The sequence below is a fragment of the Juglans microcarpa x Juglans regia genome, chromosome 7S, assembly GCF_004785595.1.
Source record: "Juglans microcarpa x Juglans regia isolate MS1-56 chromosome 7S, Jm3101_v1.0, whole genome shotgun sequence".
NCBI lineage: Eukaryota > Viridiplantae > Streptophyta > Magnoliopsida > Fagales > Juglandaceae > Juglans > Juglans microcarpa x Juglans regia.
In genome coordinates this window covers 2,548,080-2,620,168 of record NC_054607.1, presented here as the reverse complement: position 1 = coordinate 2,620,168, position 72,089 = coordinate 2,548,080, and the positions used below count along the sequence as shown (strand labels likewise).

The 72,089-nt window shown below is 33.0% G+C and overlaps 6 protein-coding genes and 1 pseudogene across 7 annotated transcripts in view; 4 read left to right on the top strand and 3 right to left on the bottom strand.

Annotated features, from left to right (window-relative positions):
* Window positions 1-548, bottom strand: part of LOC121241333 (auxin-responsive protein SAUR36-like) — a 1,150-nt gene extending 602 nt beyond the window's left edge. The window contains exon 1 of the mRNA XM_041139060.1: window positions 1-548. This exon is cut by the window's left edge and continues 602 nt beyond it. Within this exon, the coding sequence (XP_040994994.1) occupies window positions 1-28 (28 nt within the window). The 5' untranslated portion in view covers window positions 29-548.
* Window positions 549-28,389: 27,841 nt separating this feature from the next.
* On the top strand, window positions 28,390-31,253 carry LOC121241575 (annotated as a pseudogene).
* Window positions 31,254-39,094: 7,841 nt separating this feature from the next.
* LOC121241535 (protein GRAVITROPIC IN THE LIGHT 1-like) lies at window positions 39,095-41,247 on the bottom strand. The gene has a single exon (XM_041139333.1). The coding sequence runs from the start codon at window positions 41,080-41,082 to the stop codon at window positions 39,622-39,624; it is 1,461 nt and encodes a 486-aa protein (XP_040995267.1). The 5' UTR covers window positions 41,083-41,247; the 3' UTR covers window positions 39,095-39,621.
* A 13,529-nt stretch (window positions 41,248-54,776) lies between these two features.
* On the top strand, window positions 54,777-57,088 carry LOC121241246 (protein RGF1 INDUCIBLE TRANSCRIPTION FACTOR 1-like). 2 transcript variants are annotated; one of them, XM_041138933.1, is made up of 5 exons: window positions 54,777-54,998; window positions 55,084-55,263; window positions 55,402-55,515; window positions 55,928-56,068; window positions 56,444-57,088. In XM_041138933.1, exons 1-5 carry the CDS (start codon window positions 54,993-54,995, stop codon window positions 56,783-56,785), a joined length of 783 nt encoding a protein of 260 aa, XP_040994867.1. In that variant the 5' UTR covers window positions 54,777-54,992; the 3' UTR covers window positions 56,786-57,088. The 2 variants fall into 2 exon arrangements, with proteins under 2 accessions (XP_040994867.1, XP_040994868.1); XM_041138934.1 differs by having other exon boundaries at window positions 54,780-54,998; window positions 55,402-55,476.
* Window positions 57,089-60,110: 3,022 nt separating this feature from the next.
* Window positions 60,111-64,113, top strand: LOC121241247 (vesicle-associated protein 1-3-like). Its single transcript, XM_041138935.1, has 8 exons — window positions 60,111-60,349; window positions 60,965-61,035; window positions 61,185-61,266; window positions 61,417-61,532; window positions 61,633-61,794; window positions 61,946-61,987; window positions 62,999-63,076; window positions 63,816-64,113. Exons 1-8 carry the CDS (start codon window positions 60,298-60,300, stop codon window positions 63,921-63,923), a joined length of 711 nt encoding a protein of 236 aa, XP_040994869.1. The 5' UTR covers window positions 60,111-60,297; the 3' UTR covers window positions 63,924-64,113.
* Window positions 64,114-65,533: 1,420 nt separating this feature from the next.
* On the top strand, window positions 65,534-67,835 carry LOC121241249. Its single transcript, XM_041138936.1, has 2 exons — window positions 65,534-65,683; window positions 67,162-67,835. The coding sequence occupies exon 2, from the start codon at window positions 67,174-67,176 to the stop codon at window positions 67,492-67,494; it is 321 nt and encodes a 106-aa protein (XP_040994870.1). The 5' UTR covers window positions 65,534-65,683; window positions 67,162-67,173; the 3' UTR covers window positions 67,495-67,835.
* A 3,113-nt stretch (window positions 67,836-70,948) lies between these two features.
* On the bottom strand, window positions 70,949-71,850 carry LOC121240345. Its single transcript, XM_041137766.1, has 2 exons — window positions 71,473-71,850; window positions 70,949-71,385 (listed from the first exon to the last, which is right to left on the bottom strand). Exons 1-2 carry the CDS (start codon window positions 71,599-71,601, stop codon window positions 71,074-71,076), a joined length of 441 nt encoding a protein of 146 aa, XP_040993700.1. The 5' UTR covers window positions 71,602-71,850; the 3' UTR covers window positions 70,949-71,073.
* Between the last annotated feature and the right edge of the window lie 239 nt (window positions 71,851-72,089).

Here is a 72,089-nt window from a genome sequence, read left to right as displayed (position 1 = left end):
CAAGCTTGAAGCCTCTGATCTTTCTCATCGTAAGTTTCGGGACGAGAGTGAATAAAACGAAATGGGGATGAAAATCACCAAAAGGAGAGCGATTTTCTTTTTTGGGTTCTCTTTAGCGTGAAATGGTGGTGTTCAGGAAAAGGGCCATGGATCGGCGACGGACATGGTGAGGCGGAAGAGAGTGAGGCAGACCTCAGACAGCGAGGTTGGTATGTTTGACATCCTGGATATCTCTACTCTGTGGAGAGTCTTTCATTCGAAACTAAACAAAAAACAAGATTCTGGGTTCAGTTCGGCGGTTGTCTTGATTCCCAGGGGTGGAAGAAACAGTACTCCTTTTATGCTTGGTGGGATTCGAGGAAGAAAGCTTTCAAAATCAGGCACTATAAAAGGAACAAAAATATCAGAAAGGACTCAGGACTCAGGAGAGGAGAATTTGGGAAGCAAGTGGTCGGAACGTACTTAACTTGTAAGGAGAGCTAAATAGGGAGCCGCACAGAAAGAAAGAGGAAGTCAAGGGTCAGATGATAGCATATGTGGCTGCGGCGAGATTTACACGGTGCGTGCGATTGATACTATTACATGACACGTAAAATCATTTATAATGTATTATACTAATTTCAAGGATGAGAATATTAAAATTAAAAATAATATTAACAAATAATAAATTTGTAAGGAGATACTATTACAGGTCATCGTTCGAATCTCTCAAATCTCAAGAAAGGCATTAGCTCTTCGTAAGGGTCTTGGTTAGGGGTGTAAATTTAAACCGAAAAATCGGTCCGGACCAGACCGGTTCAATGTGGGTCTTGGTCGTCGTTCGAATCTCTCAAATCTCAAGAAAGGCATTAGCTCTTCATATGGGTCTTGGATAGGGATGTAAATTTAAACCGAAAAATCGGTTTGGACTAGACCGGTTTTGAACCGGTCCAGTCCGAAACTGGTTCTTGAATTATGCAAATCTGTCGGAACTGGTCTGGTTCCGATTCTACGATTTCCAAGACCGGACCGGTTTAGGGGAAAAAAATATAAAAATTAATATTTTATATATAAGTTTTATATATAATATATAATTATATGTAAAAATTTATATATAATATATATAATTATATATCATATATGAAATAATTTCATATTATAATTTATAAATTATAACATAAAATATTAATCTTAAATACGAACATTTGTAATTTGTTTGATTATATCATATGTTATTAATACAATTATATATAAGATAATGTTATTATAATTTATAAAATAAAAGTTTAATCTTGAAGATTAAAATTTAATTGATCATAAACTTTAAACATAAAATATATATATATTAAATTATATTATATACAGTCTAATATATTATATAGCTATTCTAATATATAAATTTATGACTAATACTAATATATAATTATACTAATAGAATAATATTAATACTATTATATAGTTTAATATATTATATAGCTATACTAATATATAAGTTTATAACTAATACTAATTTTTTTACTAAAACAGATTTTTTTAGTAGTGCAAATTTTGTAAGAGGAACAAATTTTTAGAACAGATTTTTTGAAGTAGTTTTTTTTTTTTTATTAACAAATTTTTATTTTTTAATGACAAACTTACATTTTAAAAAATTGAAAAACCGGACCGGATCTAAAATCAGTAAAATTGGAGGTACCGGTTTAGGAGGGTTACCAGTGTGTAATCGGTTTTAGAAAATACAAAACTAATACATACCTGTTCGGTTCTAAATTTTGTCTAAAATCAGACCGGACCACACCAGTTACACCCCTAATGTTGGTCGTAGTTCGAATCTCTCACATCTCTAAGAGTTTGTCTCATCTGAGTCTTCTTTTAGATGAAAAAGGTAGCTCGTATGGGTCTTCTTCGTGCCTCTGCATTATGGAAATTAGAACCCAACCCATACGGGTCTTCTTCATGCTTGTGCATAATGAAAAAAACAATTCATCTCATCTAGATATGGTAAAATTGTTTGATTGATTAAGGGAAGATAGAAATTAGAATCCAACCCATAAGAGAGAGAGAGAGAGATTAAAGAGATGGAGTTCTCTGTTTCTCATGCACACTTCTTATTTGTCTTTAATCTTTATCATGCTTTATTTTCTTGTTTTCAATGATAAGATAGTATGAAGTTACAGAGTATGATGCTAAAAGAACTGATTGTGAAATGGAGAGGAAGGTCTTAGGTTACAAAATAGAGAGGACCTTAGGGTTATAAAAATGAAATGGAGAGAAATTTTATGAAACACGCCGTTTTATTTCTTAAAAAAATAAATAAAGCACAATCGTTTTATTAGATGGCATGGTCGCCGGTCAGCTTTTGCACGCCGATTGTGCTTTGGCCTTGCATCCAGCGTTTTTCATTATATTTACCAACAAAACGACTGATTTAGCACTACTGAATTTGAAATCAAGGGAGAGCAGCAAAGTAAATTGGGGGGACAAAAGCAAGAATCTCACCTCATCCACGTTGTTTCGTAGAAATGGGTGAATTGGACACGTACGCATCTCTAGAATGAAAGGGTAAAGACAAAAAGACCCAGTCAGAGGTTGATACGGTATAGTACGGCCTCGTTTACGTTTAAAATTTATTTCAATTTATTTTATCTGATTATTATAATTTTTTTAAATTTTTATATAAAATATAATAAATAATTTAATATTTTTAAATTTTAAAATAATTTTATCAAATTCTCACATAAAATAAAATTTAACTTTTATTCTATTATTTACAAACCATCTCAATCCATCTCAACTCATTTCTGAATCTAAACTCTAGAGAAGGGATAAAATGCTTTCAGACTAAAATCAAAAGTTATAAAATATTTTTAAAATATTATTTTTTTAATATTATTCTTATTTTAAAATTTAAAAAAATTAAATTAAAATTTAAAAAAATTGAATTATTTATAAAGATCTCCAAAGATTCCTTCAAAACAAATATATCTTCTGTGTTTTTGAAGAATTAATAAATATAATTATTTCAAATAAATCATATCAACAAATATAATTACAGACAATAACATCTAAAATGAAAAAATAAATATTAGATATATACATGGATCTTATAATTTGACGTATTATATTAAGAGATATTAATTTATAAATATGATTTTGTAAACTAAGCATTGTTTAAAATAAATTACATGACATTTATGGTAGTTTAATTAAATTCTTTAAAAAATATTGAATAAAAATGTTAATTATATTTAAGAAAAATTTATAAAAAAATTATTTATCTACGTCATATATAAAAAATTATAAAATTTTAAGTTAAAAAATTTGATAAAAAAATCTTTATAAATTTTTTATAAATAAAATTATAAATACAAGACTATTCGAAATAAATTTTAAAGAAAGTCGACAAGATAAGACTGGGTGGATAAAGTATTTCAAGTCCAACACGTCTTTGGTTAACCCACCTGTCACCAGCTCTCACTCTTGCCCAAAAGACCGTCCACCATTGACCATTACGCCCCGACGGAAGAACGGTCCAAGACTCCAAAACTCTTCAGTAATATTTTATTATTTTTTTAATTCAATCTCATCTCATCTTCGCAAAGGACGAGATCCGAACTTTTTCTCCGTTCCGTACAGTGCGTACTAAATAAACGATTTGTGGGGCCCACTTAGAGTTAATCAGGTCTGAGAGACTTTTCAAAACATGCTGAGACCTGGTGAGCCACGTGGACTAATAAGTCAGCGTAACGCGTGATTTATTCTAATGTGGTGGGCCGGGCCGTAGAAGTAACCGGCCCAAAGGTTCTGCTTTTTTGTCAGTGGAGCGTGGAGGCATCCCTTTCGGCTTTCAGACATCTTTTTCTCTAGACTCTACCCCTAGCTTTGAGTTTGTGCTCTCGATTCAATGAACTCCATATATAACATGAAAAATTATACTCGTCAATTATCATTTTCACACCATTTATTATATATAATTTTTTATTTTTTTTCTCAGCGTATGAATAATAAATAGAATAATTTAATTAGTTTAAAAAAAATAAAATAAAAATAAGTGTGATATATAGTATGTTGAGATAATGAACAATAACAAAGCTCATGTAATATAAGAAAAATTATATTTTTAAGTTAGTATATAGAGTACATCTAATAAAATGTTAATATGTTATAATTTCGTAAATCAAATCTTATTATTTAAGTAATATAGATGGTGTGCTCTACATATGAACTTAATAATAGAATAACTCATAATATATTAACCAATAATATATATATGAAAATTCTATTCATAAGCCTCACACATCACACACCACTATTTTTGTTATTTTTTTAATTTTTTTTTTCTTACCAAATGTGTGGTATATGAATGATGGGTAGAAAAATTTAATTATTTTAAGAAAATAAAACCAAAAAAATTTTAAAACTTGACAAAAAAAAAAAGAAATTATGATGTGTAGTATATGAGGCTTATTAATAGCAAAGCTATATATATATATATATATATATATATATATATATATATATATATACACACTCCTAATATATTGTCTAGGAAAACGAATATTCGTTTTTGTATGCTTAAAAAAAAAAGAGGTGAAAAAATAAGCTTATATAACTCGATTCATTATTGCTTGTTTAGGTAGAACACATGAAAAGGATGTCTTTGGCTGTTTAATTTCCGTCAAACAGAAAGAAAACTTGATATCTATAGCTATATATGTCGATGTCAACACTACAATTAACTTAATTCCTTTCCTTTTTTCTTCTAATTTCCAAGCAATATATATACAATTTTAAACCTTAGAATTCCATCATTACTGATATTGTGACAATTTTAATTTATTCTTTTATAAAATAATTTGCAGTGTAAAACTCATGTAAAAAAAATTAAATTTGTAATGGTATGCATCATTATTCTTAAAGAGTGCAGAATTTATATACTGTATCTAACATTATTTTTAATTTAACTCTCTCTCTCTATATATATTTATTGGAGAATTAGTTTAACACTAATATTTTAAAAACTCAAACATGTGGATAAAACATTTGGATTTTAACGATTAATGTTGACTTTTCTAAGCATAACATTTCCAAGAAAAGATTGAATTAATATAAAATAAGCATGTTGTCGCACATACCATAATGACTACTTTCTTTTTTAAATGACTACCATAATAACTACCTACCAACAAATAATACATTAAAATTTAAAACAGTGATAAATTCAAATTGCATAATTTTAGATGACGTAAAGAAGAAATTACAAATAAATTGTCGCATTACATAACCGGGAAAATAGTTTTATTTATTAACTGTACGTACCTTAACATGTCGTACTCGTACCGCCCATCAGAATAATCAGCATGTTTTTAGCCTCTTTCACGCCCCAAAATAAAAAATAAAAAATAAAAATTTTTATCAAATTATTGGTGGGAGAGAAAAAACCAAAAAGGAGTGTTGAAATATCCGTGTCCTGAATTTAACTTTAGTCTATTATTCCGTACATTATTTTTATGGAAAAAAAATATATATATATATATATATATATATATATATATATATTTTGTTGTTCTTATCCGGTTCATTACTTTTTCAAGCTTTTCTCCCAAGTTCACATCAGAGTTGGATTCCAAAATACCGCCCTATTATTATTATTATTATTTTATTTATTTTTTATTATCTTTGAGGACATAAGTATTAGGCATCGTTTGGTTACGTACTTTAGAGAAAATGAGATGAAATATTTTGTTAAAAATAATAAAATAAATATTTTTTATAATTTTTTCTTTTTAAAATTTAAAAAAATTAAATTATTTATTATATTTTATTTGAATACTTAAAAAATTTTTAATTATTATATGAGATTAAATAAAATAATTTAATTTTACGTAACTAAATCAGCGTTCAATCATGACAACACATTTTATTTCTATAAACTACAACTTTCTCTTCCTTGGTGATAACATAGATAGAACTCTTTTATAATAATAATATGATTTAGTTTTTTCTTTTTTTTTTTTTTCCCGAAGTGACTGTGTGACTATCACTTTTACTAATTATAGGATAAAAAAATTATTTATATTATTTTGGAATGTCCAAGACTCATACATTTTTTTTAAAAACAATTGAAAAATTTATGACTCGCATGAAACTATATATTTTTTAATATATCGTAGACCACATTTTATTTTAATGGAAGTAGCAAAACTTACACATCTTAATATTATATTTAACATTATTCTTATATAATAAAGTATAAAATAATTGCACCAATGTCTTTATATATTTTTTCCCTGTGTTATGAACCGTGATACATTCATGGGCACAAAAAACATTCATGGAAGGCCAAAAAAAAAAAAAAATGTACTTTACTATTCAATTTATGTACTATTAATGCGTACGTGTTTTGCATCCGTAACTCAAGCATTAATTAATTTGATCTATATATATATATATAGTATTAGTATTGGATTTATCATTTTCATCTTTAAAATTTAATAAAAAGTACATATTTTTTATAAATTTAAAATCTCTCTATCCATATCCCCACATTGGATTAGTTATTGAATTCATATTTTTAATTTATTTTTTTCATATTTTATAATTACACTAATTATATGTTAATTAATAATTTAATTTGATACTTCAATTATTATTTCTCAACTTAAATATATTGTGGTTCAAAATTAAGAAATAATAATTTAAATAAATAAAATAATAGTTATAGAGTGTGAATAGTGAGTTTTCAAATTTAAAGATAAAAAAAATATATTGTAATTAAAAGTTTGACATTTGAGCATATAGTGAATCTTATATTAAAATTTTAAAATTAAAATGATTAAATTTTAAAGATTAGACTCATTTAATGAGTTTAATACTAATTCCATAATCATTTTATTTAGATTTATGGAAGACACTTGCGCTTGCTACAAACGAAGTACTACTTTCTGTTCTGAACAAACGATCGAGTGACAAAAATGCATGCATTAATTGATGCAGAATATATTTATATATATATAGTACGTTGTTTTGATAAGGTTGGTGACATGGATAATGGACGTGATATTCAAGAAGTTAGGCAACCTGCTGCCAATTCATTAGCATGTGATGAAGAAAACCTCCACTTGTATAGAAAAAGGTTGTACAATATTGACTACCATCAACTTTTATTCGTTTAATTTTTTTTATTTAAGATAGTATTATATTTACGAATAATTTATTTATTTATTGAGCGAGTTTGAGCTTATTCATAAGCTACTTAACTTTTATAAAATAGATGTTTATATTATATCTTATAACTTTATTTGTAATTTTTAAAAAACCAATTGAGTTTCTATAAACACCCTTATATATATATATATTATATTCCTATTATATAATTTAATAAATATGAAGTTATATTATAATTAAATTTTATTGTTTAATAACTAATCAGAATTTTGTGAATACAAACGAGTAATTTCATATATAAAGAAATTGTTTTTTTAATAATGATATATCCAAATCTCAAATATATAAGTCTCGTGATTTTTTATAAAAAAGTAAATTTTACTATAAGAAATTATGAAAAATCCACTTTTTTTTTAATAAAAGATTTGTACAATATTTATTCATTTGAAACTTATTCTTAGCATTAATATTATTTATTTATTTATTTCTATTTGGAATCCTGGGCCCTGGCTAAAGGCGTGGAGATGATAAATTCCCAAGAAGTCGTTAATGACACTCTATTTTCTTATACGAAATACGGAAATGAAACTCCATATTTCATGCCGGCATTAATTATAAAATCATTGAAACGAAACGACTTTAGATAATGAATTGAGAACAAATATAACATCAAAAAGGGTTCAATATTAGTAGTAATTTTGAAGTTTTCAAGATTATTGGATGACAAAAGTGATCGTAATTGCATTTTATAAACTTAAGGGAAGAAGAAGAGAAGAAGAAGAGAAGAAACTGTCAAGAACGTGAAAGAAGCAAAGAATGATTGGAATCCATGTTTTGAATACCGTTTGATCCCAGCATTAAAACGATATATTTTAATATCGATATTATTTTGGATAACATTTTGAAATAGTTCAGATGTGAATAAATATATATAAATTATATTTTAAAATAATAGTCTATATATAAATAAATTATATAAATAAATATATATAAATTATAAATAATTTAGTCTGAATTGAGGAGTCTAAAAATGAGCCTGTAATTTGAAGAAATGAAAAAAAAAAAAGTGAAAGATTGAAATATGTATATTGACCGAAATCTGATATATATATATATCGGCCGGTATCGGCCAATATGGCTGAAATTCTGAATGAACGAAACAATATACTTGTCTATACCGGCTACCTAGCCGGTACGGCATATTTCGATCGTATCGGCCAGTACAAAATGAAATTCAAAACACTGATTGAAATGATTGAGCTCCGAAAATAATATGGCTCCGTTTGGAATTTGAACTGAACTGAGATCAACTTAGTTCAGTCTAATTTTAAGCTAAGTTTAACATCTAAATACCTAACTCTCAAATTATTATATTTATTTTAACTCAAAATCTTTTTACACATGGAACTCATAACATTTTAACTCACTAATTCTTTCCACGTGGGACTCATGGGTAGGTGGTCATTATGGTACGTGGTCACAACTTTTTTTAACTTTTCATAACTACACCTAAATTTATTTTAACATCTAAACATATATAAACTCATTTTAAATAGGTTTCATAAAACTTACTCCACCATCTCAACTCACTATTATTCATAACAAAATTCAATTCAACTCAACATCTAAACGGAACGTAAGTGTGTATGTGCATGTAACAACAGTACTACATTTAAAGTGCTTTTGGAGGATCAAATATGTCGGGAAAAATTACAATAGTTGTTAGAAATAAATTTTAAATTGTTGTAGAGGATTCACAAATATATCGTCATAGATGTTATTTTGCGACAAAAATAAAAAATAGTGGCAAGGACATTAAAAAATTAACCTCTGCAATTTTGTTAGCACCAAGTGACTTTAATTTTGATAATTTTTTATTGTAGAAAAATATCAATTTCTATCTTAAATTTTATTATTTTTAATCATAATAATTATCCCATAATTAAAGTTATTAAAAAATTACTATATCAGTCGTTCAATGTGACTAACGATAATGATAGGAAAAAGCTACTATGCGCGCCCTCTACATTTGACCGCCATCGCTGGTTAATTTTTTATTTATTTATTTTTTACTGAATAATTAAAGAATTAATTTTAAATATATTGATGTATTTTTTTATTTTTTAAAAATATTGAAATATACTAAAAAATATGAAAAGAAATAAAAAAAAAAACGCCTGGGCTCGCTGGGCGGCACAGTAGCCTTACCCAATAACATGACGTACGAAGACTTGTCCTATTGGCCTGTGACCAGTCAAACTCAAAGATATTTAACTCTTCTAGCTAGCTCTCGAATTCTCGCTCGCTGTTAGTTGGATGGATATTAAATTAAGAAAAGAGTTGCGTAGAAAAAGAGATTTGATCAAAATAAATTTATAAATTAATATAAATTTGTGTTTCGTTAAATTTATTTTATAATAAAAATAATCTTATAATTTGACAAATAATATCAAGACATGTTAAATTTTGAGATTATATTTACCTAATTACTTTGTAACTAAAATATTTTTTTTTAAATTAATGAGTTTTTTGTTTTTGAATTAATGAGGCTGCATCATCATCTTCGAGATGTGTGAAAATGAATTGAATTTCATCCACCAACTCAAATAATTAGTATACAATCATCAAGATTCATTAAGAGCTTGATAGTCAAATGGCACGTAATCCGATTCTTCGAATGAAAAATTTGGATTCGAAAACGTCTACCCCATTAGATAAAAAAAAAAAAAAAAAAAAAAAAAAAAAAAAAAAATGTAGAAAAAAAATTGTATATAATCATCAAGGTTCATGTTATGGGCTGCTGCTTCGGGCCGAGGACAATTTGAGGATGGGCCCAACTCAATTGAAGTCACTTCACAGGTCACTGCCAGGTCCATTAGTGACCTTTACCTGTGATTATCAATTGGTTCAATGGTAAAAAGTTGTATTTTATTTTTCTTCCTTTTAACCCTCGACAAAGAGGAATTTGATCGAAACTTTCTTGGACTGTGTTTGTTTCGGACCTTTAGGTAGAATAAATTTTCTAATGGTCAAGAAATTGGAAGAGGATCGGAGGACTGAGGAGGAAAATAAAATAAAACTCTTTTTAGGAAGAGATTAGAGGTGCTTTCACGCTAATTACTAAGTAATGAAAATAGACGAGGACAAGATTTCCTTTTGTAACTTGCATTCTTAGTAATTTTGTATTAAATACTAAAAAATATAATTGAGAAATGAGAAAGACTTGCAGCCGGACGGGTATAAATTCATTTTTCACACCAGGCCAATGATAGCACGACACGTAAGGCATTTAACAAAAAAAAATCTGCATCTCAAAACACTTGATCCCCTCTTCAACTTCTTTTCTCCACACGTAAACACCCTCCCTCCCTCCAAAGAATCGACCGAATCGACCACATCTCCCTGTCCCTTAATATCCGAAACAATGAAAGACGACTAATGACGAATAACTTAATAGCCGGAGCAATGACTTATAAAAAAAAAATGGTTAATTTATTGAAGCAGACCGAGCAATGAACATACACTGCCAATGGAATAAAAATCAATGAAAAGTACCACAAACATTAAACATTAAAATGGAACATTAAACAACTCGTACTTCACTGAATGCGAGAGGCGTATTTTGGAATGGGTGTCGAGTATAGGAACGAATACAGTCGGTTTTAAGTAGAAGAACAGAGAGGTGTAGAGTTTACCTTCCGTCGGGCTTCCGTTAGCTTGAGGAAGGAAGAGGGAGAGAACCAGCGATGCGTCTGGGTTGGAAGGCTTGAGGAAAGGAAAGGTTTTTCACATAATATTTTCTGGGTTGGTAGCGTTCCGTGGGAGAGGAAGGGAGAGGGAGATGTGGTCAATTAGGTCGATTCTTTGGTGCAGGACCGCTGCAACGAGAGGGAAAGAAAGGGAGGGAGGGAGGCTGTTTACGTGTGGAGAAAGGAAGTTGAAGAGGGGATCAGGTGTTTTGAGATGCAGATTTTTTTTGTTGAATGCCTTACATGTCGTGCTATCATTGGCCTAGTGTGAAAAATGAATTTATACCCATCCGGCTGCAAGTCTTTCTCTTGAGGAATACATGTATATTCTTCTAATATATCGTATAAAACCGTATCAATTTATGAGGTTTTTCTATAATTATTTTTTTTTATAATTACAACACTTTTTTTATTCGACATCTTTAGACAAAGACAACCAAGAAGATCTATGGACAAAATGAAGTTTTAAAAAAGAGAAATATGCTTATTAACTGATAAAAAAATATTTTATAAAAATAAATTCATGAATTAACATAATTTCATATAATACATTAAACAGTTCTCCTTTGCGCAAGTCCATCTAATAGATGGAGTTTAGTGAACACCAATAAAAAACTGCCACTTCAGCATTTCACAAAAATGAAGTCTACACCTGCTTACACCCACCCTTCCCTCCCTTCGACGGAAACACAAAAATGCTTTCTTCTCACAATGGTATGCACCCCCCGCAACCCCTTCCTCATTTTCTTCTTTCCCTCTTCCCAGAATGCGACCTTCGTCCCCCTTTCTCTCTCTAAAACATTTCCTCTCACAATGGTTTACACCTGCTCGCATATAACAACGGTTGAAAACAAAAGTTACAATGAGCCAATAATAATTTAGAAAGAGATCCATGAAAAAAGAGGGCAAGAAAATAAATTGAAAAATAAAAGATTTTCCATGGACGAAAAAGAGAGTTATAGAAGCCCCAAATAGGAAAACACAAATGGGATTTTTGAAGACGAAAGGGAGATCTCGATGCGAAAGCTTAGCTTGATAAATTGCTCTTGCTTGTTTTTCTTCCTCCTTGCACCTACAATTTAAGTTCAACCCCCTCAACTCCACCATTTGATAGAACCCTCATGCTTAATTTGAATAATTTACACCAAAACATTCAAATCTACCATTTTTGCATTTTGGGTGCCGGGGGGGATGTACTTCAGCATTCGGTGGAGGGGAAGAAGAAAATGAGAGAGAGGGAGAAGGGGGCACAGACCAATGGGGGAAAACCAATTTTATTTCAGCGAGAGAGAGGGGGGACGCAGAAGGAGGAGGAGGAATTCGGGGGGAAGAAGAAAGTGAGAAGAGAGGGGGGCGCAGACTAAGAAGAAAAAAAACCAATCCTCTGAAATGGATACCACAGGCCAAACCGTGTATGGTGCACGTCACACCTTTTTATTGGATTCTGTTATATTGGGAAAAACAGATTTGCCTGTGTCAAGTTATTCTCATTGTAAAACTATGTGATTTTTTAATTTATTTATAATTATAACAATTTTCTTAATATAATAATAATAATAATAGAAAAATGTTTTAGCAAATGGAAGCCATGAAGAAGTAGTGAAGGAATTGTGCAACATACTAGTCTTAGATTTAGGGTATATAAGTAAATTTCCTAGTAAAATTTTTTCTTTTATTATTATTATTATAGTTTTATCAAATTGTATATTGGTTATTTTAATAATAACTATTATAATTTTATTTGAAATTGCTAGAGTTTTGTTTTAATAATGATTTTCTAAATTGCATCAGATTTACGTTCACTAGAGTTGGTTTGAAATTTAAAATATTTTTTTCTCTATCTCCACCGGACCTCATCTCTGTTTTTAGCCTCTTAGTTAAACACTTTAACCTCAAACTCGTACGTTTCTCAGTGTCTGTTGCTAACGTTCTAGTGGAAAACCGACTCTGTTGATGAGTAACGATTTCCACTCCGCACGTCTCTGACTCTCTACTCCTCTAAGTTTCCCTTTTTTTTTTTCTCTATCGTCTTACCATTATAAAACTGGCTTACCTCGTATACGAGAGGAGAAAACTCGGAAACCGCAAGCCATCCTACTGGAACTTCTCCATACCATGAGCTTTTCCCCACTAGTAGTGCCGTCAACCTCGTTAGGCCAAGAGAAAGCACTGGCCAACCACGCAATACCGTAGCATTAGTGCTGCTCCTCCCTTTGCAGTAACACCATGAGCCACCCACTTTTTTCCGCAGCGACTCCACACTGTTTAGACCACGTCGAACCACCTCCCAACCACCACAGAAGGTGCCGACCAGCCCAGTCCAGCGCACCCACTCATTTTCGGTAAGCCGACCGCCGCCAGCCTCCTCTCTCTCCCTCTCCTTTGTTTTCAGTCTTATAGATTCTCTCTCTATCTTCTCTCACGGCGTCGCACCTCCCTACTCAGGAACCCAGCCGCATCGCCGTCCATTTCCAGCCACGCCGTCGACCACTTCCGGCCTCCCAGAATCGCCGACTCAGCCCTCTCTCGATGAGCTCTCCCTATCGCAGAACCCCTCTCTCTCAAACTCTATGTTTTCTTTTTTTTGCTTTAGCCCGTGTATTTCGGTTTTAGTAGAACCCGTGAGTTTTTTATGGGCCCTTGGGCCTTAGGCCCCTATGTGCGTGTGATGGGCTTGTTTTGTTGGGTTCATGTAGTAATAATAAATATGTTATGGGCCAGGTTAATTTTACAGAAACTATTCTAATTATTTTAAATGGATTGTTTTCTCAATTAAAACTGGGCTAATAATTTTAAACCCAAAGTTTTTAATTAAAAAAATATGATAGTCAAAGGCTATTTTATAAGGAAGTGTTCAAAGAATTGAATTATATTTCAAAGTATGTTATTGAGCCTAATATTTTGTTAATATTCCTTCGTCTATTTTGTAGAATTTAATAAAATTATTATGTTAAGAATATTTAAACAATATTAGTATTTATTAAGTTTCTTATAAGATTTAATAATTATGTTAAGAAATGAAACTTAGTTTAAGAATTGAAGTTTTATGACTTATTTTAAAATAGCTCAAGTATTTTACTAAATTATAAATTAGTATTTTAGTAATTTTAAATACCAAGATTTATTGATTATGGTATTAAACAAAAGATTTATTTGACTATCTTGTAGATTGTGAATTTAATTAAGTAGGATATTAGTACTTATTGTTCCCATACGGATTTAGTGATAGATATTATTGCGTATAGGTATCGAGTTACGAAGTGATATTCAAGAAGAAGCATAGCGAGGTAAGTAATTTGATCACAAATTAAGATCATCACAATTCAGTTTATAGATAATTATTATTCAAGCCAGTTCATTTCCAGCCAATTATTTATGCACCACTCATGTCATATGCAAACATGTCATCCAGCATAGCATACGATTTTTTCATTCCGCATCATGTTTAAATTTAGAAATTATGATTATGTATGTAATATGTCATGCATCTCATGTGTATAAGACACGTAAGCCATCTTAAATTCAAGTGAAATATAAGATCAGATCAGTTAATAAGATGACCATTCAGATGCATGGTACCATTGCAGTTCAGTTTCAGGGTGGATGTGCAAGCCACGAACTCAGTCGTGGTCCACCATAGTATGCCAGAATATTATCTGCGGCTCCCCTTGCTGCAGCGAGACGTGGGGCCGGTGCACAACCTCGCACACAGGGTTAAGTGTGTTGGCCAGTCAGTTCAATCAGATAAATCAGTCAGATCAGTCAGTTAATTCAGTTAAAACAGTCATGCATAGCATAAGCATCAGTATGAATAGTCATGAATTTAAATTCTCAGCATGAAAGTTTTTATGAAAACCTTATGTTTATTATGTTTACGTTATGATAGATTTCTTGCTGAGTCTTCAACTCATTTTTGTTTGTTTTCATGTTTTTAACCACCCAGGTAAGGATGATGAATACGAGCAGGCAGGCCAGGAATAGAAGGAGCATTAAATTTTAGTTCAGACTTTCTAAAATAAAACATGCTTTTATGACATGAATTTTGTTCAGTTTATTTCTTTTAAATTTTTGGAAAACATTTTATTAGACCTTTTCTACAAAATAAATTTTCTAATTTTATTTATGAAATTTGAGATCTCTTGCCGGATTTATTTTTATGAAAAGTACGTGACACTCATAGCCTACTGGAAAGGGGTGTTACAAATTGTAACGGTAATAACCGAACCTATAGTCGCCGTTGGATCACAAGATGACAGCAACTTGGGCAAAGATCCAATATGAAGTATCCGAATCTGGAGTTGCAAGAGTCAAGTTGGGAGGAGCTGGGGATGGAGGCCCAGAAGATCGAGGGTGATCTCGACGTCAAGCTCTCTTTCTATGCCAAACTCGACGCTAGGTTCACCCAAGGAGGTACTCTTTTTCTCCTCGCTACGCCACGCGCACTTTCTATTCGACTTTTCTGCTTCGTCTACATTGCATTTTGGTTATCGATGGTATTGAGATTTGTTGATGTAAAAGTTTGTTGGCTAGGATTAGATGACTATGACTTATTTGAATTATTGGATGAATGTAATTTGTCTTTATCTTTATCTATGAATATTTAAATTTAAAGATAAATAGATTAATAGATAAAGGTTTGTCTTTATCTTTATATATGAATATTTGAATTCTAAGATAAATGGTTAAATAGATAAAGGTTCAAAAGACTTTTGATCAAGATTGAATGTTCGAAAATATAGGAGATATCAAGTGATCTCGATAGAAGATTAAAAAAGAAGATATCAAGCAGAAAGAATTCGAACTATCAAGAAGTTATCCAGACCAGAAGCTGAACAGAAATTAGTTACTGCAGAGAAGAGTTATCGCGACATGTCAGCAATCCGTCGGAAGACGTCTTCGCGACAGATTCTATTCGTCAGCAAAATCCTATTGAAACTGGAACTCTTTCCAGATTGTTTATTTCAAAGATCCTACTGGTTAGAATCCATAGAGATTCAGATCTACATATTTTCTAGAACACTTTCTAGTGCATTGTTTGGTGAGAAAATTCCTTAGTGAATTTTCATATTTGTGATCTCTCTTTGAGTGTGATCTTGCTTCGAGCATGGAAGATCGTGTGATTGGATTTCAGCCCTTAGAGTTCTAGGAGGAAAGTCAATATTTGAAGATCGCCAGAGGTTCTGGCTGCTACCGCTGTAGAAGACAAACGGGTCGTTTGTCTGGGCAAGTAAGATAGTCAAGTTGCAAAGGTTTTGTAATTGATGAGTACTTGTAATTGATTTTCAAATAATAAAATTGATTTTCCTAGGTTTGGCTGCCCCGTAGGGTTTTACTTTTAAAGAGTTCTTTAAAGGGTTTCCCTTCAATACCAATCTTAGTGTTATGCAATTTATTTATTTTATGTATTTGATTGTTTATCAAATTAATTGCATGCTTGACAACTAACCAATTTGTTGAGTGAATTGGTAGATATTTCCGCTGCATTGCAAGGGTATTTGAGTATTGAGATTGAAGAGTCTATGTGGGAAAGTTTTGGTCCTCGAGTTTCAAATTTAGGAGAATGAAACCTGTTCTTTTGGGTATCCATGTTATTAAGTTTTCAGAGATCCTTGGGAATTTATGCTATCGATCTGTTAAAAAGAAAGGGAACTTTGAAGGCTAGGCGGGGGCGTAGGTTCAATTGTAAATGGGCAAGGCATAGGGATATACTTCATGAGTTCACACAGGTTTTATTTTTGATTTTCAACTTTTTTTCAACCCCCTGCATTTTATTGCTGTCAATTTTAATGCTGCATTTTATTGTTGACGGTACTAAGACTAACAGAAATAAGGGTTTTTGATGTTAAATGGAGTCAACGGTGGATTAGCACATTAATCCTATTAAAAAAAATAATGTACCTCATATGTTCGAAGGACACATAACATTAATAGGCTGGTTTGGAGGAATTCACCACCTGCACTATGCTCAATTCGTTGGAATTAAGGCTCTGAATAAGTAGAATTTACTTGTGGTATTTATCATTGTATCAGTGCAAATTAGGTTATATTAAAAATTTTCCTGTTGCTATGCTGTAATGGTTTTGGTGTCAAACACAGATGAACACATTTTTCTGGTTTATTGAGCAGTGAGCATAATGCTATCATGCTAGTATAGTATTTACATTGGGTGCTTCATTGGTGCTTCGTTTTGTAGGAATATAAAATTATTTATATTCTAACCCTCTTTTAACTTTACAAATTTTTTATTTAATTTTTTCTCTCTTATTTTCGAAAACAGAACTCCATAAAAATCTTAACTCAAACTATTTCACTACTACTCACAAATTATCTCACTATTATTCATAGATTTCTCATCTCATCTAATCTGTGTAACCAAACAAGGCTTATTCTATATTGCTGTGCTGGTATTGAAAAGAAACAAGAAGGGGTGAAGAATTAAATAAACAGAAGTAATAGCTTCCTATAATTACCCGAACTTTAAAGTGAGAAAATTATACTTCATCCTTCAAATCATCATTCTACAACATGACCACCAAACTATCAAAATAAAAGTTAATTCCCCAAATTACCATCCTTTTACTGCTTTCAGCTTACTTCAAAACTCAACGGTTAAGATTGCATCACGTCACTTTTTTTTGTTCATTTTAACGTTCAAATCTTAACAATGGGACAAAATTGCAAGGTATATTCTGAACTGGGAGATAAATTGCAACTTGTGTTTTAAATCAAGAGGCTAAGGGATAGCTTTGGTAGTCTAGTGGTCACACTGAATGGTAGTTGGAGCTAGGGGTTTGGGGACGGTAAAGTGTGATTTTTCCTTTTAAAATTCACTCCGACTCCGAATCAATTATTCACTAAAGGTAAGCATTGAACTGTGGATGGTCCTCATTGGGCCTTCAGGGAAGTTAATGCCTCTGTGAATGAAAGCTTCGATGATGCATCCAAATTGCAATCTTGGGTTCACTGTTGTGCAGATAGATGATGTGATTGGTCAACAAGGCCGTAAGTTCTGGGCTCTCAAAGGGGCTTTGTTTGGAGATGTTGAAGGGAAAGTGAAGCATCTAAGTGAGAAGTTTCCCATAATTCGTGGCCTACGTGGTAAACCTCCGGTGGTTTCTTGATATCATCACACATCACTAATTTTTGTAACCAAAATGGGATTAACCAGCTTGGACACTGGCTTTTGCAGGTTCAATCAAACGACGGCGATCAAGAGACACTCTTGTTCTGTCGGCCGTCATTGCCGCTTGTACGCTTTTTCTCGTCATCTTTTGGCTTTCGAAATGAGTAAAGAATTGATTTATTAATTTCGAAAACGGTGTTGCTTCTTTGTTTTTTTTTTTTTTTTTTTTGTTCCTTTTTCTTCTAGGAATTTTGTTCATGTAATTTGTTATAACAAATTGATTTATGTTTCAAAATCCGGTTTACACGGCAATCATTCTTCCAAACACTTTCTTTCTTTCTCTCTAATCTTATCAGTACTGTTCTTTTTGCTTTGAATAGATTAGTAAGTAAACTAGGGGTGACAAATCGTGTTTTCAGGTTATGTTCGTGTCGTGTCAAGTCGTAAACATTCAACTATAGAGATCAACCTGAACTCGACCCGTTAAGTTAAACGTGTAAAACTTTCAAATCCTAATTCAACCCATTTAGATAACGGGTCGTGTCGTGTCGTGTCATCCGTTTTGACCCGTTTAATAATTAATTAGAAATAAATTAGCACAGCACAATCCATTTAAACCCTTTTAATGTAAATGGGTTGAACTAACACGCATAACTCATTTGATCTAATTAACATAATTTCACATAAAAATTAAAATCTATATTTATTATTGACAATAATATCTTAAAAAATATATATAAATATTTTTCAAATCTTAATATATAATAAACTCATATTACAAACCATACAATAACAAATATGATCATATATCTAAAATTACAATTTCAACAAAAAAAATATAAGCATATTGAGAAATATCAATATTATAACTTAATAATAATAAAATTTTAATTTTGAAATAAAATCTAAACGGGTTGATTTCATGTTAAGTGATTAGCCTGTTAATAAATTATATTTTAAAGGATCAACTCATTTGGACCCGAATCTATTAACATCAAATTCAAGTCCACCAATGCCTTAATCAATATGTGAATGCATGCATCTTTGAGAGAGACAGAGTAGAGACAAGGTTTGGGCATTTTAACCCCACATGAATGCTTAACAAATCAGGTCATTGCACGTACTGCAATATGACTTTTATAATTCTTTTAAGTTTGTCGCTAATTGAAGTTTGAAGTCCTTATAATTAAGATGACCTCGAACTGAGGGTGGGGGCACCGGGTAGGCCTTGACCTATAAAAATAAAACTTTAAAAAAGAGACGAATTTTTGGGTTTAGCCTTAAGGGTGGGCCTCCCAGTCCCTCTCCAGCCCAGCCAGCTCCGCCCCCAGAGTACTTTCACTTCTATGTTTGTTGTAACGAATATAATGGACCACCATGTCTTGATCTTCTACTACTGGGTCCCATAAAACACACATACACACAAAATACATATTACTCTTAGGGTACACCTGACATAATGATCTTTTATTACTAGCCCCATAAAACACAGACACAAAATACTAAGGAACGGCTTCAGATGCATTAACCCTGAGATACACCTGGCATAATAATTTAAATAAAAAAAAATCAATAATTAAAAAAGAAAATATAAGATTAAATAAAGATTAAAAATTAAGATTAAAAAAAAATCTAAACTTTAGCAAATTATCTAACCGCGGGGCTATTAATTACTTTTTGGTAAAACATGATCTTTCATTAAATTTTACAAGAGAGCTACGCGTTAAATGGTCAAGGGTCGTAAAGATATTTTGGTAAAACATAATCCTTCATTATATTCTAGAAGGAAGTTACACGTCAAATGATCAAGAGTTTTAAGAGTTTTTTAGTAAAATAAGACTTAACAGACTCAACGGAAAAAAATTAACAAAAAAAAAATAAAAATTACTATTTACAGTTAGAAAATTACTTATTATAATAGAGTAGATATATATATATATATATATATATATATATCTCCGGCATGCATAGGTTTTTATTTTGGTGAAGAGGCTGGCCGGGGAAGGTGGAAGGAACCAAAGAGGCCAGAAGACAAATTAATTAACTTGTTGGGTTTTTTTACCTTGCATAAACGTACGTCCATGTGGAGCCCCACGTCGCATGTTCCACAAGAATTAAGGAGACTGTCACTAGAATCGAGAGTTCCAACCCATCATTGTAATTGTAGTTTTTTTTTTTTAAATATATAAATTTATTAATATTCACTTCCTTAAAAAAAACGTTTCAAATCATCTATCCAATCCTTCATCCATCGGTTAAAACGCATTTCCCAAAGAACTAATGTCTGGTTGGAGTACATGGGGTTACATCAACAACAACAGTCATGACCTGACCTGGAGCACAAACCTCCTCGATCGATCTTAGGTAGGCTCCACATATACGACATGCATGCTATACATATAATTTACATATATATGATCAATAGGATCAGGTAAGATGTTGAAGAAGCAAGATTTTAGAATTAGTGGCAACGAATACCGACCAATTACAAGCTAGTCAAGTATATTTCACAGCGAAAATCAGATAACTTGTTAAAGGTCTTTTACTTGATAGGCATAATTTACAGTTTCTAAAATAAGTTTAGAGTTCGGAACCCTTCTCCTAATAAAAAAAAAAAAAAAAAAAAAGGCAGATCACTTTGGTAATTAGCTATTTCAATACGTGGCATAGTGTTTGAGAGCGAATCATATAATTAAATAGGATATTTAGGTCGAAACCGGTAGAAAACTTCTTAAGTCTATATATATATATATATATATATATATATATATATATATATATATATATATGCATTAGTCAGAGAACTTTGTTCTGAATACTCAATGCCAAGAAAAAAACACGGGCGGGCAATCAAGAAAAATCTATGGAGATAAGTTGATTTTAAACGAAGGTAGGCACATGCAGGTTTGAATTCCCGTTAACATCAAATTTGAAAGCACACAAAACATGGACAAAAAGGTTTCTATCGACTCTGGTCTTGTATAATCATTATAGCATAGGAATTATTATTTATGCAACTCCCATCACATATCACTTGTTAGCTCAAGTGGCAGCTTTATATATCACATCCACTAGTACTCTTGCATGCATGCCTAAATGTTATATATAATAGATCGAGAGTACTATGAGATTTTAGAGTGATGTTACATATAGTCGTTGAATGCATAAGTAACGTGCAGTCGTTTTAAAAAAGAGTGAGATTTATTATTAAAAAATTAATTTTTTTTTTCATGTGAATCCAGTATTTATTCACTTTTTTCAAAATTATTGCACGGCACTTAGACACTTGTGACTGTAACTATTATTTCTCATTATTCAATGACATTTTATTTTTAGAAACATTTTCTAATTTTTGTTCCCGAAAATGGGAAAAAGAAAAAGTTATCGAATAACATGAGTTCTAAACCTAGCTTGTGCCCCACTAGTCGAGCTATCCATGTGCAACATGTTCCATTCTTATCGAATGGGTCAATTATTAATTAATTAATAAAATATATTTGTTTGGTAAAATTACGAATATAACCTAGCTAGCTACTACAATATTAACCCTAGCAAGGCCATTGGAGCCTGATGATCAGCATGCATATGAACCCCATGCCACTAGAAGCTGAAATATGCCATTTATGGGGCGGTCAGTACAGGTGGCTCTGCTGTTTAGAATCAAACAAGAATGAAGCTTACTTTCATGTCTTTTGTAAAATGGCTGTAAGGCCCAAAGCTTGAAAAGAGGTGCATCTATAGGTCATAGAGCTGAACCCCAGTGCGTACTTTTGTGTCACAGCAAAACTGTACATGACAATTTAGGCACGCCCCTACTGCTCACTGCTCAGCTTGGGATGCCAAAACCACAGCCTGAATAAATATCATCTTTATTGGTTTCTACCCTCACACAACCACAGACACAGAGAGAGAGAGAGAGAGGTCCAGGCTTTTTCTGATAGAGCCTATCTAGTACCTTGCATGTACTTGTGTTTATTTACATGAATGCAGGCGCAGCAGGATTTCCGACCTGAGGAGGAGTTGACAATTTTACATGAAATAATATAGTAGCTGGACAAGTGAGATAGCTAGGCCAGACTCGTTTATTATATATATATATATATATATATCAGGCCAACCAGTGTACCACAACATATAACAAGAATCAATCATATGTCAAAATTGCTATATGATCTGCAGTAGATCAGACCTTAATACAGGAATTAAGCAGTATATATATGCTTGCAGTTAATTCTGTTTGAAGAGCAAGGTTAATTCCCGTGCACCAATACTTCACCAAACTTTTTTTTTGGGTGGGGGCCGGGCGGGGCTCAAGCTAAGCTTATTAGTTCTTCAGAGGAATGATATTGATCAGATGGTGGAAGAAAATAGCTAGAGATCAGTACTACTGGCCGCTCAGCAGTAAAGAAACGAGGGGCTATCTCTGGTCACTGTCATTTGCTCTCAGTACACTTTCATATCTATATGCTATATGAATCATAGGTGCATTCCAACACCATATCGGACAAAAATGAATTGACTCTCTGGAAGTCAGGAAAAATTTTAAATTTCTTACACGTAAATTTATTATCATCCACAAATATTTGGAAAAAAAAACACACGCACATACCAGAAGTGCCCTTGGAGTTTGAAGTCGTCGAATTCAACATATCTACCAGTCCTGATCTCGTATTTCAAATAAATAGGTTCAGTCAACAAAACCTAAAACTGCCATCCAGCACAGACGTTGCTGCATAATCTAGCTAGCCAAATAGGTCGTCAAAGACATAATTTATTACATGCAAGATACATACAGATAGTATATTCCATTAATTTTGCCTGATGAAGTTCTCAACACTTGTATTATATTCTATTTTCTCAGGGAAAAAAAGAAGGCATGTACGTATAAAATTTTAGAGGTTTGCATATATATATATATATATATATATATATATATCGTAAGGTATTGAATCATAACATGAGTAAAGTTGTATTGAACTCATGTATATTGCACTGAAGTTTTTCAAGATATTAGGTAAAAATCCGAGCACAAATGCAAAATTAAGGGAAAATCTCAACCATGCATTCACAGATCAGCAAATTAAGGATAACATGCATGCGCACTTGTTCGTCTCGATGTTGTTGTACGTATCAATTGGTGGGTCATTTTGATCATGACTCTTGCCGGCCGTATTGTTGCCGTGGATGAATACTGCTTAATTTTGTTTGATTGCAAACTTGTTCAGTTGGCAATAATATATTAATGCAAGAAATCTGGAAAAAAAACCCAAATTACAAGCCAAGTTACAGTTGTCCCTCTCCTCCTTTGGAAGGTGACGGACGTTATTTTAACTTCTATAAACTCTTTAATGACAAAACCTTATGAGATATGAGACTCTGCAAGAACAGATATTTCAATCTCTGTTTGTCTGAGAATATTATACTCTATAAAAACAAGATAACAACCTTCACCCTCCAAAGGAGGAGGAGCTGGGAAACCATCTCCTACTATGGACAACAAGTCCAATACCTTATTTCTTTTTATTTTTGCCTAACACAAGCAACAGAACAGAAAAACATAAGAACAACTAAAAAAACCGAAATACAACAAAACAGAAACTTAAAATACATTGAAACCGAAAAAAACATTGAGCAAGAAGGTTGTAATGGCGAGTGAAGAACACATGTCACGTTAGGAGTGTGCCAGACCGTTGATCCTGAAGCTACCGAGATCTCTGACCCCAGAAATGCCGTGCTTGGCGGCAACAGAGCCTTCTATGTGGTGGAGCGTGGAGGTCACGTGCGCACTTTAAACCACGCGTGTGGATCACACGCTGCTTCTTTTGGCGAAATCTTTAGTAGTATGAAAGATCTGCGGCTTAGGAACCCCGCGGTGGGGTGCGTGGTGGTTGCTGACTACCGAAAAACATGAATATGTTGCTTCTCCATGATTTGACCGGAAAAAATAAAAACAAAATCAAAACACCGAATGTAAAAGTAAAACATCAATATGCTACCAAAAATTGCATGTGGGAGGAGGGAGGGAGGGGGCATCAAGAGAGAGTGCTGATCGGCCATCTCGGCCTTGTAGCTTGAAGCAAATGATCATGATTAATTTATGTATATATACTGGCCCCTATTACAGCTTTCTCAACTTCATTATGATCACAATTGAATTTCTCAAGTACTACAAATTTGTCGTGGAAATTTTCCTTAATTAGCACTAATTAGTAGCACACACTATTTTCGATCCATGCATTAATGGCTCCAATCCTGCTTACTTGTGTGGAGAGAGAGAGAGAGAGAATCTGGTCAACTTAACAATTTGTAAACTCTAAACAATAGGTAAAAATAAAAAATAAAAAAATCTGGTCAACTTAACAATTTGTAAACTCTAAACAATAGGTAAAAATAAAAAATAAAAAAATCTGGTCAACCACACCCTTGACATGAGTCGTTCGAGTTGTAAACAAATTTCACGAGCCTGCAAGTTTGCTGTTATTGATCAACACCAAAAAATATATACCTTCATGGGCAATTTTTGGGGGGAGAAATCCCTCGTGCACATATATATATATATATATATATAAGAGGCATTGGATGTAAGTAATGGAAGAAAATGATAGAGAAACGTCGACAGTCATCTTTTTCAGCAATTTATATATAAGTGCTAGCTTTTATTTCATTGTGAATATTTCTATATTCTTTTTTATTTTTCAAGTTAAGGTAAAGTTAGAGAGTTCTTCTGCAAACGCTCAACAAAAAGCAAACCTAGCTCTCTACTGGGGCTGGAACAGAGGTAGAGAGCAGGGCAACTAGATCGGCAAACAATGGCCAAAAATAAAAAATAAAAAAGATAGATCAGAACTAAACATGCAAAGGACAGTGTAAAGTAAAAAGGATCCGTGTCTTCTGTTGACACTGACAATTACGTATCTCTGTACAAATATGAAAGAGACAGACAGATATCCATGAGAGGTCTAATCGATAAATGTTAAAAAAATGAAGAAGAAATTAATGGATGCTTTTGGCTTGATTATGCTATCATTGTGTAAATAATTCGGTGGGGTTTTCTTCTGGGATTCGGAGACAGAGGAGAGCCCTAGTTTGTCGCTGAGGAGACCCTTTTTTTCCGCAAAGCTTGAGATTACTCTACGTTGATAACACATGGAATTCGATCGTGAATGATGTTACAACTCTATATGTATATATGTGTATATATATACACACACGTTCCTAATAAGCTCATCACCTTTTTGAAAAATATGTAGAAATTCGGGAGAGGACTTTTTTTTTTATTTAATAATCAGTGACGATGATCTGTGACATTTATTGCATGACACTTTCAGAACTATTATGTGGTTTGTGTTCTTTAACTAGCCCTTCTAATTATCATCTAAACACCATACATTACACTTTATTTTTTTAATTCTTGTTAAACTAAAAGAATTCTACTACTGGTCATCTATATACTACAGTACTACTAGCTTTAAAATTAATTAAAAATATTATTATTTGGCATGGAAGATGTTAAGAACAATATTATATTGACAATTGATTAGGCATTAATGATCAAAATTATTCTCATTTTCGATGATAAGCTGATAAGAAGCTAGCAATCGTGAGAGAGTATTAAATCCCATATCAATTTTAAGTAATTCTAAGGAGAACTTTTAATTATAATTTAGGGAAATTTTTGGATTGTGAAGAAAGCATTCGTATGTATGCGTTACAAAAAAAAATGATTATTTGTGACGAATTATTTATGACCAAAATGATTAATCGCAATGAAAATAGATTAATTTTAGCAGAAAATAATCATTTTAATCGCAAATAACTAGCTAGTACTATAATCCCTTTTCTTGTAGGATCCCTTGAGTCCTACCATCAAAATTAATTTCACCTCTCTTTCGTGTGTGTGTGTATGTATATGTATATATATCTATATATGTATGTATAGATCATTTTTGGTTAGGAGTTCCATTAACACAAGTACCATGACCACGAGTACCATGACCACTAATTTTCAGTTTTTCTTAATTAACATTGATATGATCCCTATCAAAAAGGCAGAAACTCGAAATCATGTTTTTGCATATGGAATATTTTTGTTAATTACCCTTTTGCTATAAAGAGTAATCCATCTGCTAGCTAGTGAGTTCCTGAAGCAAGATGCATAAATGGGAGGATCAATAGACAGAAAGAGACTCCGATTTTAGACATAGAGCGGATGCTTATTTAGGAGATCAGTTGTTACCCACAACATGACACTCATCATTACTTGAAATGAAAGACAAGTTTTGGTAGTACAGGAGAAATCCAACACTGCTGGATCTCATGTACTATTGTAAGCAGTTCACAGACTATATATATATATATATATAGTAAGGCTAGGTATATAGTTCTACATAAACAAGTCTGTGCAAGCTGTTTCTTGTAAAAAAGTCGGTCATACTAATAAAGAATATTTTTTTTTTTATTTTTTAATGTAAATTCATTTTTTTACAAAAACTTACGTGAAACTTGTCTATTAATTAGAGTTTGCACAAATTATTTCTTTATGCATAATATTGTGTCATGTTCAAGAAAAACAATTAGTTAATGAGTTCCAAAATACTGTGAGGTGGCTAATTGATCAGATCGGATCTGTAAGAGCTGACAATTAGCAAATTAGAGAACTGACAAGAAAAGTTAACAGATATATAAATAAATTTAAAAAAAAATAAAAAAATGCTATAAGATTTAGATTTTCATTAAAAATCAAAATATAAACACAAACCTTATGAAAATTGATCTTAGCCATAAGACTTTTCTAAAAGTTAACATGTAAATAAATAAAGAAAGGCATAGCTAGCGTGTCGTTGATCCTATGCATGAGTCCCATTCAAATTCTTTCTTGTTCCCTTTTACGTTATCCTTTGTACGTCGTTACTACGTACGTTTAACATTATTTTAGAGTACATGATTTATAGTAATAAAAATTTCACAAATTTGGAAAAGGATTTTTCCTTTTTAAGAAAAATCTTGATCGATACATTCAAGGCTAAGGAAAAATGTTAAAGCTAGGGTACTCGAGGAAAAGCTAGAATTAATATGTACGTACGTGTCCTAAAAATTTTTAAATTGATATATTGATAATAGTTTTATATTTTGAATCGTGTTATAATATTATTTTGGAGTAATGCTCGTAGAGTGCACAAGCGTCATGCAGTCACTTTGAAAAAGAGTACGGTCCACTATTAAAAGATTAATTTTCTTTTCATGTGAGTCCCGTATTTATTTTCTTTTTCAAAGTGATTGTGCGGCGTTTGCACACTCATAACTGTAACTATCATTTCTTATTATTTTATTATGGGTAAACGTTATGAGGAAAAAAAAAATCTATGCAAAGACCGTTGACTATTATGATAATTATTTGTCCCAAAGATAAATTTCGTGGATCCGCTGTTACTAGTGAGCACTTTATAAGCTATGCACATGATATGTATATACACATTTATCAACTTTTTTTTAGAGAAATAATTTAGCCACAAAAAGAGTATATAAAAGTAAACTCATGTATTAGCTTGATGCAATTACTAGACTGTAAAGTTACTTTTATTGTAAAGTAGATATAACAGATCACATAAAGTTACGTGAGTTTGTAGGTTTATTTTTGTGTAATCTTTTTGTGTTCTCTCCTCTTTTTTTATATTTATTTTTTTTAATATATAGAGTAATGCTTCCCACCATCTTTTTTACTATTATCTTCTTATCATTATATGATATGATACTTAACGATTGGGGATCGACTATTTGTTATGTTTTGATTGTGGACCAATCATTTAATGTTACATTATGAGATGTTGAGAAGATTATAAATAAAATTTTTTTTCTCGTACATATCTAAGCACGGCATAATATATATATGTATGTATGTATGTATATATAGATGCCCGTTATTTAAGGCTTTATCTAACTAGTGCAACAGATGGAAAAGGAAAAAAGAGGGGGGAAAAGTAGCGAGGCTCGAAAACAAACACGAAATGGAATTGTAGGAAACCAAGAAAAGCCTTCACAACCTCTTAACTGTGAAAACAACAGGTGAATGAGCCAAAGCTAATCTCCCATGCAAATGTCCCTTTCTCCTCTTGATCATCTCCCCCACCTCTGCCGCCTCTGCCTCTCTCTCTCTCTCTCTCTCTCTCTCTCATCCATTGGGAATGCCAACCATACATTTCCTTCCTTATTTACCTCGGCCGTTTATTACATCTCTCTCTCTCTCTCTCTCTCTCTCTCTCCTGTGTTTATGATTCACTGGCAATTTTTACGTACATGATAAATACATCAACAATAAAACACCAAGCAAAACACTAAACCATTTAATTTCCAAGCGGCCTCTTCCATCGCCTATTCTATTATATATAGTGGCATCTCCCTTTCTCTTTCTTCTTCCTAGTCTTCCTTGACAGTAAATCAACAAGATCAGATCCAACGGAGGTTTATCTGTCTATCCTCAAATTCCCGCTGGTCAGTCAATCCCATCAATCAATCAAATAAAAAAGGCTGAGAGGGAATCAACAAAAATGTCTGCCTCTTCCGCTGCCCTTCTTCCGGACAACCTCTCCCCTCCGATCAGCTGTGTTATGTCCATTGCAACTTCTGCGACACTGTCCTGGCGGTATCCTTCTCTCTCTCTGATCTTTCTAATCTCTCTTTCTTCCTGATTTGATTTATGCTTTGCCCCTTTACTTCTTCTTCTTCTGGTTTTGGGGTGAGTGTTTAGGTGAGTGTTCCCTGCAGTAGTATGTTTAAGACCGTCACAGTTCGATGTGGCCACTGCACCAACCTCCTGTCCGTGAACATGCGCGGCCTGCTTCTTCCTGCAGCAAACCAGCTTCATCTAGGACATACTTTCTTCACTCCTCAAAATCTCCTGGTATATTAAATTCTTTTAGGGTTTCAAGTATAAAAACTGATCGAATATTTTTGTTTTTTAGTTTATTTGGGCTATTGTTGCATCTATATTCCGAGTTCGAATTCCAATATGTAACGCATTGTTGGTGTTATTAACTGGGAATTATATATCATCAGGAGGGTATCCGAAGCTCTCCTTCGAACATTATGATCAATCAGCCCAACCCAAATGAATTAGTTCCGCCTGCTCGAGGAGCTCAAGAGGAGACCCCAAAACCTCTAGTCGTTACTAGACGTGAGATTTCCTGCACTCAAGCTGTTTCTTTCATGTTGAGATGATCTTCTAGCAATCCAAGTGCATATTAGTAGTTACAGGAAGGGAGGTTTTTAATTCTTTTATTTATATTGTTTCTTTGAGGTCTCCCAGTACTTGGCCTTTTACTACCATGCATGATCTATATATAAGCAGCTACTTCAATGGCTTTTCGAGTCCATGACTTTATTGTTATTACTTTTTGGGGGTACTGAAAGTTTAAACTTCGCACCCCAAGCCTTTTTGTTAAAAAGTGGTATTGGCAAAATCAAGAAAAAAGTTTGAAAAAGTTAAGACTGCGATGGCCTTTGAAGCTTACTACCCAACAAAATCCGAGCATTTCTTGGTCTGGGCGCGGCAAGCTGAAAGAATCTTTCGTGCAGTTATCAAAGGCCTATATTCATCTCCTTCAAGTTTTTCCAGGTTTTTCTAGTAGTAGCAAATGATACCCATTTTAGATCTGCATGTGTAGCTACATTAATTATTCTTCAACGGTTTTAAATTTGAACGAATCTCATCTGATCTACTCGACGGACACCAAACCCTATATATAATCCTCCACAACTTTTATGTTTTTATCTCGAGGCAGCGCCGCATCATGGACTTGTTCTTACACCACAACTCCCCAAAAATAAACATTATAGAAGTAATCAAAGAACACAAAAACGATATTTGATTTGTTCTTAAATGGGTCCTCGAAATTTTCTTTTGATCTTCCTTTTAGTTTGTTCTTTATATACCACTAGTGTTCAAAATGCTGGTTGTCTTTAATTGTGTTTGAGAGAGAGAGAGAGAGAGAGAGAGAGAGAGAATTTCCCCCCGGAAATATAGTGTAGAATCTAGGAGAAGGAAATGGATTGTTTGAGATGATGATGAAGTAATGACATAGAAGGAGAGAGAGTGAAATTAAGCTCAAAAGTCAGAGAAAATGCCAGCGAAATGATTGTAATGTGTCTGTCTCTTGTTCTGTCTGTGGAATATAATGTTTGTATATATTCTCCATTTCCAGCTCCGGAGAAGAGACAGAGAGTCCCATCTGCCTACAACCGCTTCATCAAGTAAGAACTTCTGAACTTGATGCTTGTATAATACCTAATTATAACCTTCACTTTCAGCATTTCTCTTGTATCAATCTTAATTATCATGTGTACAATCAACTTATAATTTTTTTTTTTTTTTTTTTTTTGGTATGGTGTGGAACTTGATTAATGCTTCTGCGAAGAATATGCATGACTTTGACATTAATTATTCAATGAACTACAGGGACGAGATCCAACGAATTAAAGCGGGGAATCCTGATATAAGCCACAGAGAGGCCTTTAGTGCTGCTGCAAAGAACGTGAGATCCAAGAAAATTCCAACTCTTTCTTTCCTGTGACTTGATCTTTTTCAGGACTCTGGTTTTATTCTACTTACTAAATTAATACAACCATGCAAGGAATATTACATGGTTTAATTATTATATATTAATACAAGTACTTGTTACAATAATACCTCGAAAGGATTTTTCAATTTAATGGCAATTCCTTTGTCTCGTCACTTTCAGTGGGCCCACTTCCCACACATCCACTTCGGACTTATGCCTGATCAACCCGTGAAAAGAACTAACGTCGTGCGTCAACAGGTACTCTAAACCCTAATGATCTAGATGATCATCTCCTAGCTGATCTCTTCGATCTGTACTTATATATATATATATATATATATATATATATATATTTATACACATGCATGGCTGATCATCATGATCGCAGATCATACACGTAAAAGTAAACATGACATGATGATCAATATTATCTCAAATTAAGCTAGCTAGCCTTGGATCTTTGAGACGATGATGTTTTTGGGTTTGTCATGTAGGAAGGAGAGGACGTGCTGATGAAAGATGGATTTTTGGCTCCTGCAAATGTGGGTGTCTCCCCCAGCTACTAGGAATTAATTTGTGTTCCATCTCTTCTTGAACCTCGCTAGCTCATGTTTGAAACTACTTAGAATCTTGTTCTTAAATTTCTTCTAATCTATCGATCGGAGTACTGTTCAATTATCTAAACTTTGGGTTCCTAATTGGTTTATGTTGTATACGTACGTGCATGGGGGAGAGCACTTTGAACTCTACTTGATGATATATCATGTACGTTCTTAATTATATATAATCACGTCCTGTCTAAACTTGTTCTCTAATCATGTCACTAGTACTACTGTCAAGTATTTCATGAAGGGTTTTCTTTTTGTAAGTATTAAATCACTACTTTGCTCAAAAATTTAAATTGACGGGAAAAGATAAATTTAATTATTTTATTAATGTTACATCAAATATGAATTATATATATTGTAATCCTGTCTACTATTGATTAAAGGTATATAAAATCCCGATAAATTAGTTTTCATTAGAGATTACTATATATATATATATATATATATATATATTTAAACCGTATGGTTAATATTATAACAATGCCGGCATTATTATTTGTAAAAGTACAGGATCGGTGAGTGAGGTCATAGAGAAGTATATCATATACATAAAGACACTTTTTCTTTGTTTTTATGTCATAGAGAAGTATATGTCATAGAGAAGTACAAAATATATCATGCTTCATTTAGTGTTAAGATATCATACTTTCGAAATAATACTTAATCAAATCTTTCTTATCTGTCTAATCTAATTTAAATATTAATCCAATTCTTATATATACATTATATATACAAAAGATTAAACCAATATTATCGATCAATATTCTTTTCCATTTATAAAATATAATTCTCTCTTCTTTCATGTTTGCATCAATACACTTATAGAGTTTGAGCAATGTATCAATAATATTACACATTCTCTACTTTATAATTGTCACAACACGAACATCAATAATAGCTTATGTGACAAAATTCTTATGTACCCTCATTTTATTAGTGGGGGAATACAGGTCATGATATGCTGATATCAACTCTTGTTAAGGCAGCATATCAACATACCTCAAGGAAGCTTATGCAGCATTAGAGAATATTCAATAGAATAAAATCTTCCAAAAGAATATTTGTGTAACAAACTTAGAGACCTGGTTGGATAGGTGTCACCGCAATGTGATCATAAGACAAATTATGTTATGGCTAAATGTCTATATAAGGAAATCTCTGTGTACTAAAGGTGTATTGCAGTGTCTACCAATACTTTGAAAGAAAATATTCTTTGACAACTTTTCACAAACACTTAGTAGCCATATTCTTCTTTCACTTCAGCAAAGTATCCAGAGCCTAAAAGGACTCACATCCAAATTTTGTTTACAATTCTTTCTCTCCAACCTCATGGAGTCACTGGAAAAAATAATCACTGTTAATACCTCCATCATCAACTCAGCCACACACTTCATCACTATCAAACTCACAATAGACAACTATCTCTTATGGAAGGCACAAATTGTGCCATTCTTAGAAGGTTACCAGCTCTATGGTGTTTTATAGATGGCTCATTCCCCATGCCCACTCCCATTCTTGATAACAATCATAACCCAGCACATACACTTTTTTATTCTACAGGATCAGTTGATCATTTCGGCCATCAATTCCTCCCTCTCTGATAATGTTTTGGCTCCAGTCCTCGACTGCACAACTTCTTGTGAGATTTGGACCACTCTTCAAAATCTCCTCTGCAAAATCATTCGCTCATGTCGTTCATATCAAGTATCAGCTAGCTACACTAAAAAAAGGTCTTTAATCAGTTTCAGAATATTATACCAAAGCCAAAGCACTGGCTGCTTCATTAGGAGCTGTTGGTCATTCCCTCTCAGACTCTTGAGTTTTCCATTTACCTTCTAGCCAGTCTTGGCACAGACTATGAGTCTCTTGTCACTTATCTCACTACCTGACGTAATCCACTTTCACCTCATCAAATTTATAGCTACCTCTATAACCATGAATCTCGCATTACTCATCAAACTCAATCTCTACTTTCGGGCACTACACATGCTACCCATAACACAACAACCATACCACTTTATTCTTTTGGTGCTAATCGTGGCCGTAATTAGTCCTTCCATGGTGGATGGATTGGACGTAGTAGCATAGGCTTTTTCAACAGTGCTCGTACAGGTGGCCAACCCTCAAACTCCTTCTCAACCTGTTTGCCAAGTCTGTTTTAAACCGGGTCATACTGCACTCTCATGTTATCATCAGCTCAACCAAACATATCATGCCCCAACCCTAACTTCCCTCACTGCTAACTATACGTCTCTCCCCACAACCACATCATCCCCTTCCTCCTGGTTCCCAGACACTGTAGCTACACACCACTTCATAGCTGATTTCAACAATCTCAATCTTGATTCTATGACATATCAAGGCTCCGACCAAGTTAGCATCAGCGATGGATCCACCTTGCCAATACATCAAACGAGATCAGCTTATATGCATTCCTTCTCTGGAATTTTCTTTTGTGCAATCTACTCCATGTTCCCTCTATATCTCGCAATCTCCTCTCAATTCGTCAATTCTTTCATGACAATAGTATATTTTTTTTTATTTCACTATAGCTTCTTTTTTGTGAAGGATTTACGCCCCTGAAAGTTTTTCTTCAAGGTCGTGTTGAAAATTGCTTTTATGTCTTACAGTCCACTACAGTGCCCTTGACAGCATCCTCTCCACAAGTACTGATCAACACACGTACCTCACCTTATCTCTGGCACTCAAGGTTGGGTCACCCTTTTTTCCACACCACTTCACTGATTCTTTATAGATTCCTCTCACCACCAACGCTGTCCTTGGTCACTGTTCAGCCCACTCGCATGCTAAAGCTCAGGCTCTCCCGCACCCTTCATCTTCATCTCACTCTCACAAGCCCTTTCAACTTTTATTTTTAAATGTATGAGGTCCAGCACATGTTCTCTCTACTAATGGCTCCTGATTTTACTTGTCAATAGTAGATATTTTTCCAAGTTCATTTAGTTATTTCCTATGCAACCTAAATCAAATGTTTCTTCCTTAATTATTGCTTTTCTCTATTTTGTTAGTATTACATTTTCTACAAATGTTGTTTTGGTTCAGTCAGACTAGGGAGGGGAATTTTGTCCTCTTAAATCGATTTTTAAATCCTGTGGCATTTCTCATAGAATCACTTGTCCTTATTCACAACAACAAAATGGAAGTGTTGAACATTGTCATCAACACATTGTTGAAACGGGTCTTTCACTTTTATTTCATGCCTCGGTCCCTCAAAAATATTGGGCCGAAACCTTTCAATCTGCTGCTTTTCTAATTAACCGCATGCCCACCCAAAATTTTCAACATAAGTCTCCCTTTGAAGTCTTAATGGATCAAATCTCGGATTATAATTTCCTGCTTGTTTTTTGGGTTTGTCTGCTGGCCCAACTTAAGGCCATTTACTCGCCATAAATTAGACTATCGCTTTAAACTTTGTGTTTTTACGGACTACAGCCCATATCACAAGGGTGTTTCTATGGATGTCACTTTTAATGAGACTTCATTCCCCTTTGAATCACAACCCAAGTCCATTTTTTCTCCTCAAAATTCATCTTTGGACACACACTCTCATAGGCCTACTTCTGACTCTATTCTCACCTCACATTCCACTCCTATTCTGCCTCAAAATACCCAGCCAACTCCAGACCCAATTCTTCCCACTAGCCCATCAAAGCCCACTTCAGTATCTCAGCCCGCTAGGTCTTCTTCCTAACCTTCCTCTTCTACTCGAGATGCCTCCTCACTTTTCCCTTCTACCCGAGACGCCTCCCCAGCCATCTCTTCGTCAGAACCTCCCATTCCCTTGTCAACTGCTACCTCACCACAAATCGTGCAACCCACTTCCCACCCAATGGTTACCCATTCACAGTCAAATATTTATTGTCCTCGACGACGCACCGATAGAACCATTCTCTGGCCACTTCCCAAACCTTCACTCTCACTCACCGAATCACTTCCCAAAGTGGCTTCTCAGCTTTTTCCAGTCCCGGAAGAGCCCTTCTCCTTTTCTGAAGCGTCTAAATATCTAGAGTGGCGTCAAGCCATGAACTCTGAAATTGAAGCTCTACTTCACAACCAAACGTAGGATCTAGTCCCTCCCTCTCCACATTTCAATCTCCTTGGTTCCAAATGGATCCTCAAGTCAAAGCGTCGAGCTGATGGGACTCTTGAGCGCCGCAAGGCACACCTTATAGCTTAGGGATTTCATCAGCAACCTGGTTTCAATTACAATGAGACTTTTAGACCGGTCATTAAATACGTTACGATTCATCTTCTTCTTTCCCTTGCTATCACCTCAAATCGGTCCCTTCAACAGCTCGATGTACAGAATGCCTTCTTGCACAGGGACCCTGAGGAAGCAGTCTACATGAAACAACCTCCTGAGATCGTGAATCCCAACTTCTCAACACATGTTTGTAAGTTAGAAAAGTCCATATATGGCTTGAAGCAAGCTCCTAGGGCCTAGTTTGCTAAGCTCAATGATAGATTACTTACTCTCAGTTTTCATTGTTCTAGTTCAAATTTCTCTTTGTTTATACTGAAACATGCATCTGATTGTATTTTTATTTTGATCTATGTTGATGATATAATAGTCATGGGGTCTAATCCTACACTTATCTTAGATTTCATAAATTCCTTACGCTCATATTTTCCTGTTAAAGATCTCGAACCTTTACATTATTTTATGGGTATTGAAGTACATAGAACATCTGCTGGTTTCTTTTTGTCTCAGTGTAAATACGTATCTGGCCTTTTAATTTGAACCAACATGCACAATTCTAAGTCTGTTTCTACACTTATGTCATCCTCTGAAAAGCTCACTGCGTTTGATGGTTGCTTTTTTGAGGATCCACAATGGTATCGTAGTGCAGTTGGCAATCTTCAGTACCTAGCTTTCATAAGACATGATATCTCCTTTGTAGTCAATCGAGTATGTCAGTGTATGCATTTCCCATGCCTTCCCTACCGGCAAGCTGTCAAACGAATACTTCGTTATGTCAACCATACTTGACATTTAGGTTTATGTTTTTCACCTTCTTCTTCCTTTACATTGTCTGCCTTTTCTGATACTGACTGGGTTGGGTGCCCTGATGATCGTAAATTCACTGATGGGTTTTGTATCTATTTTGGCACTATCTTATTTCCTGGAGTTCTAAGAAGCAACCCACAATTGCTCGGTCCTCTACTGAAGCTGAGTACAAATCTGTTACTAACACTACTTGTGAGTTTCTCTGGTTGCAGTCTTTTTATTACATGAACTTGGCATTTTTCTCACTACACCTCCCACTTTATGGTGTGATAATTTTGGTGCTACATACTTGTCTCTCAACCTTGTCTTGCATTCTCGGATCAAGCATGTTGAGTTGGACTATCACTTTATGAGAGATTGGGTTGCAACCAAATCACTTCAAGTTTCATTTATTTTCAGCAAGGATCAGATAGCAGATATTTCTTCAAATCCTCTCGTCTCTGCAAGGTTTTCCCAGCTCCAATCAAGCCTCACTTTTACTCATGTGCCGCTTGCATTGCGAGGGTATCTTAAGGCAGTAGATATACCTGCCTCATATTAACATACCTCAAGGAAGTTTCTGGAGCATTAGAGAATAACAGAATAAAATCTTCCAGAAGAATATTTGTATAACAGACTTAGAAACCTGATTGGCTAGGTGTCATCTTAGTGTGACCATAGGACAAATTCTGTTATGGCTAAATGTCTATATAAGGAAGTCTTTGTGTACTGAAGGGGTATTACAGTGTATACCAATACTTTGAAAGAAAGTATTCTTTGACAACCTTTCACAAACACTTGGTAGCCATATTCTTCTTTCACTTCAACATCTCTGATCTAGAATCACAATGCACGTGGTAGAGACCATAGAAGATTTTTATTTATTTGAAATCTTTTTTAATTTAAGTGTTTCATCTAATTTTTTTTTTTTAAACCAAAATATGGGCTAATGAGACTTCTCATAAGTATTATAAAAGCGTGTCCCACAGGTAAGCATATATAGCATTCACAAAGTGACTGAAAAAAAGGATACGACCGATAATTTCATATATATGAATTTGAGCTTTTTCTACAACCTCAAAAATTAAATTTAAACAGTCAACATATATTTGAGATGAAACTGAATTGACATGTCACACGTGAAATGCAACACCATCAATTTATAATTTAGCACATGACCTTGAATTTGTAAGCTGGCGGTGTAAAGGACAAACTTTCCACACCAATGAAATGACATGATTTAATTTGCAAGAGAGATAATTATAAATTTAATTAATATTGTATCTTGCAAAGAAAAAAAAAAATTAAAAATAAAGAATTTGGAGAAAACTTTAACATCATTTTCACTCAACTCATGGACGGATCTCGATCGTATTTGTTGGAAAGCACATTTGGATCTCGATTCCATTTAAGATCCATGCAGCCTTTTTGATACTTATTTTTATTTAAAAGGTCAATCTCAAAGTCAACGTTATAATTTTAACAAGGGGTTAAATTACTATATACAATTTGGAGGTAATCAAGGGATCATAACGTTGGCAATTAACTTTATTGACAATTTCAGGGATAATCTGTGATTTTTTCTCAAAATAATGATTTTATTGGGCTTGAATATTTCTGATGAGTGGTCAGTTGTATGAGAATGGGAACAAAGCCCACATAGAACACCGACTTAGTTGGGTTGCATCTCAGAACATAAATAAGCTTATGGGCTTTGCCTTGGGCTAATTAATTGGGCTATTTGAGACTTGCAAGCATTCCATCAAAGCCTAATCCATGAAAAGAAGATATGCAATGGCAAAACTTTAATGGTCCTATTGTACCCATTAGCTAAACCGACTAGTTGAAAAGTAGTAAAATGGTTTATGATTTGAGTTAATATGTTTTATTGAATTTTGGAAAATGAGAGAGAAAAAAATGAATAAAAATATAATTTTTTTTTTTTTTTTTTTTAAAAAATTGAATTTGAAAAAGTTGAGTTATTTTTTATGTTTTGTTTGGAAATTTGAGAAAGTTGTGTTGGTTGTGTTTGGATAATGATTAGGTGTAATTAGATGAAAAAGTTGAAGATTTGAAATTGAAAACTGTTATGTGTTTGAATGATGTTTGGAAATGAAATATATAAGAATACCTTGTTACACAAAAAAATAGTGAGGAAGAAAGAAAGAGAATCATATAATTTCATATTGTGCTTAAACTTTGCCAAAAGAGAGAGAGAGAGAGAAGGCTATAGCTAATATTTTATGGACAAACATAAGGCTCTAATTAACCAAGCCATCTCCTTTATGCTTTGCTTGATCAACTATATCTAATAAATGTCAATGGCTTGATATCTCCCTATGTAGCATCTCACCAGCAAGAATGTCTGAAGGCTTCAGAAAATGATTGAAGTTCATGAAAAGATTAGACTGCAACAATAGTAAAAAAGAACATTGGAAGTGGTCTCCCTATACCCAACAAAAAGGCCCAGGCCGAGGCAAACATCACAGGCTTTAAACCATGAAGAACAGACAGAATAAGGATACCCTGCAGTGAGAAATTAAATCGATACATATGTCTCCACAAGTGAGTTTAAACATGTGAATTATTCGCAAAGAAGCAAAGCAAAGCCAGTGTGAGATATAAAACAAGAGCTATGATTTCTAGATCCTCTGAGGCAAAAAGCTTCATCAAACATTTCTTTTTTATGATGAGGAACCCCGGGATCATGCAAACATGTCTTTTACCCGATTAAACCCCGGCCAGTGCAAAACACAAGGAGTCGAACATCTTAAGTCCCCACCCATATCACAGACAAATTTGAGACGAGAAGGTGGTAGACATGCAATGTTCCTTCTGTCATTCAGACCAAGTAAGAAAATTCTTTTCTCAAGAGTGTATATAGTAATGATATCATACACTTGATGGTGATAGTATCACTCGCTCATGCAGTAACAGTTTACAATTGAAAGTCAACACTATGATTAGTTGTTAGAGTGGCTGATTAAGATACAAATTCAGAATGTATTTGTGTCTGATGAACCTAAGAAAAATGGGGGAGAAAAATAAAAACAAGGTTCTATACATTTTACTCTACATATGAGTTAAACATAAATAAGGAAAACCAAATTCACAAACCAGACAGAATCACAGCTACCGATCACAAGATAGCCAAAAAAGAAGCAGCTATACCCCCAGTTACTCCCACTTCAGCAGCATAGCAAGAGGCTATGATACCTGTGTGTTTCAAGGTCTTTCCTTCTAAGGCAGAGTGAAAGAGATGTGCATACTTTGATTTGTACATTTCCAATGTTGAATTCATGGAATTCAATCACTAAACCTTGACCAGAAAAGAAGCCTATGAAACAAAAACCAAAACAACTGGTTTTGGATCACTGAATAAAACTGTTCTGTCCATTACCATTGCCATGATTTCCTAAACCAGAACCATGGATTACTACTCCCTATATTTCAGGCCACTCAAATAAACCTGAGACTGAATTATTGTCCTTACAATTTTAAAACCAGGAACCACAGTGAACCCCACCTTTGCTCTTGTTTTACATGGCAATATAAATCTCCTTGTGACATCTTCCATGTACACCATCGAGAAATCCATGCCCCTCTCCACTTTAAAAATCTCAACCACAGGATCAAATGAAAACGCCAACTTATGCAAGGTCCATATCGAGCTCGCCATTCTCACAAATGAATCGTAGAACACGCTCAATGATTTCCACGAATTCAACATCGTTTCATTTCGGTCCAAATTACTGAAAATCGATGATTCCATGATAGGGTGGATAAGCTCCTGATACTTAGTCTCACAAAATTTAGCAAATTCACACTTCCGATTCATACTCAGCAACTCCACAGGATTGCTAGATACGTGCTCGAGCAATTGCTTCAAAGAACTACTATTCTTTTCGGAATTCAAAACATGCCCATTGCACACAATTTCATTCTCGCCCACTCCAAAGCCATCCAAATGAAATCCTTTAAACATCAATAAAGAGACATACGACAGAAAGGCATACCGACTATGTCCTTCTTTTGCGTACTCGATATCCGCATATACAGAATTGGCTGCCAAACCCAAATCCCACATAGCTTTCCTCATCAATTCAATCAAAATCTTCGTAAACCTATGTGTTGCTCTACAGGCATCAAGTAACACAGAATCAAATACTCTAACCGACAACAAAACATCATAAGATGAATTCAAGTTACCAGACAACCTCTTTGACAACTCAAAATTGGACTTCTGAATCTCACCCAACTTCTTCTTCAAAGCCAAAACCTGGTTATCTTTCTGATCAATCTCCGACTGTAACCGATTCGAAACGTTCCCGAGTATACGCAGCTTGCTTTGATTCTCTTCCACCCGAGCTTCCATGCAAGACCCAATCGGCAAATCATCACCAAAATCCTGGTTTCTACAACAATCTTTATAGAACTGCTTGAATTCAGACAGCCTTTGAAGGTGTGAGACCAAGGCTCTATCCGCGTCCTTCACGTTTTCCTCAGCAAACGGAACATGGGCAGCCTGTAACTGAAAGTACGAAGCTTCAAAAGAGGAAACTGTAGCAAAAATGGAAGAAATTACGGTCTGGGTGAGACGGGTATTGATGGTTTTGTTCTGGGTCCGGTTCAATGGCCATGGCATCACCGACCGTGGTGGTGATAGTGATGGCTGTTCGGGCACGGAGGGACCGTAAATTGGATCAGGCTTGATTACAACGACCTTCTGGTCCGTGATGACTTCTTCGGCGGAGTCAAGGAGGGAAAAACCGTCGGAGTCTTCGACGGCTTCGATTTCGGCGAAGAACTCGAAGGTCTTGGACTTGAAAGCCTGGGCGAATTTCTGGAACATATCAGAGATTTGTGGGGGTTTGGAGGAGCCATCTGCGTCCGGCATTTTGGAATGGAATTGGACTCTGAATCAGTACAAAGATTGGAGAGAAAAGATGAAGAGAAAGGCTTTTTCAGAGAGAGAGTCTGAGAGAGTTTGAGAAGTGAGAACTCTTGGGTTACACTACTGCTTGTGCAGCTGTGCGATGGTGATGGTGCTTTGGATGCCTTGGAAGGAAGGTATTGAGCCATTGCTTTCTTTTCTTTTCTTTTTTCTCTTTTTTTGGTTATTTTATTTATTGGGTGTATATTTTTAGGAGGGTTTTGTCAGGAGGGTTGACAAAAGAAAAATGCTATTTAACTCTCTAATCTTTTTCTTTTTTTTTTTTTAAAAGATAACTCTCTAGTCTTAGTTTGGATTAAAATTGACTTCAATTCATTTTATATTATTATTATAATTTTTTTAAATTTTTAAATAAAATATAATAAATAATTTAAATTTTTTAAATCTTAAAATAATAATAATATTTTATTTTATTATTTTTTATTTTACTTAGTGATTAATAAATTAAGTATTAATAAAATTATATATTTTTTTAATATTTCTTAATAATTGAAAATATTAACAAAATATTTACAAAAAATTAATAAAAAAAAAACCACACATTTATGCTAACGAGTGCTGGCCCGCTAGCACCACCTTTGACAAAACATTGGTAATTGAGAAGTTGACTAGTTTTACTTGGGAGAATGCTTGGTATCCCGATGATATGTCCACACAGTGGGTCTTCTATTTATTTATTTTATTTAAAAAAATATTTTTTAATAATATTATAAATTTTTAAAAAAATATATTTAAAGATAAAAAAAAAATGAACAAAAATCAAAATCAAAACCAAAAAAAATGCCAAATGGCATTATTGGGACAAATTTTCGATAGAATTTGACAGGGGCTGTAGCATCACCCTTTAAATTGACCACTTTACTCTTTTAAAAGTAATATACAAGTCTCAAATAGTCTTGACTTAGACTTTGTATGGATGTTGGATTAAGTTAAGTTGATAAAATATTATTAGAATATTATTTTTTAATATTATTATTATTTTAAGATTTGAAAATTTTGAATTATTTATTATATTTTATATTGAAATTTGAAAAAGTTGTAATGATGAGTTTAGGTGAGTTTAGGATCCCTTTATACAATTATACAATGTTTTTTGTAAAAAAAATTAGTCTCACCAATAAAAAATAGATTTTTTACACTTTTTTAGATGTGATTCACTTTTTTTATAAAGACTTATACGAGATTTGTTTATTTAGAACTTGTAAATCATTTCTATGATTTTCTGTGATAATTTCACACTATTTTTCGCTCGTGATTCGATTTTAAGGAAGAATAATAATAATAAAAATAAAACGCTATTACATGAACAAGTATAAATAATCTTTTTCAGAAATAAATTATAATTATTGAGATTTTTTTTAATTTTATTATCCTAAAATCTTAGATTATTTTTTAGGTCAAAGACTGCATAGTTTTGATATGGAAATATTCTTTCTTGACGAAGAATCAAAATTACAAGACATAATTGGATTGTGAAATTACGAGACATGAATCTTTTTTTTTAATTGGATCAATATTTCCAGTTTTATGTACGAGTAAAGGATCTTAAATCAAGAAGAGAAATGTTTCGCAATAATAAAATTTTACAAAAGTAAATTTATAAATTAATGCGGTTTGATGTAATACGTTAGATGATAAAATTATTTTTATTGTAATATGTGACATGTCAAGTGTATTTATTATATAAAATCATATTAATTTATAAATTTATTTTTATAGAAAAAAAATTATGGTCGCTATATTACTTCTCAAAGAGGAAACAATAGATTATTTTAAGAGAAAATATATTTACAACCGTGAATTGTGCAACCGATGCATAATTACTTTGAAAAAAATGAATAAAACATGGGACCGACATAAAAAAAATAATTTTTTAATAGCAAATTTAACTTTTTTTCAAAACGATTACGCGGCATTTACGTACTTTATAGTTGTATGTATAATTACTCTTATTTTAATAGTAATTACTAAAACATCTCTTATAATTTGTATAAAAGAACTAAAGCAAAGTAATCTTTTAAACAATTACTATGGTTTATAAGATAAAGATGGCATAAAAGCTAACTAAAGAAGAGAATAATTAACATCGATCATACGTACATCGACCCTAGAGCTTTGGTGCCATGCACTTTAGGGTTTCTTGGCACGTACGTATATGATCTGTCCTTTTGACGCTGATGATTTCTTGGCGGGCAGGTCTTATTTTTTGAAGAACGATACTTGTCTCATGAGTTGAGTTGTCTCTTATTTGGATTTTTTTTTTTTAAATAGCTAAAAAAGTAATTATTAATAAAGTGATATATATTTTTTGTTTTTAAAAAATATTTAAAAGAAAAGGACGAAAAAAAAGGTATAATTACACTAGTGATAAGTTTGAAGTGACAAACTTACGAGCGAATTTCTTTTTATGGTGACTTTAAAGTCCTGTTTGGATTTAAAATAATGTTTCATATCATTTTATCTCATCATTATAATTTTTTTAAATAAACGTATAAAATATAATAAACAATTCAACCTTTTTAAATCTCAAAATAATAATAATATTAAAAAATATAATATTATAATAATATTTTTTTTTAACTTTCATTTAAAATTATTTCACCTTATCTCTAAATCTAAACTAATCCTAAAGTGGCTAATTTCCATGTCTGCCAATTTTCGTACCCTGAAATGAGTTGTATTTTAGAATGTGAAGACGTTTGTTGCTTTATGCATTTCAAAGCAAACGTAATGCTTTGTGTAGACACAATATAATGGCCTGTGGTGGAGGTCACTGACCGATCTTCACGAGTTGAATTACTGCATGCACCTTTTCTAACTACCAATTACCTACCCCTGAGAACAGGTCGATGCAAGAATTTTAGGACATAATTGTCATAATAATTATGTATTCGTAAATCATCTCAACTCATTTTAATTTATCTCAATTCATCTCACTATTATTCATTATTATTCATCAATTTTAACTTATAAATTTTACCACTATTCACAACTCATCTCACTATTATTCACAACTCATATCAACTCATCTCAACTCATCTTCAAATCCAAACGATACCTTAGCCAATACAAGATATGAAGATCAAAAGGGATAGAAATAATGAAAAACTTTAATATACGACAAGTGAATAAGATAGATTAATAGATCAGTCTTGTTCAACTACTCTCGTAATGATGCATATCGGAATACAAAATGTACTAGAGAGTTAGAAAATTCAAGGGTATGACAAGAGAGTGAGATACAAAAATTGGGGCTATTGTTCAACCATCCGATGACGATTTGTAGATCGATGAATACAAAAAGATGTGATATAAACTCGTGACATATTAATCCTCATGAGAGAATAATGTCATTTGTATTATAAATTATGTCATCTCTAATTATGAAAATTGGTATATTATGTTTTAAGTGAGTTTTCATTGAGTATAAGTTGATCTAAAGTCATTTAAAATGCGTCATATTGACTAAATAAATCAAATATAGAAAGTCGTAGTATTTCTCTTCACACAATAAGTAGGAGTTGATACCCAAAAGAAATCACTTGCAAAGTCTGAATTCTATCTAATACAAAACTATTGACTTAGGTGCGGTTTAGATAGTGAAGTGAGATAAGATAGTTTTAAATGAAAGTTGAATAAAATATTATTAAAATATTATTTTCTAATATTATTATTATTTTAAAATTTGAAAATATTGAATTATTTATTATATTTTATGTGAGAATTTAAAAAAATTATAATAATGAGCAGAGTTGAGATGAAATGAAACACTTTCACTATTCATACGAGATCTTAAATAGCAAATATAGGGCTGGGCTCTGACTCCGACGGAGTCGGAGTGCTCGTTTCCGACCTCCGACTCCGACAAGAGTCGGAGCCAAATTGGAGCTCCGACTCTGACTCCGAATTGGAGTCGGAGTCCGACTCCGATCCTATCAGAGCTCCGACCTCCTATAGGAGCTCCGACATAAGATCGGAGCTCGACGTGCACTCGACGTGGCGCTCGAGCGGAACTCTTTCAGAGAGGTTCGCTCGACTTCCGCTCGACATGTCGCTCGAGCGAACCTCTCCGACATGTCGATCGAGCCAATGTTCAATACAACGTGTGCTCGACTTGCGCTCGACACCTCGCTCGAGTGCAAGTGTACAGTAAAAAAATTTCAGAGTCGGAATCGGAGCTTCTTGGAGCTCCGACTCCGACTCCGAATAGATATTCGGAGCTACTCCGAATTCCGATGACTCCGACGGAGTCGGAGTCGAAATTTTAGAAATTTTGCACACCCCTAAGCAAATATATGTCTTCACAGCCTGAATTTGAAAAAATTAAATTGTTTATTATATTTTGTGTAAAGATTTTAAAAAAAATATAATAATAAGATAAAATAAAATGAAATTCTTTCAATATCAACATTTTTTAAGTAACAGATGCATATCTTCGGAGCCCAACAAAACTTTCACAATTTGGTGTCCCCAAGTACATGCACCAAGTGAAGTCTTTAGTGGTAAGTTGGTTCTTTTGAGTTGTATGTTTGATACAAAGAACAAGGCCAATGGTGAGTGGTACTGAATATATGTTTGCATTGTTTGGTGACAAATGGGGGGCTATGGTTGGTGGGGGTGGGTCAGAGACAGCTCCATAAAGTCAAAACTGAGAGATAAAAATAAAGAATAGATGCAGGCCAATGAGTGACTTCTACAGAGAATTGAAGTTAATTACCCTTCAAATGTTCACTCTAGTACCATTGCATTGGAGAAGCTGGCGTCCTGACTTAACTCATCATGCAAGTCTAGGGGCTTCTTTGCCCCGTTTAGATACATAAATTATCTTAATTTATTTTATCTTATTTTATTATTATAATTTTTTTTAAATTTTTATATAAAATATAATAAATAATTTAATTTTTAAAATTTTAAAAAAATAATAATATTAAAAAATAAAATTATAATAATATTTTATTCAACTCATTTAAAACTATCTCATCTTATTTCATCCATTCTCACAATCCAAACGAATCCATTTCAAGAACTAATTTCTAGTAGATTGAAATTCTCAACAATCATGTTTCTCAAACATTTCATGCAATTAAGGTCAAAAGCCTCTTATCTTATCTCATCTCAGTATCTAAAGATTCCAAACACTATAAACACAATAATTTTTTAATTTTTTCATCTAATCATTACAATTTTTTCAAACTTCTAAACAAAACAAAAAAAAAAATTCAATTTTTTTCAAATCTCAAAATAAAAATAATATTCTAATAATATTTTAAATTTATAATATTTGTATTCAACTTTTTTTTCTCCTTTTTTAAAATTCTATAAAATATTTTAATTCAAATCACTTTACTATTATTTATAAATTATTTTATTATTATTTATAACTCATCTCATCTCATCTTATTTAAACTTGTCATAAAAAAATACGCAGATCGATGTTGAAGACTTCAGTCTTTTAAATGCTGTAGGTCAACATATTGTGTCTATTTTTATAATTATAAAAGTATTTGGAATATTAATTTTCTTTTTTGTCAATAACTCCTGTAATTTCCTCGTTGGAGTTTTTTATTAGGTCCTCAGAGTTGCGCACTGTGCATATAGGACTTCTGTTAAAACAAAGGTTAGTGAAGATCAATACCATTTGGTAGTCAAAGATTCCAACAACTCCAAATTTAAAATATTTTTCTCCATAATTATTTTAACTAATTTGTGACGACTTATACAATCTTGGACTCAATTATTTAATTATCTGTTATATATTAATCTGATTGGTTGAATGTGGAGGCTCTGGTTGACTTTTTCGATTATTAATTTATTACTTACATATAAATCGCGCACTTAAAAATATTTGATTTGATTTTTTTATTATATTTCATATCTCATAAAATATGAAATATAAGAGTAGGGCTCATTTATATTTAAAATTTATTTTAACTCGTCTCAACTCATTTCATCCCATCTCATCATTACAACATTTTTAAATTTTCATATAAAATATAATAAATAATTCAATTTTTTCAAATCTCAAAACAACTTTTCTAAATCTTTACATAAAATATAATAAATAATTCAACATTTATTTTACTATCCACAAATAATTTCAACTTATATCTAATTTAAAAACATATGATTTTACTCTTTAAGCCTCACACTCCTCACATGATTTAAAAACAAATCATATATTTTTAAGTAATTTATAGAATGTGAAATTTTTATATAATATAACTCAAAGAATAAAATCATATATTTTTAAATAATATACCGAGAATACGAGATTTATGTTTAAAATTTTTCTTTGTAGCATATCACTGAGATTCTGTACAACTTTGCCTCAGCAGCAGCCCTATGTTGCCCACAGAGCTGTTCGCAGCTTGCACGCCGCCGGCTGTCCAGAACAATATCATCATAGCAGTCCCTCCAAAGGTCTAGTATTGGAAGTTGAGAATATCTTTGGTTGGATGTGCTCCCAAAAACACCCACTTTACACAGACCCTCTCCTCTCTCCCAGACCCATGCGCACCCTCTCTCCCTGCAGTGACCTCTCTCCGAAGCCAGTCATCGCCGTTGCCCACACCCATGACCCTCCAATTTGGGTCTTTAGTGATTGCTTTTCTAATGTACTGTTATGCAGGTTAATTTATAAATAAATTAAAAAATTTGGACTAAATGAGCAGTAAGAAGAGAAACTTCAGCTTTGTGAAGGAGGAAATGAATTAAAGGATCATAAAGATATGTTGTTTCGAATCCTTTGGAGTGGAAGAAAATAAAGAAGGATAAGAAAACGAACGGAGCTTTGTCTATTAAACCCATGGAGAGAAGGGAGAAGATCAGGAAGGCATTAGATAAAGAGAGACGACGATCTGCAGCTTCTGAGAACAAAGAACTCAAAAAATTCAAACAAATAGTTGCAGATTCGGCAGAGGGTGAAGATTGTACCCCAGCGACACCTTCATCGAATAGTGGCTTGCCCGAGTTGAGTTTCATATTGGTGTTTTTAAGGACTTGGCATCGATGGATAGTAAAGTAAGGGAAGTGGTTGAAAAATTGTGCGCCTTCTTTGAGACATGCTGTACGCAAGCTTGTCCGTGGAGTTTCTTCATCAAGGAGGGCACGGTGTGCGGCGGCCTGGAGCTGCTCTACCGATTGAACAATATCTAGTATTTTCAAAGGAGATACGAGCCAGTCTGCTTCTGATATCACTTGTAATTTCATGTGATGCGGCTTATGTAATTATAACATCCTCGTTAGCTTGATCAAAGTCGAAGGTAGTTAAAATTTAGATAATTTATTTTAAAAAACCTTCATATTAAATTGATTATCTCTAAAATAATTTGAATTTTAACTACAGTGTTTCATCAAATATAGTTAACTATAATTGCTTTATTAAATATTAAAATATTAGTTTTTCACTCTAAACAAACAAATTAAATTAATTAGAATATAATTAACATTTAACATTTAGAATATAATTATTATTAACATCATATAATACTTTTTTAATATTAATTTAATTAGAATATAATTATTATTAACATTTAATAATACTTTCAAACATTAAAATATTAGTTTCACTCCAAACAAACAAATTAAATTAATTAGAATATAATTAACATTTAACATTTAGAATATAATTATTATTAACATTTAATTGGTAGAACTACAAAATGTGATAAAAATAAATTTAATTAATTGATTATTAAAATAATAATAATTTATTATTATATAGAAAGTAAATGGATAATCCAATGTGAAGATTTAATTTAAATGGAATAGGCAAATGTAAATTTATGTGATATTAGCTAAAATTTGAAGATGCATTTGGCCAATCCAATAAGAATGCTTTTAGTTTAATGGAGTGCTGAGGTGGCAAACGTCTATTGAAAGGTGTTAATGCTCAAAACCAAGCGCCATCTGTTCCAAAGAGGAATTGTCGGAAGTTTTATTTTTAAAAACAATGTTACTTTTTTTCTATTATAAATATTTTTAGAGTAATACTACTCATCATTTCAATTTTTATCATTCTTTCATCATCTTATGATATGGCATTAGGTGATTGGAAATTATTTATTATATTTACCCTCTCACTACTTATTTATTACTTATAGTGTATTTGAAGTTTTTTATTTTTTTATTATTTTATTTTAAGTATTTTTTTTAACATTCTTAATCATTAAAAAAATTAAAATATATATATAATTTTACTAATAGTTTTAACCATTAAGTAAAATTAAAAAATTTTAAAAAATCAAATACAAAAAAAAAAAAATAGTAAATGAGTAGTAGGAGGATAATAACCAAATCATTATTCATTTTTCTTATTCTCAATTAAATTTATTTTGTTTCTCATTTTAATTTATTTTAAAAGGTGATGGTATTTTGTCGTCCAACATTTACCATTAGACATGTTAGTTAGTGCAATTTTTTTTTTTTCAAATATTTTGTTAACATTTAAAAAATACACATATTCACTAGTTCTTTTAAGCATTTAAAAAATAAATAAAAAGTACCATTTTTCTATTTTAAATGTCAATCCCTTAAATAAAAAGTTAATTGAAATATGTTAGTCAATAGATCCAACAAGTATTGACAAAATCTAAAATCATAAACATAAAGCTTTCAGATGTCCACAGTTTGAAGATGAATATGGGTCTCAAACTCCACCTAAATTGGTCTCTCTTTGGAGGGAGGGAATAAAGATTAATATAACAATTTCTAAATTTTGGATTCATTCGTATGATAACTGGACATTACATGGGATGGGATATTTCGAGTGGATATGCTTCCGTTTGGGTTGGGATGGTATGGAAGACGAAGGAGTGAGGGAGGGGCTGTATGAGTTTCTGATTTAGTGTATGTAAATGTAGACTAGACATTATAAAATACTTATATGGCGCACAATCATTAGTGGGTTGATTAATGAGGGGGAGCAGCCGGATCACTCTCCAGGTTTTCTCATGTCTTAAACCCTTCAATAGTGTTTGAATTTAAAAATGAGTTAAGATGGATTGAGATGGTTTGTAAATAGTAAAATAAAAGTTGAATTATTTTGTGAAAAAATTTATAAAAGTTGTTTTGAAATTTAAAAAAGTTAAATTGTTTATTATATTTTATGTGAAAATTTGATAAAATTGTAATAATGAGATGAATTAAGATAAATTGAGATGAATTTTGAAGGTAAACAAAACCTTTTGCATAGAAGACCCAAACACTCCCATAAAAAAGAGGGTCTTTCAAACCATTCGACGGGCCCAACCACAGTAGAAACCTCCAGCACTTTGGGAGTAATGGTTTTTGAGGCAAATCTTCAAAGCCTTCTGCATCTCTGAAACGAGTAACTTTTGATTAGGTTGTAAAAACACTTTCAAATCTTTTATGATATTCCACGTTAATATACTCTGCAAGCATGGTTTTGGAGATGTCTCGTTGAAGATAAGTTGTTGTCAAACACAGTACTTTTCGCCAGCACCAAGTATATTGGATCTGTTGTCGAGATCAACATGATCATGATCACCAAGGTGAAGATCCCTCCTCGTGGAGGCCTTGGAGGGATAGTCCCCACCCCATGAGGTGATGGCTAGCAAACACCAGACTCCTTTGGATTAGAGCCTTAAAAGAGTACTTTTGTATTGCATTGTTTGCAATGACCTGCACTTGGAATTTTATTGAACTGGGTCAATCCCTTTGCACATGGAGCCTGTCCTCCCTCCCATATCCCACCTCATAGGCAATTACCCTCGTCTAGTGCTAGGCCCCCCTCTACACCTATAGCAACATTACTTGCTAACTGTATCTAGGAGAATCATATTGTCTGTAACTCCGGTACATGCTTCCCATGTTCCTGCCCATCTAATTTTTTGGCTCGGTGGCAAAGTCAAACCTCCCAAAGCAAGACATGCATTTATATTCCAACATATTGAATCTTCATTGTCTAACCATCAGGGATCCAACCCCAAGTAGAGCATCAATTTTAGACACAGATTCATCCAACAACGAGTGGTTCATAACAAAAATCTCTAAGAAGAGCAAATCTTCCCTAAACGGAGACAATCTGTCTCGTTTGTTTTTTAAAAAATTTTCAACTCATTTTATCTAATTATTATAATTTTTTTAAATTTTCATATAAAATAAAATAAATAATTCAACTTTTTTAAATTTTAAAACAAAATTAATATTAAAAAAATATATTCTAATAATATTTTATTTAATTTTTAACTTTCATTTTATCTCATCTTATTTATGAAAAACAACGAAGTTTGATCTCATTTAAATTTAAAAAATATCTCATCTTATTATTATTTTAAAATTTAAAAAATTTTAAAAATTTAAATTATTTTATTATATTTTAGGTAAAAATTAAAAAAAAATTAATTTAACTGGTGCAAGGAGCTCCTTTGTCTTTCCGTCACCAAGAGATGATATGTGACAGTTAAGAAGACATGGCTCATGGGATGCCATATTTTAGCTTGGTATGAAGTTAGCATGAGAAAAAGATGGTCTCAGCTACTGCTTGAAGAGAGTATCTTTGACTTTTGAAGCAGGCTATCTTTGACACTTGAAAAGATCTTGATTTGTTAACTCTACACTCTACACTCTACAGAAGCCTGGCTGCCCCCGGCTCCTTGAGTGGTCACAAATCAACGCCTGTAAAGACCTTGAGCTAAACTAAGCAAAATCAGGCTCACTTTAGTCAATTCACGTAATAAAGGAAAAGATCCTGGGCTTGTGGGGGAAAATAAGTACCTGTAGGATGTGATATGAAAGTACCTGAGGTGATGAGGTTTGCTGGTTTGGGCTGCTGTGCTATGAGCCGGTGGGTGGCTTTAGGCTGCCTGCACCGCACTGCTGAGTGCTGATGATATATGAGTACGGTCACACGCAATTGCCAATGCCTAAACCCTCTTTGTCTGCACCTAAGAATCTTGGCACCAAGCCACCCAAGCGGGTATCTCTTTGCCAATTTTATCGTCTTCTTGGATGCATGCCATGGCTACCCTACCCCACACAACATCTCTAATTTTTAAGAGATTAAAATTAAAAATTAAATAAAATATTATTAATATTATTTTTATTTTAAAATTTAAAAAAATTCAATTTTTATTTTCTTTTAAATATAAATTTAAAAAATTATTATAATTAAATAATATAAGGCGAGTTGAGATGTATTATAAAAATAAACCCTTTTGATAAATGTTGTTTTTTTTCATCATAAATGTCAATTTCAGAAGAATTTGTGGGGTAAAGAGTTTTTTTTTTTTTTTGAATAAAAAAGAATGAGACATAATTTTAGAATAGAAGGATTATATGTATTTATACTTTTACTTACAATATTAATTTTGTTAATTTTCTTTTAAAATTCAACTCTTGAATTTCAACATATCAATAACATATGGATAAATAAATGTTTTATAAATTTTTCTTAAGTATATTTAGAATTTTCATTTAAGATAAGTAAATCTCGTGCATTCTATTTAAAAACTAGTTCGATTTATTATTAATATTTACTTTCTTTAAAAATAATACCCTAGACTTAACACCTTAAAATTAAAAATATCATCCCCCTTTAAGGGGCATAGAAGGGTAAGGGGGATTGAATCAAAGGAGTAGCTTGGTCACTCCTTATTTTTATTGGGTATTATTTTAGTTGTAAGAATGTTGCTAAAAACCTTTGATTTTTGTTTTTTGGATTTTCAAGTTTTTTTTGTAAGGTTTCTCCTTTTTTTTTTTATTTAATTCTTATATAATCTTCAAACGCTCTTAAACTTTCTATATGAGTTTTTAATATTTTATTCTTTGCCACATGGAATGTTAAGTTATTGAGTACTGCCATATTGATAAAGAAATTATATAAAGGTAATTTTAATAACAAGTAACAATAATTATTTTTCTTAAAGGAATAATAATAATAACGAAATGATTGCCAACATCTAAACTGGAAGGAAAAGTTTATAACCGGATTTTCATATTATTTCGTCTAAAAGTTACGAGAATTATTATCAAAATCAGATAGTACTATTGATTTTCATAATCTCACATATGATGATATAATAAGTAATATTAATAGAACTGGATTAACTATATATAACGATTTAAAATTAAAAAAGTAAATAGAGAAATAAAAGAAATTTGCTAGAAAAGAATTAGGTGTAAATCTTTATTTTTTTATGTCTTCTGCTTCCAACTCTTTTGAGAATTAGTCTCTTTATAAGTATTATGTTTAGACGACTTGATTATCCTGAGAATGAAAGGCTTGTTGAAAAGGAGAGGTCTGATGGACTGGTGATAATACAGGTTGCTGTAATGGAGATAATCTGGCGAGATGATATATTTCTTTTTTTTCGTCACTGTCTGAAACTTGTGATAAATAATAATAAGAATTAAAAAATATTACTTTTTTTACATGAGATAAGCCTCGTTCTACCTTTACATGAGGTTGATTTGGGCACATCACAAAAAACTCGGGGGGTAAAAGTGGTAAGACAGAAGTCCGAAATGGTCAATTTTCAAAGCTGTATTCCCCCTCTTGCTAGCTACTTTCTTTAGCGTTTTCCAGCGAGAACAGAGAAAAGTCGCTGTTTATTGTGTTGTCGGGTAGCAGCTAGCACAGCAAAGAGAGCAAAAAGAGCAACCCATTTACCCACCCATTCATCGACAAACACCCATTTGGGTTTTGGCGTTCTTGGGGTGTGGGTAATAATGTTAGGTATCAGTTTAAATAAATAAAATTTATACGAATTCTTTATAAAAAAAATGTATCACACTAACACTAATAAATAGTAATTATTTTTTTAAAATAGGATTTATTTTTTTATAAGGATTGTATGAGACTTATCTATTTAAAATTTATTACTTATACAAATCATTTATCTTCTTATAATCATCAGTTGGGATTAAAAAACTCTCTCTCCATACTTTGATCTTTACGGTCAGAAAATATATAAATACTCTGCATTTTTTTAAAAGTGAATAAATATAAAATTCATATAAAAATTTTAATTTTTTAATAATAAACTCTATTATTTTTTAAAAGTAGTGCGTAACACTTATACAACTAATACTATATCTAACATTATTTTTTTCAATAATATATTTTAAATCGTTTCAACTTTTTAATTATCTTTTTTATTAACATAAAAATATTATAAATTAAATAGTAATATTTAAATAATATACTTAAAAATATAATAACTCAAACTAAAATTATAAACTAACATAATATAACTTGTTACGTGGTATTGTAAAATCTTTTTTATTATAAAATATATCTAAGTATATCAATTTTTAAATTTGTTTTTCGAGATTCAATATAATATTTCTCATTTAAGATAATATATATTTTTTTCTCTTGAAAATTTGTTAAATCTACTTTTTTTTTTTTTCCTTTCTAAGCAATTTCTACTTATGTTTAAGGTGAGTTTGAATCTAAACTCATTATTATAATTTTTTTAAATTAAAATATAAAATATAATAAATAATTTAATATTTTTTAAACTTTAATATCTTAACTAAACTCAATTTAATTTAATTTAATATCCAAACGCAACATTATTGTTTTGTCTTCCAATCTTTTGCGCAATAAATTAATATAAATTGTATGATAATGCCCCCCACACCGCCTCTTCTTTAAATGACGCCAACCCCTCCTTTTCTTCTCTGACTACTGCCCTTCATTGGTAACTGTAATACTTGTATCAATTGCCAGGCGCCGTTTGCGTTTCTTGCACCTCTCTATCTCTCTTAATGAGTGTGTACTCCGCCAAAATCTTCATGAGATGAAGCCGTCCCTGCCCGCAAAATGATAGAACTCTCTCTCTTCTTCATTTAAAATTGAAACCAATAAAGAAACTGAAGGAGAGAACATGGTGGTCAGGGTTTCTCTCTCTTGTTATTATATTTTTTGTCTTGTGGAAATTCATTTAATTTTATTTGTTATGCTTCTGGTTTTTTCAGCTAATTGCTTCCCATCTTCTACCTCGGTGGCTTGAGGTACTTCTCAGAGAGAAGTTCTACAACGCATGCATAATTCACGAAGAGGCCAAGAAGAACGAAAAGAACGTCTATTGTCTGGACTGTTGCATCAGTCTCTGCCCTCACTGCTTATCCCCTCATCGCTCTCACCGACTTTTGCAGGTTTCTTCTTTCAAAATTCACCACAACAGTCTTCGAGAATTCCAGCTTACCTTTTCCTTCTAAAAAAATCTTTTGTCATTTCGATCGTTACCCTTAGTTTTTATATTGAATTTTAATCCTTTGCGCTTCCGCGTTCAGATAAGAAGGTATGTTTATCACGATGTTATAAGGTTGGATGATGCTGCAAAGTTGATTGACTGTGCCTTCGTTCAAGTAAGTATATTCTTGAAGATATTAGCTCATGCTCTTCAGGTAATCTAACCATGTAAAGCCTTGTAAATGAAAAAGAAAACACAGAAAACATGTTTGAGTTCCTTCTGATAAAAAAAATAACTCTCTTTTTTCTTTTGGGTTTCTCAGAGGACTGAATTCGTTGAATTTGAAGTTAGAAAATTGAAGATTATTGGAAACTCTTTTCTAAGTTCTTCAAGTTTGTTGCAATTTCGTTCTGTTGCTCACTGCTGCTGCTGCTTCTGCTTTTTTCCCCCTCTATTTCTTTGCACACCGAGTATTTTATGCACATGTTTTTGCATAGAAAGTTTTGAAGGAATAGAAAAATTAACACACCCGAGAGTAAAACGAAGAACACTCGAATTTATTCTGCATAACCATATTTTCTTGTTTATGCTTTGATGTAAGTCTTACTTTCTCCAACCCTCTACAGTCGTACACGACCAACAGTGCAAAAGTGGTATTTTTGCACCAAAGGCCACAGACAAGAAACTTCAGGGGCTCCGGCAACTTTTGCAGTACCTGTGACAGAAGCCTACAAGACCCATACCTCTTCTGCTCCCTCTCCTGCAAGGTTCTTGGGCCCTAAACTCTAATTCTGATCTATCACACTCGGTTCTATTCCTCACTATCCCTCACTTCATTTTGCACTTTATCAAGTCTTTTACATTTCCATACCAGTTTTGGACTTTTTTTTCTCCTTCACGAGTCTCATTTCTCTCTCTCAATTCTGCCATGAAGCCACTCGAATTGCTTTCTTTTCTGGCTTTTTTTTACTCACGCATGGTGCTTTTCTCACACCCGGTTCGTTTTTACACTAGTACTCATCTGGGTCTCGCTCAAGTCCCACTCTTGTTCAATTCTCCTACACCAATTCAATTTTTCAACTCGTGACTTTTTCTCACCTGGGTTTCTCTCATTTCTTACTGTTTCCTTTTCCTTATCACAGATTGATCATCTCATCAGGACGGAAGTTGAAATCTCGAAGTATCTCTTCGATTGCAAGTCCTTGTCCTTACCTGAGCCGGGTTTAGAGGACTGTTCGATTACTGCCGACTCTGTCCTTGAACCTAACGGTTCGAGCCGGACCTCCTCTGGGTCGGGTGGATGTGGTGGGGTGGACTGCAGGACACTTGCTTGCACTGCCACAACCGAGGTTGTGAGGAAGAAGAGGACTAGCAAGTCGGTGTATGGGTCGGCTGGCCGGCCGGTATGTTTGCCAGTCCCAGAAATTTCGGCGAGTTTGATGAACCGGAGAAAAGGAACTCCACAAAGAGCTCCACTTTATTGAATTTCACTGCTGATCGGTAGAGAGAGAGAGAGAGAAAGAGTATTAGAGGGAGGTTTGGGATAAATTGGGTGTTTAATTATTTTTCCTTTAGAGTTTAGACTAATTTCAGGATAAGGGAAGTCTCCCAATTTTGTTGAGAATGAGGACTCTCCTATCTCTCTTCTCCAGTAGGTTGCTGGATATTTGTTTTTTCTTTTTTTTTTTTTTTTAGTTTCTATTTTTTAGAGACTCAGAATACTAACAAAAGATTGCCAGTTATATTGCTACTCCCATGGCTATGGGTTATATAATTTACTTTTCAAAGATTTGTACTGCCATGATTTGGTTCTGTTTTTGTTTTTTTTTCCTTTTTGCTAAGTGTGATTTGGGTCTGTCTTGAACTTGCACTTTCTGTGCTTTAATTATATGGAAATGAACATGTTCTTGATTTTATGGGCATGTGTGCATTTTCAAGTTTCTAGCAAAAAAAAGTGCAAAGATTAATTAATGGACAGATGGGAACTTGGGGTGGGATGGAGAGGGCAGAAACCAATGCAAATTGAAAGAGTGAGATGGCAAGTGGCAACCCCCAATTTTCTATTTTAATTTAAATGCCTTTTTTGTGCTTAGTCTCTCTATAACTATGGTTTTTCTATTTTTTATTATTATTTGATTTGGGATTACATATCTTTAGTACTTCTATGCTTGCCCTATTTTTTAATACTCTCTCTCTCTCTCACTCACCAAGTTTTGGGAGTTATGATCCTTTTTGTCTCCTTGTAGATATTTGAGCTGGAAAATGAAAGAGGGCATAGAAATGGGGACCAAACATCTTTTGGTCCTGTTCCAAATCAAAGGATAAGTTGAATCATACGGTTCCCTTTGATATTACTCCACCTCTCCTTAGTTTAGGTTTCATTAATTCAGATGCAACAGAATATGAACTAACATATTCTCTCTCTCGCTCTCTCTCTCAATTTTTTTTATATGAATATGATAGTCAAAACTCCATCTTGTGTCTTTGTACTCGAATCATGCAGTCAAATAACATTTAATTATACTCTTGGGGTCCGGTTTGATAGATGAAATTATCTTATCTCATCTAATTTTAACTAATAATCTCATTACTATTTATAAACTATTTCAATTCATCTCATTGGATCTCACTGTCCACCCCCTCCTTCCCATTTTCTAGGTAGTGAGTGCAATGAGGGTATATGATTGGATTCTAGTTTATATAGTAAAGACCTCATGATGAATGCAAAGAGTGACTTTGTAGCACCTATCTAGGGTGTTTTCCCAAGTCCATACATGTGAGTGTATATATATTTACACTTTTATTCCGCTCTTATCTCGCTATGATGAGGTAGCATTATTCATCAACTTTCGAATATTTTTTTAAGGATAATGAAAAATGTCGCATTTTCCTTAGAAGGATCATAGTGGAAAGATTCTCCATGGACCCCTCTTTCTAACATACTCACTCATTTGTTCAAAGAACAGGACAGGGAAAAAAAAAAAAAAAAAATTCACGATCATGGTCAAGATCATCTCCAAGAAATCCTTCTAGACAGAGACCGGATTGCAGAATCCTTCTTTGCTCAAACTTGTTCTTCATTTCTACTTTTCCGATTTCCATTCCCAGACTGATGTCTTTCACTAAACTTTGAAGAGAAGTTTGTTGAGTAAATAATGGTGTTGAATGGCTCCTTTCGTACCACAGTCTATGGTTGAAGTTCATGAGCATGCATGCATGTCTTCTTAGGCGTTAAAGGGACCGGCATTTTTGGCATTTATATGTCCCTCCCAGACTCCTGCCCCCTCCTCTATCTGTATCGTATCAGTACCATGATGGCTCTTGCTCATGTCTTTTGTCAAACACGTGCTGTTGTGTTTAGTGCGTACATTTATTTCTATACCTATTCTTACAACAAATCAACATGGTATCGGAAATTTGCAGTTGTTACCATGTCAACTTTTGTAATATATGGTGTTTGATGTACATTCTGGTTACACATAAGGGGACCACCTTAGTACCATATCTGTCTCTATATATACACACATTTAATGATCATATGACATCTTAAAAGACAAAACATGGGACTAGGGAGAGAGGAAACAGTCAAGGAATCATTCAATTTAATGCATACAACCGTCGAAGCCAACTATTAAATGAACATATCTAATCTCCTTATTTGAAAAATTTAATAATTATTGGCTAGTTTGGACGATTGCTCTTCCCTAAATATCATATCATTAAAATCTATTTGTTTTCTAAAGCGTTTTGATGAGATAACATTTCATAATACAGTGGATCAAAATGCAAGAAATTGAGAGACGACTAATGTTAGTTACAAGCCTCAAATAGACAAGTCTCATATAAATATATTTTGTAAAAAAGGTGGATTCCACTAACAAAAAATAATTATTTTTACATTTTTTTTTTGTAGAATTCATTTTTTTATAAGGATTTGTATGATATTTATCTATTTATCATATTTATGATTGTACGGGTTAATTTTTAAGACAACATTCAATATATATATTATTGATTTATTGGACTCTTATGGGACTAAAAACATTAGAATTCTTGGGCCTGGAGTGGAAGAGAAACATTCACAAAGTGGGTCCAATCATATACTATAACCCACTTTATATATCCATTCTATATCCTAGAGTTCAAACAAGAATTATCTAGAATATAAATCCAATATATATATATATATATATATATATATATATATATATTATATGGTACAAGCCTCACTCAAGCAACTTGTGATAGGACAATATTTGAATGAATTGGCAGAATAGATATTCAAATCTAATTATTTATGAGTAATACTAGATTCAGTATTAGGACGTGTAAATTTTGCAGTACTCCAACTTATTATTAAAAATTTAATTTTTTTTTTTTATGTGAGTCTCATACTTATTCATTTTTTTTAAAAAGAATATGTTGGGCTTACGTAGCTAAGATTACAAATATAATTTCTTATTATCTAACCTTGTTTGAGATCTATATTTTTAACCTTTTCGAAATAAATAGATAAATTTAAAATTAAAGACCTTTGTCAATTAAATTTTCTTAAATTTCTTTAAATTTTAAATATCAATTTTATAATAGATAAAAACTTATTTTTCTAACCAAACCCATATATTATTCTTTGAAAATCGGACAGAAGGACAAAAAAGATCTCTGCCTACTGTAACAGCTAACCACACAATACAGGTGACAGACAATGCCCCACCGTTCGATCATCATCCTTGCTTTACGCAGTGAAAATATACGGCCCATTTGAGGACCCCACTATTCCGACACATAATATGGAACACTTGCAAAAATCACCGGCATGTGATGCTATCTGCTTACATATATGAAATCTCGAGAACTGATTTCTGCTTCCGTTTCTTCTCAGATTATTCATATATATCACGTTTTCAGGAAACCCTAATTTTAATTTCTTCTGCTATATATTAGTTTCAGCTTTCTTAGGGGAAGTAGAAATTCTGTTTCTTTTGGATTCAAAGCCATGGGTACTGGGGATCTTGTAAGCGTTCACCCTACAGAACTCAAATTCCAGTGTAAGGTTTTACTTTTGTTTAGTTTTTTTTTAATCAGACTAGTTTTTTGTTTGGTTCCCTGGAAATTTTAGGAAAATAAGAGAGAAAAAACTCGCATGCCATGTTTTATGCTTACTGGTTTTAATAAGAATACTAAGAATGCACATTTTTATATGTAAGTAAGAACGCACTTTTATTATTCAGCGAGTCGTTCGATATGGCGTAGATTATCGCTGTTTCTCATCAATCATGATTTGCCCGAGTTTTCTGTCGGTTGAGAAATTGGGTGAAGATAAAATCATGAATTGTATAATTTGCGGCGTTTTTCTTCTTTATCACAGTGAGGTTATCTGCTTAATTGAGCGAGGTGTTTTTGGTTGGTTACTTTGTCCTGGGTTCGTTTGGTGAGAGAGTTGAGGAAAATAAATTGAAATGAAATTTTTTTTGAAGATATGTAACCACCTGAATAGAGCCAAATACTTGTTTGAGGTTTCTTTCAGTATCTCTAAGCATGATGAGTTGTTATTTCTGTTTGGCCCAATTGTTTGTGATGTTAATTTTACTCTTTGGAACTCTTGCATTGTGTTCATTTCTGATAGTGGGTCTTTTTTGTTTGGCTGAAACATGATGGAAAAGTTGAATTGAAGAAACAAAGTTCATGTTCTTTGCAACTGACCAATAAAACAGATAAATATGTGGCTTTCAAGGTAATTGCCTTCTGAATTTTCATCACTGGTTTTTGTTTATTCGTTTGATGTACTATATGCCATCAATTAACTATGCCTATATTCTGTTTAATTTTTTTTTTTTTATAAGTTATATTCTGTTTAATTTACTTGGCATTGTAATGGAATAGGTCAAAACAACAAACCCCAAAAAATATTGTGTCCGTCCCAATGCTGGTATTGTTTTGCCCCAAAGCACATGCAATGTTACAGGTAAATGCTTACTAGTAACTTGAATAGTGTGTGTGTGTGTGTGTTTATGGAGAACTTTAGTTGAATCTTTATTTTGAAATTATTGTTGCTAGGTTTTAAGTTGTAGCTTTTCTGCCAATCCATCTATTTTTTTGGCATGTATTCGGGCAGTAACAATGCAAGCTCCAAAAGAGTTACCCCCTGATTTGCAGTGCAAGGACAAATTTCTCCTCCAAAGTGTTGTTGCAGCAGATGGTGCAACTACAAAAGACATTACTCCGGATATGGTCTGTTGATTTTGCTGCAGCTATTGTTTCTGGCTGTTGTGTGTTTTGCAGTTTATTTTTTTTATTCCATGAATTCAGACATGGTGTATTGCTCTTGTAGTTTAGCAAAGAAGATGGCAAGGCTGTCAAAGAGTTCAAGTTGAGGGTCATTTACATTCCTGCAAATCCCCCATCACCTGTCCCTGAAGGATCCGAAGAAGGTTCTCCTCCCAGGGCATCAGTGCTTGAGAATGGGCATCAAAATATGTCATTATTTGATTCTGTATGCGTTTTTTATTTTGATTTCTTGAAATCCATTTTTTCTTTTCCAATACATTCTTTTTAAAAATATTTCAAAGACTTTGATGGAGACATTGGATACCAACTTGGTTTGCTTTTGGTCTGGTATGTTGGTTTAAATGTTGTAACCATAGGTATCAAGATCTTTAGAGGATCCTAAAGAGAAGTCTTCAGAGGTAAAATGTCTCTCTACCCCTCTTGCAAGACATCCTTGTTATTCTCAATAATTTCTGTGCTTTTCGTTTTAGTAGTCAATGAATGTTTTTGTTCCATTCTGTTCCTTTATTAGGCTTTCTGAGTGTGTGGAGTCACTGTGTTTCTAATTGTATGGTCAAGGAAGGATGCTTGAGACATGGCATTTTAACACTTTATTGTTTTATATATGTTTCAAAGATTATAATGTGTATATATAGATAGTTTGAAGCATCTGAGTGAATAAATGTTACTATGAACTTCAAGAAAATATAGTGCAGACAACTTTTGCCATTAAATGGGGGTACTAGATGCCCTTATATAAATAAGACATTGATGTCTTTGAATTTTGTCAATCCTGGGCTCGTAGCGTTTGTTTCCTACATGTCTCTATGTTCCAGTTTTTGAAACCTAGTGAAAATGCCTACTCTATGCCTATGGATGATAGTGGTATAACTGATTTTTGGGTTCCTAGTCGGGTCAAATTATGAAGTGCTTATGGGAGAAATGAAAGTCCAAGAGTTAGTTGTCGGTTGTTGCTAAGGTGATTATCGGAAGTTTAACAGTATTATAGGAACCGATAATTGTTTTTTTGTGCATTTGCTGAGGCTAACCGGTTTTAGCTAGTTTGGTTTGAGTTTTCATTTTTGGATAAGGTATTGAGGCCTCAAGCATGGAAAAAAAAACTTTATTACTCAGATGAAATAGTTTAAGTGAAGTGGGAGGTATACCCTGGTGATTTAGGTTCTATTATTTCAATTACAAATACTTAGATGTTAGACCTCGTGCTCTTAGCTTTTTGGCCAGTTAGTGGTGTAGCATGGAGACTTTTCTCAATTTTTTTTTTGTAAGTCTTTTCTCAATTTTGCTTAAATGCTGTTTTATGTCTATTTATTACTGTTCTTGTTGTGCTTGATTATAGTCTTTTTTATTAATACAATTGGTTGATTAAATTTCATTTTGCCTTGGAAAGTTGATGTATCTTTTTTCTTCAGGCATGGTCTATGATTTCTAAGTTGACGGAGGAGAAAACTTTGGCTTTGCAACAAAATCAGAAATTACATCAAGAACTGGTATTGGTTTTTCTTGGGATTGTATGCTTATCAATTAGCTCTTCACTTATGTGGTTCTAGTTTTATTTTGGTTCTCCTAAAAATTCTGATTTGTATTGCTTGTGTCCAACGGTAACTCTGTGTGCTTTGTCATGTTATGTTCACCTGCATTAACTCTCAGTAAAAGGCACTACTCCACTTAACTATAATCATACGAGTGGGGCAATGTAAAACCAAGTATACTGAGTTAGATTGCCGACTCTCTATGAGATCTATTTATGTAAAAAGAAGGTTAGATCCATATTGTTATTTGATAGTCAGTTTAAGAAAAGTTCTCTCTAATGCACTGCTTTTTGATCGGTACGAAGTTTGACTTTTTTAAGCTTTAGTACTTGTTATCGTCACGTAATGTTAATATAAACAGAGTTTTACTGAGATTGCTATGACACATATATACATTTAATGTTATTATTCCAAGGTAACTCTAGTTCCGTGAGAATTGTATGCCTGTATACCAATGATTAAATTCTGTTTTAACTCTTCAATACACCCTCTTTCATTTTTTAGGCTTGGGACTTGATATGAAACTTGCATCCTTGATTGAAAGTCGATGTCCCAGTAAAATGCAAAGAAAATTTTTTCTTTCACAACTAACCTTATTTTACAGCACTGTGTGACTCTCCTCCAGTCTTGTTTTCTGTTGTTTCAATAAAATTATGTGGTTCATGCTTGCTTGACCTTATAAAACTACATTTGATAGGATCTGATGAAAAAACAAATGAGCAAAAGTGGTGCTGGTGGCTTCTCTTTATTAATTGCGATGCTGGTTGGTCTCCTTGGCATTCTGGTTGGTTACCTTCTCAATTAAACGCTGGAACTTGCATTGGGTGTTTGGAATCAAATATGATTGAGGCCTTAGATCTTCTTCACACTAACTGTTTTTGGGACTTTTCTATTTCTAGTGTGTAAATTGTAGCCTCTCATTATTGTATTTAGACATTGTGAATGATTGATTTATCCAAGTCTCTTATTAAGAGCAACTTTTTTGGGTTTTCAAAGGTGATTAAGTTGGGCTTACTTAACTGTAACTAAACCTTCAGACATGATGTTTTGGTAAGGTTGTGTTTGGTTAGTGAGGTGATATCAAATATTCTGTAAATAGTAGTAAAAAAGTAATGATAAAATATTGAATAGTAGTGGAAAATTGGTTAAAAGTAATGATAATGATAAAATAATGAATTGATCTTCAAAGTTGAGACCATGATAAACCAACCGTCCAATCAGCTGGATCTCTACGGATGCTTGGCTATTCTCCCTCAGCTCGGATCACTCTCATTTGATTATGTGTTTGGCTAATAGAGTTACAAAATGTGTTGCGTTGGATTATGTAAATGCAAAAGGGGATGGCTTTTTGCTACGGTAAGTTAGTTTTGTAGGTCAAATTTACCAAAAGGAATACAAAATATTTTCTTCCTTACTTCCTACTATGATTTGATTGCAGCAGTTTTTTTAGGACTAATATTATTACTAACTAACATATAACCTGTAGAATGATAAAATATAATAAAATCAAATCATTTTAAAATTTTAAAAAAATAAATTAATATTATTTTATTATTATATAATAATATATAGATAATCTAACGTGGAGATTGAATGTGAATAAAATAAGTAAATACAAATTCATGTCATTAGTGAAAACTTGGATTTGGGTTTAGCTATTTCAATGAGAGTGTTCTCAGTGATGATACCTATCATCTTTGATCGTATTATGATGTGATATTAAATAATTAAAAAAATATTTATTATAAAAAATAATATTATAATAATATTATATTTAATTTTCAATTTTTATCTCATCTCATTTGTATAACTAAACAAAACTTTAACTTCTTGAGGTCGATAAAATTATATTATGTATATACAAAATAAAAAATTATACTTATTATATTTTTATTTCACTTTAATTTGATATTCTCCATCAACTTTTGAGTTATTTTTTAAAACATAAAAAATATCCAAATGTTATACAAGTGCGTTTAAATAATGTTAGATACAGTTTTAAAAAATTAAAAAATTAATTTTTTTATATAAGTTCAAAATTTAACCATTTTTTTCAAAAGGAGTGGGCGAAACTTAATTATCCTGAAATTGCAAATATCATTTTCTTGCATAAAATATTTGTATAGGTAACAGATAGGTAAGAGTCACTAAAGCTTGGTTTGTTTTCACAAATCATTTTATCTCATCTAATTATTATAATTTTCTTAAACTCTTAGATAAAATACAAAAAAATAATTTAATTTTTTTTAAATTTCAAAATAAAAATAATATTAAAAATTTATATTTAAATAATATTTTATTCAACTTTCATTTCATTTAATTGCGTAACAAAATGAGACATGAGATAATAGAATGGAAATGACGTCGTTTTTGCGGGATTGTGTGTCGCTGTTGACGGTTGAGTAATCTACGCCCGAGACCGTATATTCAGAAAGAAAACCCTAGATAACCCCCAATTTTCTTAAACTCTCTCTCTCTCTCTCTCTCTCTCTCTCTCCACAGCCTTCTCTCTGCAGATTTTTCTCCCTAAAAAATTCTGCTACTTTCTTGGAGATACTTGACCTGGTATTTTCTATGTTTAACTTAGGTCTCTCGATTTTATGGTTGCTGAATACTGTGATGTTGTATTGCGGGTTTTGTGTTTAACCTACTTCCCCTTGCTCTGTTTGGTTTAATTCATTTCAAATTGTAACTAAAATGCCGTATTTGCTTAGTATTTCGACTAATGTCATTGTCCTTTTTCCTTACAATATAAACGACTTATCTTGTTGACAAGAAGCGGAGGTGAATTCAGGACATTTGGAAAGTGAGACTATTGGTTTAACTTTTCCCAATTGATTGCTTGAAGGAGACATAATAATCGAAGGAATTGAACTCGATTAAATGAGTCTCCTTCAGTTATTTGGCTAACTTGATTATATTTGATTCTGTTAAGTGATAGAACTGATACGATTCCTATATTAAAATGCATAAAAACTATATCTTTTAGAATGTAATTAGTAACTTCTGAAATTTTGAATTAAAATCGGAATAGGATTCAGAGTTTTTTGCCCGGTATTTAGGTTAAACTCCGACTCTGACCACGTGTGTCAACTTGGACGAACACTGACTCTGTTTTGTAGAGTGTCTTCACAACCCTGCTTGGAGAAAGTGGGGGCTTGGGTTTTGGGGTGGGGGGATCCACGTCTGTTGGAGGATTGGGGACAACTTTCTTAATTCAATCGGTGCGTTATGAATTAGTGGGGGTTCAAAGTCTAGGTATTGTATTTTGATACTTTCCAAGTGTTATTTGTTTCTTTTTCTTTTCTCAAAGGGTTTCCAAAAGGTAGGAATATTTCAAGTGTTTCATTTTGTATGTGATTTTGGCTCATATGGTTATTTTTTCTTTGTTTCATCGAGGCGTGATGTATCGGTTATAGTTGTAGACCAAAGTTACCAAAGTCTCTTACCCACCAACTAAACCAGATTTAGTTCCAATTCCTGAACTCTGGTAAGCTATACAAACGCATTATTTTTGTTGCTCAGTTTTGGATAAAGAAGTGGGCATTGATTAAAAATTTATAATACACGGAGGATAAAACGAGTGTTTTGCTGTTAACCAATGACCTTTGGGCCTAATGGCGCTTCCCCCCCATAAGTACAGGTGATGGGTGAGATTGCAGGTTAAATCCCATCAAGTACATGATTTAATTACTAGGAAAAAAACAAACAGTGAACCAAGCTTTACCTGTCACATACCTTGTACCAGAAATAGGAGCTTATCATGTCCCCAATACCCTTACCATGAACCTAAAAAGGACCACTTCCAAACAACTTTTGGTTGTGATTATGCATAGAAGACTGTTTCATAAATTTTCTGTGGTTCTGAAATACTTGGATTTAGATATTATTTGGGCAAGTTGCATCATTATAACTATGCACTTCGAATAGCGTTATTATAGCAGACTATGAACGTGCCTTTTTTGGTATATAAATGTCAACTGATTAACGGGTTCTCTTCCATGTCCTGCTCCGCTTAATCAATTTGCCTAATGGTGTTGCAGAACCAAAAAAGAATGTCAACTGAACAGAGAGGAGAAGAAGATCAGCAAGCTACAGGTGCCCCAGTTCAAGGCTGGAGCTCAATGATGGAACAGTACCGGAGGATCAAAGAAAATGCAGAAACTTACCCTTATGTTTGGGCTTCATATATTCTTGTATATGGTGGTTTTGGCCTATGGTTTACCTACAGATGGAGGAAGCTTCGCAGGACTGAAGATAGGGTAAGGGTACTACAAGAAAGACTGCGCAAGCTCGTTGAAATTGAAGAGTCTGCAAAGTCTGCTGCATCAGTTGAAAAGGCTCCACCACCATCTGCCAATAAACCCCCGAGATAGTTGGGTTTGCTGCTAATTCATTTTAGCCTCTTCTTCACATTCATACGTGTCAAGTATGGATACAGATAGCTGTTGCTTCCTCAAATTAAATGTGAGAATTGAAGAAATCACAATGATGATGATGATTTCAAGAACTTGTTAGAAATTAAGAAGAGAATTCTCTCTTTCTTACTTTGGTCAAGATCTGAGGTTCCAAGATGATAAAATGTTGTTTTATATGTGCCACCCGTTCCCAGTTTTAGGTTTGGTGTGGCATGTAAAGTGAGTTTAGGTGGCCAATATGGCCTATTGAGGACAATAAATTATAAGATGTTTGTTATTTTCACTTGACATGAAGGAAATATATGCTTGATTTCAAGAACTTGTTAGAAATTAAGAAGAGAATTCTCTCTTTCTTACTTTGGTCAAGATCTGAGGTTCCAAGATGATAAAATGTTGTTTTATATGTGCCACCCGTTCCCAGTTTTAGGTTTGGTGTGGCATGTAAAGTGAGTTTAGGTGGCCAATATGGCCTATTGAGGACAATAAATTATAAGATGTTTGTTATTTTCACTTGACATGAAGGAAATATATGCTTTAATCAGCCTTTATGGATCTAACTGGTTCTATGTATTTATCCCTTTCCTCGGTGTTTATACGATGCAATGAATGATGTCATAAATTCTGTGTGCCTTGGACTCGGTTACTATTAAGCTGTATAAGATCATAATTAGGGTTAAGGCTCGTATGCTGTGATTTAAAGATGAGTGCTAAAACATTTGGAGTTAATGGCACTTAAAAGGAAATTCTACCTTCTCATGATCAGTTCTTACTATAGGGACTGGTTGCAGCAGATTGAAAAGGAGTAAGAAACCTGGTAGATCACCAAAACTCCATAATTTTCTTAGAGCATTACTCCTTAGTAACCCCGATTGTTTATTCTTACTGGAGTTTTATCATATTTTTATTTTTGTTTTTATAAAAGAAAGGCTAAATAACATGAACACAACTACCAAGCATAAAACCCAGTTTGAACTTAGAGACAGGCTAGAAAGTAGAAACAAGCTAGAAAGAAAAGGATGGTACAAAAACCACAGCATTTCGCCTAAACAAACAGAGCTTTCATTTTCAAGTAAATAATTAAGATTTAAAGAGTTTAATATAGAAAATAGATTTGAAAAAAATTTAATGAATCTATATCCCGGTAGGGTCCCGTTTAGATACAAATATACTCTCAACTCATCTCATCATTACAATTTTTTCAAATTTTCATACAAAATATAATAAACAATTCAACTTTTTCAAATTCTAAAATAATAATTATATTAAAAAATAATATTTTAATAATATTTTATTCAACTTATCTAAAATCATCACACCTCACCTCACCTCACCATCCAAACCTTAAAGAACTGTGTGGAGGTGGTGGGTCATGTTTAGACTTTGGATTTCAAATTCAACCCTTTTATCGCATTGGGAAGTGACGCACATTCACGCAGTTGTCGCCTTTGTTGAGGATTAAGATAAATTATTACGATGTTCGTTTCTAAGTTGAGTTGTAGTATGCAAAAAGATTTGCCTTTTTTCCCTTCGGGACTTCTAAAATTGACTTGATTTACGTGCATAGTTTATATGTCTCGGAGACACCCTCGAAAGTGTTGCATCCTATGTCCCTTGTTATGCCGGGCATGCACATGATCCAAATTATCATAATATATAGCTAGATTGCACCATTCAATTACAAAACATGTTCCATCATCTTTCAATTTTGACTGTTAAAATATGTTGGCTTTTAAAACATATTAATCTTGAATACTACTGTTGGCTTTTAACAAAATATCATGTATACTGTTGGATTTATAGCTCAGTGCAAATCGATTTTTTGAGAACTAACTCCTTATACATATTGCGAGTTAGCAAGAAATAGATTCATTCGTCAGATTTTTCATTCATCAAAATTATTTGAAGGAAAGTTTTTTTTTATACCATGCAAGATCAGGTACTGTTTAGCATGGATTTTGTAATTTTTAACTAAAGGTATTGTGGAGGAAAAAAAATCCCCACCTACTTTTGGATTGAAGTACAATATATAATGTCGAACAGGAAGAGTGGATTGTACGATCTTTTAAATGCCAACATCATTTAAGAGTAACCAACTACCTCATCTCAGACTCACCACAAATAGGCCCCCACGCCCAGTACCATGGGTGTCTTATGTTTCTGTCAGTCAGAATATTCAACAGTTCACATGATTCATTGATGGTCTGCTTGAGAAAATTCAAAGGGTTTTACTTTTCCTTTAGTTTTTTTAAGTACTCTATTCATGATCATATACTGAAGAATATATCTGCCAAAGGATTTGACAAATATATGCTGGTTTCTGAAGGGGAGAAGAACATGATGAAAAAGTTCGAGTGAAGGTTTAACATGATATATATTACATATCGAAACATCATTACATACATGCACCCGTCCAATATTGTATACAGCATTGATAAGCTCATGCTGCATCTATATGTAGCATGTACTGTATATGATGCATGCATGAAGAAGAAAGAAGAAGAAGAAGAAGAAGAAGAACAGGAAGCTAGCAATATTTATGAAGAAGTACTCTTCCAGTCAAGAAAATAAAATATTCCAAGAAGATTATGGAGACCAGATCCCGTACGAGCAGTGATCGATTTACACCAATATATGTATATGCACGTCAATAATATTTCATCAGATCTATATGCACATGCATCCATTGTATGTATTTTTTATGCAACTATAGCTCTAATCAGTATATGCATTTATGATTTACCCATTTGCTTGACCAACCCCGGCCCTTTAATAATTAACTAGAGCACGGTGGAGAATATTTGTGGGCATCAAAGTAATTGAATTATTGCTTTAGTACCCTTGCATTAACTACCAGAATACTAGGACAAGGACCAAGGAGGATTAGGATTTTCAATGGAATCTAAAGAAGATGAACAGTCATGAATTATAGCCAATCAAAAAACTGAAGCACATTAAAGTATTAGAGTACCTCACAAATTGAGTACTTGTATGCATGCATACTTGATCTTGATGATCTCTTTAATTACTTGGCTATATGATCGTGGTGGTGGTCATGTTGATGAGGTTAAGTTGAAGAAGATCAAGAAAGCAGAGAGTAATTTCGAGAAAATTATACATTGAGGATGACAAAAAGTTCGGATTTGAAGCATCGATCCTTGACCAATTTCGAGAAAATTATACATTGAGGATGACAAAAAGTTCGGATTTGAAGCATCGATCCTTGACCGAATAATTAATATATCAGGAGGATTAAGAAAATGGAGAGATTTGTCAACAGATGCAGACATTATCGATCATGACGTATATTAAGAAAAGTGATAGAAGGCTTGGTAACGCCTGAAATTTAAGAGCCTATGTCCTACAGCTAGCCATATATAAGGTGCCAAATTTAGAATACTGCATACTAAAACACTTGAACCTAGGATAAGCGAGAGGCCCTACAAGTTCTACAGTACTGATATCATGTTTTTCAGAACCCAGAGAATGATTGAAGTAAAAGGGACCTCGGGATTTTTTTTCCTCGATCAGAACTATTACTCAGTTGTGAGAAGGAGGGTGTGTCTTTGGTGGTGAGTAGTCCAAGTTGAACCCAGGATCTTTTCCACTGCGTTTCTTGTGGGGAACATGCCAAGAAACCGATTCTAGAGACTCAGTTTGAACAGCACCTGAAGTTTTTCCTTCCACTTTAGGTATTTTCGGGCCACTCCTTGTCTCGTTTTGCTTTGGAGTGTTTTCACTTGAGAGGATTCCAGCTATGCTCTCCCTTCTTCCCATTTCATGTTGCTTTGATGAGGAAGGCTTCACCTTTGACACAGCAGAAATCTCATCAGAACCCGTCTTCTCATCATTCTGCACATGCAAATCCAGACGATGTAAAGAAGAAGATATGAATATGATGACAACAGATGGGGAAAAAAAAAAAAAAAATACACTAACCCTGAAGGAAAAGTGGCGTTTCTTTTCCAGCTTTTTATCAACTGCACGAATTAGATGCCGGCCCCGGGCATTACATGCATGCATAGAAACGCACAGAAGGAAAAGAAGAAGACAAGAAGTGGCTGACATTTTATGAAAGATACTCTAGAAGGTATGAAAGGTTGATAGATAGCAAGAAAAGTATAATGTTCTACTAATTTGGCGAGTAGGAGAAATGCATGTTGCGTCTTATGTAGTGAGAAAGCAAAAAAGCATAAAACGTAGGTGCTTTAGGGCATTTAAGAGGTTCAGTTGCAGAACATGAAGGTGTATGGGTAAGGAGAAGTAAGAACGAAAATGAGGATATGGGCAGCCTCCTCCCCCTTTTGTCCCCTCCCCACCCCTCTTACATTTCAATCTATTGGTACTCCCAGATCAATGCAGACCCCCACGATCCACCACAGAAAGAAAACCAACGTGGGACCTTCTTGTAATTAGAGAGAGAGAGAGAGAGAGAGAGAGAGTCCAAAAGAGAGATTTTTCCTTTAGAACACAGCAAAAAGAATGGTAGGACCATATGAGAAAAGAATTCAAAAATCAGGAAAGCGATCAATGCCTGCCAAATTGTTTAATGTTTC

Excerpts from the sequence above, each read along its gene's own strand:
- LOC121240345 (XM_041137766.1), bottom strand. The coding sequence starts at position 71,601 with ATGTCAGCCACTTCTTGTCTTCTTCTTTTCCTTCTGTGCGTTTCTATG. Across the intron at positions 71,386-71,472 it reads AACGCCACTTTTCCTTCAGG|AATGATGAGAAGACGGGTTC; the intron begins GTTAGTGTATTT and ends TTGCATGTGCAG.
- LOC121241249 (XM_041138936.1), top strand. The coding sequence starts at position 67,174 with ATGTCAACTGAACAGAGAGGAGAAGAAGATCAGCAAGCTACAGGTGCC.
- LOC121241247 (XM_041138935.1), top strand. The coding sequence starts at position 60,298 with ATGGGTACTGGGGATCTTGTAAGCGTTCACCCTACAGAACTCAAATTC. Across the intron at positions 60,350-60,964 it reads TACAGAACTCAAATTCCAGT|TTGAATTGAAGAAACAAAGT; the intron begins GTAAGGTTTTAC and ends ATGATGGAAAAG. Across the intron at positions 63,077-63,815 it reads AGAAATTACATCAAGAACTG|GATCTGATGAAAAAACAAAT; the intron begins GTATTGGTTTTT and ends TACATTTGATAG.
- LOC121241535 (XM_041139333.1), bottom strand. The coding sequence starts at position 41,082 with ATGCCGGACGCAGATGGCTCCTCCAAACCCCCACAAATCTCTGATATG.
- LOC121241246 (XM_041138933.1), top strand. Across the intron at positions 55,264-55,401 it reads GCTCTCACCGACTTTTGCAG|ATAAGAAGGTATGTTTATCA; the intron begins GTTTCTTCTTTC and ends TTCCGCGTTCAG. Across the intron at positions 56,069-56,443 it reads TCTGCTCCCTCTCCTGCAAG|ATTGATCATCTCATCAGGAC; the intron begins GTTCTTGGGCCC and ends TCCTTATCACAG.